The sequence below is a fragment of the Gopherus flavomarginatus genome, chromosome 5 (genome assembly GCF_025201925.1).
Source record: "Gopherus flavomarginatus isolate rGopFla2 chromosome 5, rGopFla2.mat.asm, whole genome shotgun sequence".
Lineage (NCBI taxonomy): Eukaryota > Metazoa > Chordata > Testudines > Testudinidae > Gopherus > Gopherus flavomarginatus.
Window position 1 is genome coordinate 7,413,225 of NC_066621.1, and position 71,551 is coordinate 7,484,775.

A 71,551-nucleotide genomic window follows, 5' to 3' on the forward strand; every position below is an offset into this window, starting at 1 on the left:
TGAAAAAGTTAAGGGCCTCAGAGATTGGCTCAATAGCTAGGCAGATACATATGTAGCAATCTAGCAATTACAAATATTTCTGAAGGCACTGAGGGTGAGGGAACTCGCGAAATGTTTGTGTTCCTGGAGGGTTTGTGCTTAATTCTGCAGATAGAACACCATTTGCTTTTCCAGTCAGTTTGTGCATTTAAAGTGGGGGAGGGAGGGAGGGAAAGAGAGAGAGAGACACTGCTGATGCTCAACAAAGAATCTCAATTAGGCAGCGGCTTCCCACCTGTTTGAATTGGTTGGGAGAGGGCGGCCTTTCGAAGCTACTGTTGAGAAATAATTTATTGCAAGATGGGTTTATACTGTGAGAGCCTCCAGCCAGCTTCTCATCTTTGTGACCATGATTAATATTATTATTTGCCGAGGGGCTTAGTCATGGATCAGGGGCTCATTATACAAGGCAGGGCTGATGACAAATGTTCTGTCAAAATAGTTTTTGTTGGAAAATTAGGTTTTTGATTAAACGAATTTTTGGAGGGTTGTTTTTTTTTTGGCGCAAAAAGTGCTTCCTGTCTGTGGAAAAACATTGAAGTTTCACCTTATATTTAACTGCAACACCGTGAGTTCCTTTGTCAGGCCTAAGGGAGAGCTCTGTGCAGCTTGCAAGCTTATTTCTTTCATCAGCAGAGTTGGTCCTATAAAATATATTGCCCGACTTCCCTTGTCTCTGGACCAACTGGAGGTTTGATCAACTGAAAAACTGAACACTTTGTGGGTTTAACTGAAAATGTTCTTTTTTTTTGATGATGAAAAGTAAAAATTTGCTGTGGAAAGTTGAAATGAAAATGATTTTCCCTATGTTTTTCTGGACATTTTCTACAAGAAAAAAAAGAAAGGCTCTAATGTGAGGCTCTCTATGAGTGCCTAACAAAAAGACAGTCCCTGCCCTAAAGACTGGACAGTGTTGAGCCAGAATAACTCAAACAAAGTCAGTCGTTTGGGATTTGAGCTTTTGAGGCTCGAATTTTTAAGCTTTCCTCCACAGAGGGCTAGGAACAAATTACTTTTTAAAATTAAACCTGAGACTTGAACAGAATCCCATCATTCCAGGAGCCGGGGCTTTTAGAAAAGTACCACTTATTCTGAGATTTCAGTGGGGAAAGGAAGAAGGATTGGCAACAGTGGCATGGATCCGCGTTCACATCCGTTCCCTGTCAGTACCCAGCCTGGACCGGGGAAGCTAATGATCCAAGTAGTGGCCCAAATTCAGTGATTAATCCTGGTCACGGGCCACCTGAGGCATGTTGCGTATATGCTAAGAAGGAAGGTAGTGTTGCCCAGTGGGGAGCACACAGGCCGGGCCTTCAGGAGGACTAGGTTCTAGTCTTGGATCTGCTGCTGGGTGATATTGAACAAATCGTTTCCTTCCCTGTGCCTCAGTTTCTCCATGTGCACAATGGGGATAATGATACAGGTTTCCTTTGTCAAATGCTTTGAGATCTACAGATGAAAAACTGTTGGGTAAGGTGTTATCATCATAAATTAATTAATTTAACTAATTACAAATCGCAAATCAATTAGCATGAACAAACCAAAAAGTACAAATTGATTTGTTGTCCTTCAGATACCAGCAGGCGGCTGAGATGCACCAAGACAGTCTCGAAAGCAGCAATTCTATTGTAAATGTGCAGGAGTTGGCACCTGCTGGCCCAGCCAACTGGAGAGTGAGCTACAAAGTCTTTCCTCCTTGAGGCTATGTCTGCAACACAGATTTCTGCCAGTGTAGCTATGTTGGTGAGAGACATGAAGAGGTCTGATCAGGGGCACTGGAATAGGGACAGCAATGGGGGAGAGATGATGGAGAGAAGTGAGCAGGGGATGGGATCTTGGGGTGGGGGGAGGCAGCATGGCGCAGAGCCTTGGGGGAGTGGTTCAGGGGTGGGGCCTTGGGGGAAGTGGCAGCATGGTGGGCAGGGCCATGGTTCTGGCGCCGGTGATCCCTTCACTTTTAGAGAAGTTCCGCCACTCCTGGGTCTGAGCCCTGACCCGACATAGCTGTGCCCACAGAAGTCCCTAGTGTACACGAGGGTGTCCAATCTTGCATCCCCAGAATACTGGACATTCTGGGACTTCCAGGAATGGCGTGAGCTCACCCCTGGCAGCATGACTCCAGCCCCACCGGCATGACTCCGCCCCTGCTGGCATGACCACGCACCCGCTTGCAGGACCTCCTCTCTGCCAGTGTGACCTCACACATAGAGTGCATGTGAAGTCACGCCACCAGGCCTAGTGTTGATGCAATTATCCTGGCCAAACTTTGCTTTTACCAGCCTAGCTTGTTTTGTTTGGGGTGGTGGAATAAGGCAAAAGCACAACTCTGATGGTCTAAGCTGCATTCCCACTAGGAGTGTTTTGCCAGTGTGGCATACAGCTGTACCACTGAAGCACTACTAGGGGAGATATGGCTTCAAGCCACTGGTTGTAAGCTAGAGCAGTTGCTCAGACAGGAGGCTCAAGGAGAGCCTTTGAATTCCCACCCAAAGCCTCTGACCCTGGATATGTGTCCATTTTTGTGGCCAGATGCCAAGCTTGTTGAGGTCAAAGGGCTGACGTGGTCAGGATTTTTTAATTTCTCCCCTTCTGCAAAAAATGTTCATAACAAAATTTCAGCTTTTTCTACCCCCCGCCCACACCGAAAATGGAATTTTTTTTGGACAAAATTGCATTTTTTTGGGTGGAGGAGGAGGGGAGATGGTGGGGGGTTGATGAAAAACAACATTTTTTCAAAGTAATTTCCATTTAGTCAAAAAGCCCTTCATTTTCGTAAAAGAAAAAAAGGTTTTGAGACAAAAAGATTGACCAGCTGTAGTCAAGACTAGATTTTCCTTTGACTTTGATGGGAGTTAGGCCAAACCGTTGTGTCCCTTATCAACGTTATACAGTCAGATATTTGAGCATTCAGTACATGTATATTACCTATTCTGTGCTATCTAGTTTTCCTTTTGTTATGACAAGTGTTGTCTGTGTCTTAGTGTAATGGATGTATCTTCTGATCTGGCACCAGAGTAAATTGTGTTTAGTCTATGTTCCGTCAGTAGCTTTGTCTCTAATGCTATTTGTCTAATTAGGAGTACGTGCCATATTAGTCCCAGGAGGAAAAGTCTGCTCTTTAGAAGTGGTTATCTGAGAGGCAGTGGCACCTTGTGGACAGAGCACTGGGTGGGGTTTCAGAAGACCTGAGTTCTATTGCTGGTTCTACTACTTCCCTGCTGCATGGCCAATAATTTAGCCTCCCCGTGCCTCATTTTCCCCATCTGTAAAAAGGGACAATGATACTGACTTCCTTTGTAACATCCATTGGTATTTAGGGATTAAAAGAACGCTATTTAGGAGCTTGGAATTACTATTAACTAAAGTGAGCACTACAGAGATAGCCAGATGGTGATGTATGGAGATGGATATAGAGATTCTGGAATTGTTAAAGTATTTTGGATTTGGTAGCAGGTGTTTGGTTATATGAAAGGCCTGACTTTTTGTAAGCTCTGTATGAATTAAAGTAAGGTATTAAAGTTTTCATGCACAGTCCCGAGGGGAAGCTATGTGATCAGTAGGTCATTTGGTTTGTTTAGACTTTGTACTTAGCACCTTTCATTTCAGGGGCAGAGTTAAGGTTATCTGCATGCTGGTCATTGAGTAAGGCCGGGTCCGACTAGAAAAGGTTTAACTATATAGCTATACTAGCAAACCCTCTTAGTGGAGAGGCAGGTTATACTGGCAAACAAGTCCTTTTGCTGATAGAGCTTGTACTACTTCCCAGAATGAAAGAAGCTATGCTGGCAAAAGGACTTTTTTGCAAGTATAACTGTCTACACAAGGGCTTTTGCGAGACTACAAATGATGTAAATAAAAACCACCCCCCAACTGACATTATCATAACCAGCGAAGTGAGTAGTGTAGACGAGGCCTATGTTTTCCCTTTGATGGCCCGAAATGAGCACTTACAATTAGTGTCAGAAATAGTTAGGTGATCTGTCCTTGTGATTTGCACGACTGGATGTGTTTTAAAGGGATGAACTCTTTTTCTCGAATAGTGTTGAGCAATCTAAAGGGAAATGTAACAAAGATTTTGGTTTTGGCATCTGCAGTAAGATGGTGCACACACCTCCAGCTCTGCACACAAATGTTAATTCATTAATAAATAACTCATTGTCAGCATTGTATGGGCCCCTGTAGTCAGACTCTAGGGGAGACCTGAGTTCTGTTCCCAACTCTGGTACTGACCCAGGCAAGTCATGGCGCCACTCCGTGCCTCAGTTCCCCCTCCCCCCCCAGTTTTTGCCTGCTTTGCCCATTTAGGCTGTAAATTTGTTAGGGCCAAAGACTCTCTCTGACTTTATGTCTGCATAGAGCCTAGCATGATGAGGCCCTGGTCTCAGTTGAGACCTCTTGGTCCTATTGTAAAAAAAAATATTTTGGTATTATTCTTGCTTTTTTCTTATTAAAATTCCAGTTAATAGGGCTCTCAACTTTCCCTTAATGACATGATTCCAGAGAACAATTGAGTTCAAATATTTTACTACCAAGTAGTTTTTCTTGATGCTCCTCCAATATTGTCCATTTCTTATTTTCATCACAGAGCTCCTAGCCACTTCCTTAAGTTCCACCCTAAACGATCCCTGCTATTTACATCCTTCATATACTGGCTATGGAGTTTCCGGTGTTCAGGCCTTGGAAAGGATGCAGGGTGATTACCCTGTTCCTTATTAAGTTTCCCTTTGTTTGTTTGTTTTTAAATTTCTTTTGTAGTCTTCCTAATTACCATGACCTAATATTTTTGAACCTTTGGGCCAAATTCATAAATCCATGGGGATGAATTTGCCCATTTGCCTTAAACTAATGCATGTTTTTAAATACAATGTTTAAATAAGAAGAGAAGGGTTTTCTTGGGAAAGGGTCCAGATTCTGTCCCAGACCAACCGTGTGACCTTGGGTGTGTCAATGTGGGTCCAGTTCATTACCTGTGTTGTCATTTACATCCCTGCAAGGCAGGTGCAGAATGCCACTGTTCTGAGTGAGCTGTATTTTCCACACGGGGGTAAATGGTCCAACGGGATCTGAGATGCTAGAGTGTGAGCCCCCTTGTTTTATCAGTAACACCCGTGCAAATCACTTTGCACGCCTTTGACCATGGTTTAAAAGATCACAAAAGGTTCAGGGCAATGATAGGCCAAACCTTTAAAAAAAATTAGTCCATTCCTCAGTTTCCCTATCTTGAAAATGGGGGCACAATAATAGACTCATAGAAATGTAGGGCTGGAAGGGACTTCAAGAGATCATCTAGTCCAGCTCTCCATAAATAATCCTTCTTTTCTCTCATCCTTTGCCTGTCTTGTGTATTTAGACTATGCACCTCAAGGCAGAGACACACTCTATTATGTGTGCATATGATACCTAGCACAAACCTGGAAAACTTTATAGGTGGCTGGAGAACTGGAAGGACAATGCCATCAGAGCTACCACAGATGTGAAACCTGATTAGCTAATCGGGGCAGAGCTGTTTATTGAAATTGTTTGCCACTTCAAACACACATTCAACCCAAAAGCCCAGGAAACACTTGGGAGAAACAATGTTGCTGTGAAAGATTCAGCCCTCTCGGATTCTTGTGCGTTTTCATGGGCCACATCCCAGATGCCTCCAGTGAGTTCTCCAGCAAGATCAGGGAAAAGCAGACTCAACCCATCAAAGTAAAGGGCAGCATCACCACCATCAAAGGTTCAAAAATCCCAAGATTGTCTTAACAATCATGAGATTTTTTAAAAAAATGTGGGGTTCTTTGTACTTTCTGGTTTCTGAAGAGTAACCCTAAGCTCATTTTTCTCCTGCATCTGAAAGCTAGAACTTTTTTTGTTTGTTTGTTTTCTTAAATATAAAAACTGCAATTCTCACCCTATCACCTCAATCCAAGACCTGAGAACATGAAATATCAGGCGTTTCATCATAATACTGGGATTAGTTCACATTGCTAGTGTCACTAAGGCTATGTCTTCACTGACAAAAAAGGTGTGATTTTACCGTGGGATAACTAATGGGCATTAAAAACACAAGACTTGTCCATGCTTGCAAGTTAATTCTTGAATCAGAGTGCCTTGATCCCATCTCACCTAATCCACTTGCAAAGTCAGTATGGCATAATGGATACAGCACTTGTCTGAGACCTGGGTTTTATTCCTGGCTCTGACACTAGCCTGCTGGATGACCTTGGATTAGTCACAGCCCCGCTCTGTGCCTCAGTATCCTGATCTGTAAAATGGAGATGATGACCCTAATCTCCTTAATGAAGCACTTTTAGAGCTTTTGGTGAGACAAGCTAGTGTTATTCTGGAATCAAAGGTCCACACATGGAATGATTCAGGACTAGCTATTCTGGAATAATTCTATGTGTAGACGAGTGCCTGGTGGAGACAGGTTTCAGAGTAGCAGCCGTGTTAGTCAGTATCAGCAAAAAGAACAGGAGTACTTGTGGCACCCTAGAGACTAACAAATTTATTTGAGCATAAGCTTTTGTGGGCTACAGCCCACTTCATCAGATGCCTAGACTGGAACATACAGTAAGAAGATATTTATACATACAGAGAACATGAAAAGGTGGAAGTACCCATACCAACTGATTAATTAAGAGAAGCTATTATCAGCAGGGGAGAAAAACTTTAGAAGTGATAATCAAGATGGCTCATTTCAGACAGTTGACATGAAGGTGTGAGGATACTTTAACATGGGGAAATAGATTCAATTAGTGTAATGACCGAGCAATTCCCAGTCTCTGTTCAAATCTAAGTTAATGGTATCTAGTTTGCATATTAATTCAAGTTCAGCAGCTTCTCGTTGGAGACAAGGTGCTGTAGGTTTGCTGTGGGGTCAGCCAGGAGCAGCAGATATAATGCTGACCTCGTCTAGCTACCTTATGGTAAACTCTACCAGTGTCTGGTCAGCTCTTAGGTTTGGGCATCCAGATGACGACTGGGTGTCAATTATCTCGCGGTGTCAATGAAGAAAAAAGCCTCAGAAGCCAGGTCTGTGACTCCAGCATCCCAGGGGCCCCCTCTTCCTTTGAACTGAAAGCCACAGGCTCTTTGTTTGTCCCTGTGTCTTGAAAGAGCAACTTTCACACTTTCCTTCCCACAGCAAATGGCTCCACAAACATTGAGTTTGATGACATCCGCTCCTCACTGCTGTTAGGGCCCAGTCTGTGGGAACTACAAAGCCTAGCAGGAAAGGATCCTAACACTAGGCCCAGGCCTGCGGTTTACACAAACAAGGAGGACACATGCAGTGAAACCTGGGCTTCCACAGTGGGATAAATAGCACAGAAATAGACTCCAAGGGCTGAGCTAAAAATTCCTCCTTGTTTGCCTAAGGGCTGTGTCTACACTGCAGGAGGCACAGCTATAGCACCTAATATAGATGCTTCCTAAAGCAACAGGAGGGGGATTTTTCTTGCTTTAGCTAATCCACACTCCAAGGAGTGGTAGCTAAGCTGATAGAAGAATTCTTCCCTTGACCTAGCTGCGTTTGCACTGGGTATTAGGTTGGCTTCACTAGGGTGGTCAGGAATTTTTCACACCCTTGTGTGCAGTAGCTAGGTAGATCTAGATTTTAATTCTTGATTGTACAGGGACTCTGAAACAATGACTAAGAGGAGTGAACTTCCATGTCCTTTATTAACCTGAGTGAAGTACCCACTTTAAAGCCCAGGGATGACTGTGTGGAGCCAACATTACTTACTTAATCACTGATAGTGGTAGTGGATGGCATGGGGGAGGGAGTGACGCTCTGAGGGTGGGAATTGAGAGTTGCTACAGGGAATGACAGTGCAGAGGGCAGAGCAGGCGAGACATACAGACAGGCAAGGCTGACAGAACCAGAAAGGAAGGCAGAAGGGAAGGAGCGGAGTCATAGGCAGAGATAGCAGCAGCCTTAGGGAGGATCAGATTTTCTCAGGAAAGCCATGTCTACACTACAGTGGTACTACGGTGCTGCAGCTGCGTCACTGTAGTGTTGCCATAGTGTGGATGCTTCCTCTGTCAAGGGAAGGGTTGTTTTTCCTTCGATGTAGTTAATCTACCCTTCCAAGAGTCAGTCGTTAGGCTGACGGAAGAAATTCTTCCTAGTGCCTCTACACTGTGAGTGCAAAATGTTCCCCACAGCCCTGAGCTACGTTGTTAGGCTGATCTAATGTTTGAGCGCAGAGCAGGCTTGAGCAAGCAATGTACTATTAAAACACTGAACCAATACTAAATAATCACTCAGCAATTGGTTAGTTGCATGAAGGCTGCATTCTATCCTTGATCTCTGTCCTGACCTCAGGCGGTGTTTCCTGTGCATTATGGGGGGTTTGTAGAGTTTATCCCCAGGCCGAGGGACCATACTTGTACAGCACATTTGGCCCTGTCCCTCTCATGAGATTGACAGCGCAGCTCCAGGCATTTCCACACCCAGCTCTGGCTCTCAACAACCAGCAACGGCAGCAATACATGCTTCCCACAGGCTGTATCCGTGCCCCTGATCCAAGGACATGCCGTGTGCATCACTGGGTGGCTGGCCCTTTAAGAAGAGACAGACCTGCAGTCCACCTGCGACAAAGTGAATTCACCTCTCCAGGTGGGGGGAGAATGAAAGTCATATGACCACTGGGTCATATGACCCAATCAGGAAGAGGTCTGGAGAGAGAAAGGGCTGAAAAGACACCAGCAGGAGAGAGCTGGCCTTAGCTAGAAGGAAGATGGAGAGAAGTGGAGCAGGCTGGTTGGAGGAGCTAGGCAGGGGACAGTAGGATGAATAGCACAGAACTCATGGTAGACAGTCACAGTGAAGCAGCCAAGAGTGAAGACTGGGTGCAAATTAGAAAAAAGAACAGAACTTTCTGAATCAGAAGCAGCAGCAGCCAGAAAGGGAACAAAGAGTAGGGTGCAAAACCAAAATACTGAAATTGTTAAATTGCTGAGGAAGAAAGGAAAGATAGGAGCCATTAATCTCTTGAAACTAACTGATTGGATTAGGAAAAGTATTGGAGGTCTGTCAAGAGCTAGCAGATTATAGGATGGAGATTTCACAGGTGGAATGTACCAAGAAAGAACAGGCTGATCTAACGCTGCTAAATTCGACCTAAACTCATAGTGTAGACTAGGGCTTTGAGATGTTATCAGTGCCACAAGTTTGAACATATGGTAAATGTAAGTAGAGGAAACACAAAGTGGGCAGATGTGGAGAGGAGCATTTGTATGAAAGCTGTGCAGAAGCAGAGCTAACATGTAGCAGCTGTGGGGAGAAGCACAACACAGCTTCTGGAGTATATGTGGTAGCTAAACCAGCTAGGGAGCTGCAAAGGACAAAGTATCTCCTGCAGAAGCTGCTAAAGGGCTAAGGTGAAGGTACCATTGCTACAACATCGTGTTACAAAGGCTATAGTACAGAATAGAAGAGAAATAGGGGGGAATATTTTATTTGTACAGAAAGATAAATTTGCAGCATTTATAGTAATAAATTGCATTTCGCAAGCAGGAAAGAGAATGGAAAAAACCCAAGATGAAAATGAAAGCAGCAAAAACAATATTGGCATGTTAATACTTTGGCAACAGACCCATTCACACAATGTTGGGAGAGAACAATACTGTGGTTTACAAATATGGTCCAAAATAAATTTATTTGAATGTGGGAAGCTTAATAGCTCATGATCGGGAACTAAAGAGGCCTATTTTTTAAATAAAAATGAGAGTCCCTGTGGCACCTTAGAGACTAACACATTTATTTGGGCATAAGCGTTCGTGGGCTAAAACCCACTTCATCAGCTGCATGGAGTAGAAAACACAAAGCAGTATAAATATTACAGCACATGAAAAGAGAGGAGTTGTCTTAGCAAGTGGAGGTCAAACCTGAGACTGTCAGTACACAGGAAGCGTGATTAGCAGAAAAGTTGTTGTTTAATGTCCCATGATATAGCACAGTGAGATAAGAGAGAAATATGAAGGGAAGTGGGGGCATGTACATTTGTAAAGGAAAATCTAAGATGTTGACATTCATGTAAAGAAGCTGAGTTTATGAGCGCACGGCTATTGAAATTCCAATGCAGAATAAAAATACCTCTGTGTGGGTCTGTGATGTCTGTAACCCCTGTAAAGATGTGGAGAGCTGAAAATTAAAAAGGTCCATGGGTTGTATGTGAGGATTTGAATAGCCGGAATGAGGAAGTGAGAAATCTGACAGCAATAGCAAATGTTTGGAACACTTTGTTGATTAGCATGATCTGGTGCTACTAATTAACCAGCGAAGTTTAACTCTGGTGCTGGTTCCTTTTCCTGTTTGGATCTGGGAATTGCAACAAGCAATACTGTGATAAATGTAGTTGGGAAATTTACAAGGAAGAGGGAATGAGAAGTGATCATTTCCCTCTGCTTGTCATATGGCATGGAAAGGGTGATGTTGAAGGCACTGGAGGAATTTTAAAAGGGCTGATTGGGAGTTTTTTTCAGGAGTAAGTGTGATCAGTGTTTGAGCAATAAGTGTATAAGGGATAATATGGAGCAGGGGTTCCCAAACTTTTCACCTAACACGGCCCCGCTGTGACTGGAAGCAAGGGCCAGAAACAGGAAGGCCATGGCCAGGTGCGGAGCCAGGTGTGGGCGGGTCTAAGGCTGGGGCATGAAGCTGGAGCTGCTGTCAGGCCTTGAGGCTGGGGCTGGTGCCAGGAGTGGAGAACCAGGAACCGGCCGGAGCTGCAGCTGGGGGTGAGGCTGGAAGTGGAGCTGCAACTGGGGTGCAGGGCCGTGGCTGGGAATGGAGTCAGGGCCAGAGCAGGGCTGGGTGGCGCTCCCTCCCCACCCCACATAGGGGCTGGCCTGAGCCCTGCTGCATCCTCCTCCTCCCCAAGGGGGGCACGCCTCTCAGTTTAGGGACCACTGATATAGAGGAATTTAGTGATACTTTAATAAGGGGAATTATGGCAGCAGCCAAGGTAGCTATTTGTAAGCTATTGAATTGCCCTAAAATCAGAAACCTGGTTCCATAGTGGAATGAAGAATGTTAGACTGCAACTAACAAAAGAAAAGAAAAGAAAATGCACACAGAAAAGCGAAAACTCCCACGAACAGTGAGGACTTCATGAAATATAAAAGCAATACAGCAGTGGCACCAGAGTTAAGAGGACTAGAAAAGTAAGTTGGAAGAAATATTGTGGGAAAATAAATCAAGATGCCAAGATTTCAGAGCAAGTTAAGAGCATGAGTGGAACATGGATCAATAACAATTTTGTCCCTGGTCTTATTGAAGAAAGTGAAGTTATTGGTTCCAACCAAAGGAAAAGCAAAAATCCTAGTAGAAGTGTTCTGGAAAGTTAGTAATAATAATCAAAGTCCAGGTTTTTCCTGGTGGGACAGAAGGAGGGAAGGAAATGCACTGAAGAAAAGTGTCAGCACTAAATGGTTGGGAAAAGAGGAGTAATGTACTAACTGCAAACTTCAGTATGCAGGAACTCAAAAAAAGCCATAGATAAAAGTGAAATCACAGCCCCAGGGGTATAAGTAAAATAATGATTTAAACCTCCCTCAGGTAGGTATTTAATGAAAGGCTTGTTGTGTACCTGGAAAAATGAAATCCTAAACAATATGCAATGTGACTTTAAGGCGAGGAGACTATTGTAAGATCAGAAACAGAAATACAAACCAGTGTGAGGAACAAAGAGTGTATGGTGGCTGTTGTTGTGAATGTTGAAATAGCAGAGGGTATGTTATGGAGAGAGGGTTTATTTTGTAGGTTGGCCATGATAAGGATAAAAGGAAGAATGTTCTGTTGGATAAGAGATTTTTTGAGTGAGAAGAACATACAGGTAAGAGCAGGGAAAGTCTTGACTATCTATAGGATTGCCAGTGCCACTCTACAGGGGAATATTATCAGCCCTACCTTGCTTAACATTATGATACATGATCTTCCCGAAAATGTAAGGACACAAATAGGCATGACCTTATTTGCGGATGACTGTGCTATATGGGTTAAAGACAAGAGAAATAAAGTGGCTAGAGAGAGTCTCAATGAAGAGTCATGCGGGGGGGGGGGGGGTGTCACAGACTGGGGAGATGCTTGTGGGTTTAAACTTTTGATTGCTAAAACAAGGGGAATGATCTTCACTAGAAGAAACACTGAAGAGGAGTGTGATTTATACCTCTGTGGCGAATGTGTATGTAGTTAACAGTGTTCTGAGTGAACTGTTTGATAATAAACTTATCCTGCAGAGCCATATAGAAAATATCACAAACAAATATAAAAGGGAGGATTAATCTACTTCAGTGGTTCTCAGACTGTGGGTCGGGACCCCAGAGTGGATCATGACCCACTTTTAATGGGGTTGCCAGGGCTGGCTTAGATTTGCTGGACCCTGAGGCCAAAGCCCAGGGCCGAAGCGGGACTCAGGTTACAGGTCCTCTGCCTGGGGTTGAAGCTCTCGGGCTTTGGCCCCCTCGCCCGGAGTGGCAGGGCTCAGGTGGACTCAGGCTTCAGTCCCCCCACCTGGGGTCATGTGGTAATTTTTGTCAGAAGGGGGTCGTGGTGCAGTGAAGTTGGAGAACTCCTGATTCTACTTAGAAGTATTGCTGGGATTAATTGGGGGGCAGATTGGAAAGTGCTGATGATGCTTGTACAGAGCATTGGTAAGATCCATCCTAGATTATGGGTGTCAAGCCTTTAGTTCTGCATCCGGATCAGATCTTAAACAGTCCAATTGCACGTGATTCACTTCTTATGATGACCTCTGGGAAGTGCCTATACATTTAAGAATGAAAATGTTTTATTTGACGTTCTGAGCTGAAATTAAGGAAAAATGGTGCCGATAAGAACGCTGGGCAAGTACATGAGGAATGTTGGAATTAAGCAGATTAATTGCAGCCTGGCCCAATATGCTCTGAAGTTAAAATGTGGGTAAAAGAGTTAAGGGAAAAGGAAGGACTGGAAGAGATTAAAATCTTTAATTATGGTGCAGTACATTATACCTGGAAAACAGTCTCTTTGTGGAGGGGATGAGTCGGACAAAGTTTGAGTTTCTATATGGTAAATGGAGACACCACTGATGAATATCTAATGACAGATCTAACAATGAAAAAACAGATGACGTGGAGGCAGCCTTTTGCATCTGTGAGATTGGAGTTAAGAAATCTAAAAGAATATCTAGCTTTTGTAGAGCCATTGCAATGGATGAATAGATGGGGAAAATATTAGAATGAAACTGGATAAGGGATCAACAAAAACAACGTTAATTTTTGTGGACACAGTCTAACACAGCTACCCCTCTGATACTGGACAAGGGATGTGTGGCCTATTGCAACTGTTACCTTTTCAGAATCATTATCAGGCATATAGCAACTAAAATGATACTGTGCCTCAGAACAGGAGGGATCTAATAAATGAAATACTGGTTTTGACTACTGAGTTAGTATGCTCGGGTGTGAACCTTCCAGTACATGCTGAGTCTCCTGGCAATGAGACGGTGGGTAAGGAAGCAAGAGAGGCTGGGAGGCAGGCCATTCACAGTAATGGTTTCTCAGTGCTGGAATGTGTGCATGGAGAAGATGACAGGAAGGCCTATCTGGGCTGTGTCCAGAGCCTGGCACAAAGGCAGTCTTCTTGCAGTGGCCCACCCACAACAAAAGGAAAAAAATGGAGCCATGTCAGGGTTTTGAACCCTAGAGGCAGCCCAAGCACAGCGCACAGAGCAAGGAGTGCACTTACTGTTGGCACTTTGGCCTGAGCAGTCAGCCAATATGTGGGGCCTTGTCAGGGTGTGTCCATGATGAGGAGAAATATCTGATCTGAGTCAGCTATTTCTGTGGTGCAATCCTGTTTATTTGCCAAGAATGGAGACACTGTCCTGTTTCCCTGAGCGCAGCAGAAACAAGCAGCAGGCAAGTTTCCTTGCTCTCAATTTCCAAGTCTGCCACTCCAATCAGTTCTGTGCCCTAAAAGCTCTGTCTCTGCCCTCTCCCAGCTGCTTCTCCCTGTCTATTATCATTCTCTCTCTCTCTCACACAGCTTGCCAAACCATCTCTTAGCCCCTGCGTTTGCAATCAGGAAACACTTCAGTGGATGTCGCTTAGTCTCTGATCAGAGCTTGCCATATGGCCTTGTGCCTTTGGACAGTGGCTTCTATTGTTTCTGGCTGTCACTATATAAAGAGGCTTAATTGCTCCTTCCACTTAACCCGTCAGCCACTCTAAAAAGGGAGAAATGCCAGAGGTTCCATGAAGTCCACTAGGCACTTCACTATCCCTACTGAAATTACATGGAAGGTGCTCAGATGCTGCGGTGATGGACATCAGTATAAAACCCTATGAGAGAGATCAATACCTCCGAGGCTGTAATTGAAAGAGGTGACCCTAGGTGATTCCCTTTCACTGGGACAGGAATCACTTGCCAAGAGTTGGAAGGGTTTTCTAGCAACTTGGGCACTGAACTGGTATATAAGAAACCAGGGATAGCCAGATCCTTCCTCTCACATACCCTGCCATGTTTCCCAGTTCCCCGTCTGTAACTTGTCCTCCCTAGCTGACAGGAGAGCTGGGAGGACATGTGTCACCAGTAGTTGTGAGGTCTGAGCTACTACAGGCCAGGGCTTCACCCAGGTTTTTGTGGCCCTGGGCAAAGTCTGAAACTGAGGACCCCTCCCAACCTTTCAAGAAAATTACCACTCGGGGAGGCCTTTGGGGACCAGGGGTTTGGAGAGGGAGCCCATCCCATACTCACCCTGCAGTAGCAGCTGGTATCCTGCAGGGCTGGGCCCAGCTTTCCCCTCTGGGAGGTGTAACCTGGTAGATGGCAGCACAGCACCCCTTGGGCCAAACCTGAGTGGCACTATGACCCTGTGTGCCAGGCTGCAATGCAACTCAGTTTGGGGGGTCCTGTCATGGGACAAACTGCCCCTTTTGCTCCCTGCAGGCGGCCCTGCGATAGGAGTTAAAGTATCTAGCTACATACACCAACTGAGCACAAGACCGAGCGGAGAGAGGAGAGCCTGGCAGAGATGTCTTCACTGCACCTTAGCAGGAACCTCCAAAATCCGCCTGGCCTCAGTTTTATTCCCCACAGGGATAGGGTAACTGCAGCATGTGCAAGCCAGCCTTCAGGGAGATGGTGCTACTGAGGTGTGATTAGTCAAACCAGTGACATGTACAAACAGGGGAAGATAAATAACAGAGGCCAACACCAGGATAAGGCAACAGGAAAAAGCTATGAATGTCATTCCAGAGTTCCTCCTGAGGTTGTTAATTGGCAAAGGGGTGTGGGTGTGTGAGGGTGGGGAGTGTCAGGGCAGGAATAGCAGGGGGTTGAGGGTCAGGCATGAGGGGCACCAGCAGACTAGTGTGGGGTCTCAGAACGGAGGGGCACTGGCAGGGCTGCTGGGAAGAGCTGGTTGGGAATTTTTTGATGAAACGTTGCGTTTGGTGGGAAAATGCTGATTTGTCAAAACCAAAACGTTTGGCCACTTTAGTGAGACTTTCCGCAGGAAAAGGTTCTCTGAGCCAGGATGGAACTGCTGGGCAAAACCAGAGAGAGAGTGAGCGCCCCACCCATGAACAGCCCAGGTGGCCTGGTGGGCAGGGCACGCATTTGAGACATGGAAGTCTGATGTTCCCCTTTTTAACTTATTCAAGCCAAAGATTTCACATGCATCCCGGATGAGTGTCCCAATCCCCAGTTGATTCTGCAGAGTCTCTTTCCTGTGGAAGCTGTTCCATCTTGCGCAGCTACTTAAATATCTATTGGAGAAAGGATTTGAACCCTTATCATCCCCTATCTGAGCTAAGTGCCCAGGTTAGGGTTTCGCCAGGAGGAGGAGGAGGAGGTGTTTTTTCTTCTTGTTCTTGACTGACAAAACTTTGCAAGGCCTTCAGCCTGATGCAGAAGGGGAACATTTTGGAAATCCTGAAACTTTTTCGTGGACGGGAAAAATAAATGCCACCCAACTGTAGTGTGTGTGCGTGGTGAGAGAAAGCCCTGGCTTGGAAGCTCAGCAAATCTCAAAACTGAGATGCATCAGTGTAGTTGACATGTGTGAGGGGGAGCATGTCCAGGGCTGGAATAGCAGGGGTGTCGCAGCTCAGGATTGAGGGACATCGATGTGGCTGCACAAGGACAGAGGTGGAATGGCAGGCTTGCTGTGTGGCAAGATGGAGCTGGGAGGGAGACGGGAGCATGGAAGGGCATTCGGAGAGTGCAGTGCATGTCAGCAGAGTAGAATGGAATAGTAGGAGGGCTGCATGGCACTATAGGGGCATGTTAATAGAACTGCGTGTGAGTATGGAGGGGGGAGCCCAGAGCTGAGGATAGCAGGGGCAGCGGGATGGGAAGAATGCACATTTCAAGTGACAGTGATGGTCTGCTGCACCCTTCCATCACCGGCACAAATCTCGGCTAGTGGAGCACACTTCACATCCAGAGACGGCGAACTCCTGAGTGGATGAGTCTGTGGAGGGGATGTGGAGCCTCCTGTGGAAGATGACTGCTTTGCCTGTCCCCTGCTGGGGAGGATCTGGCGTGTATACCTTTTTAAGAGCCCCCTTCCCCAGCAGGAGATAACTACCAGCTGCTGTTTGACCTCCCACCTTCTTCACATCCAAACACGATATTTTCAGTGACCTCGGACCTCCTCGGAAGCTGGGTTGAGTCCACAATGGGAAAAACAATTTTAAAATAGCAATCAGCTACTCTTCCTCCTGTCCTTCCTCCCCTAACTGCCTTTTATGGCTTTCCTCTACACTAGGCTGGACCTGGACAATCCTAATCCCTGGTGACCATCGTCTCTCTAGGGTTGGATCACAACAGCCATCCATCTAGCTGGGAACAGAGCTAATTGAAACATTTCCCCTGAAACCATTTGGGAAACGCCATTTCAACAACATGGCCTTATTTTGCAAAATTGTGTTGACTTCGACAGCTTCTCATTTTGGAAAAGAAATTGGGGGGAGGAAAAAATTTAGACAGTCCCATTTTTCTCTCTCTTGTGTTTTTTTGGAAAGCAAAGTTTCCATTTTTTTTCCAGAATTTTTTTTGTGTGTAGAAGTTTACTTTGTTCTCTATAAAAATCATTTAAAAATTCAACATGGTTAACATCTAAACATGTTTTGAATTTATCAAATTAACATGTTTGGATTGATCCCATATGATGTGTGTCGTTCCCCCCACCCCTGCTGGGAATCCAGTGGCCAGTGCCAGCTGCCTCAGGGAAAGACATTAATGCCTTACTGGAATAACCTACCCCAACTGATGATTATTCCTAGCCTCAGGAAGTAAGTGACTGATATATGTCTTGAAGCACGAGGGTTCATATCCCTGGTACATTCTCAGCCTATCATAACCATGGATGTTTCCATATACATTTCCAGTCCTTTTATCTCCATATAAATGTCTGTCCTAAGGTCTTTGCTGCATGTGATATCAAATAGCAAGGAGTTCCACAGGGTAATCACATGTTGTGTTACAAAACAAAAATCCTTTGGTCTGTGTTTCTTCTTAATTTTTCTTAGTATCCTTTTAGGATGGCAGCTTGTCCAAATGGGAATGAATGAAGTTCAGCTACGATCGTAATATAGACCAATGGATGATCTTTCCCCAGGAATCCCTCGTTGGGGTTCATTACAACCTCTCCTAATTTGCCTCTCTCCCACCAGTCCTATTCACCTCCTCTTTTCCCCATGGTTGCTGTATATTGATTTCTATCTCCCACTCACCCATATCCACACCCAGGAGCGATGCCCCAGAACAGCCACAAATTCCTATGGATGGTAGAGTGAAGCAGGGCTAGAGGAGGCTTTTGCCCCATGTTGGGTTGTCAGCAGCAGTGAGCCGTGTGTCACAGTTCCCTGCCATGCTGGGGTCTGTCTCCTGGGCCTGATTCCCTCCAGACCAGCCAAGGGCAGGAGTCACTGCCATAGGAATAACAGGAAGTGTCAGTAGGAGGAAAGACCAGAGTAAACACTCTTAATGTCTTCTGCAGGCTTTGTTTTTTTCCTCCCCTATCACCACAAAGGGATTGTCCCTTCCTGCTCCCCATCCCTGGTGGAGCCTCAGTCAAGGAGAGTGTCTGGGCATGAAGGGACATGCTCTGTAAGGCAAAGCCACTCCTGTATCCCGGCTGAATGCAGCCTGGTGTCCTCACATAGCAGCATGGGCTTCCCCGACACCCGGCACACAGACAGCTGGGTATGCATGTGTCCAGCTGCGAGTGGCCTGCATTCATACCTATACACACAATCACACACACCCACAGTGGACATTCACTCTGTTGTGTGCGTACACACACACACACACACACACACACACTCTCTCTCTCTCTCTTTCTCTCTCTCTCTCTCTCTCTCTCTCTCTCTCTCTCAATGTGTGCATACACGGCCCACTATCGCAGACAAACACATAAACTCTTTCTTATGGACATACCTATTCTCTTGAATGGCTGCCCATCCAGCAGTGTATGCCACACATTTATTTTGACCACACACTCTATCACACAAAATCATGCATGCCCAAGCCAGAGATTTTGTTGTATTGATGTAAACAAACACACAGCATGCACCCCCCCCACACACACATTTCAGATCTCAGACACCCACAGCCAATAGGCACAAACACATTCTCCTGTATACACATGCACACACACGTACCCTCCACATGCTCTTGCACACCCTGTAGTAATACACAAACAGCCACCCTCCCGCTTGCTTTGTCTTGCACACAATCAAGAAGACAAGCACAAAAATACCCTCTAGCTCTTGTATGGCACTTTTCATCAGTAAATCTCAAAGATCTTTACTAAGCCAGCCAGTATGATCCCCATTTTACAGAGGGGGAAACTGAGGCATGGAGCAGGGAGGTCATTTGGCCAAGTGAACACAGCAGGTGAGGGGCAGAGTTGGGAAGAGAACACATGTGCATGTACTTCCCTCCCCATTTCCCCTCATACAAATGCCCCGTCTCTCTCTCAACCCCCGCCTCTATTTCATTCCTTCCTGAGCTCCTCCTGCTCTAATCCGCACTCCGTTAAACTGTTCACTCTTTATTATTAATATACATTTATGAAAAAATTCTCACAGTTACAAAAGTTCACGTTTATAAAATCTCCATAGAAAGATTTTCATCTTTCCCCCACCCCTTCCCCGAACACGGACACTCAGCATGGCACAGAACAGCTACTGGGAGAGGGGCGAATACAAGAACGAGAAAGCCCCAGCTAAGCAGAGCACACCAGTCCAGCTCAAGCACCATGTGGGACGTGGCTTTTGCCATAGGCCTCCTTTCTCTAGCTCCACCCACAGCTTCCCTGTTGTCTGCTGCAAGCCTGGGTTATGCCAGCTCTGAGGATTTGCTCTGCAAGCAGAGGCCCAATGAAGGTCTGGTGAAAGAAAGGGCTAGTCTAGTACAATGGCTCTGTATAGCTATACTGTCACAGCTCCCTTGTGGAGACTTGGCAAATACTAGCAAAAAGAGTTGTGCCGACATAGGAACACCACCTCCCTGAATGTCATAAGCTAAACTGGCAAATGCTCTCTCTTGCTTGTACAGGCTGAGTCTATACAGGAGTGGGATGGGGGGATTTGAAGGCATAATTATGTCAGTGAGGGGTGTTTTTTTCCCTCACACTTCTAGCCAACACTGCTGTGCTGCCAATATTTTGTAGTGTAGACTTGGCTCGGGGTTCCCTCTGAACAGAAAAATGACCAAAAATGTTTTGGAGGGGGATTTATTTTCATTCCATGGGCTTCAATTTTTTTTGGCAACATTTTTAATATAAAATCTTTTGTTTTTCCTTTCTTTTTACTTTTCCCCGCCCCCCACACTCTGTTTTCCCTCCTTTTCTTCGCTCTTTTCCCACTGAAGAAAGGTGGGAGTAGAAAGAGAGAGATAAAAAGGAAAAATAAAATAAAACGTCAACTCTTGGGTTTTTTGAGAACAATGCAAAATTTTGAAATCAAATACATTTTTGTAGAAAATGTTTGGTTCAAAAAATGTTTTTGATTTTGATTTCTTTCCTTGCCTTTAAAAAAAACCTTTCCCCTTGTTTTTCCTTCTTTTCCCACTGAAAAAGAGGAGGAGGAAGGAAGCAAAAAGGATAAAAGAAGGAAAAACCTTTTAAAAATGTCTATTATTAGATTTCTTTGAAAATAATAAAAAATTTTGAAAAAAATATAAAATTTGTAGAGCAATTTAGGGGTTTGAAATTTTTCATTTCTTTAGCGTGTGGGTTTTGAAGGTTTTTTCTCTTCCTCTCCCTTTTTGATTTTTGCCACTGAAAAAATTGGGGGAAAAGAGAAAAAATAAAACACTTGAAATCAAAATGGTCTTGTTTTCAGGTTTAATGACAATAATAAGAAATTAGCACATTAAAAATAATGAAACAAAGGCCACTTTTTGGGTGCAAAAGGTTTGTTTAAAAATAGAAGACAACCAGGTTTGTCCCCAAATTATGCCAGCAATTCCCTCAGTGGTGAGGGTCTTAACTCTAGTGCTGTCATGTGGCAAAAACATCAAAGACTCCCCTTGACATTGGGCATTGGGGCCTAGGCCCATTCAGAATTCAAGAGGTGTGAAAAAAATATCCCTTGTGTTCTGGCTCATCGGATTCTGCATTTGGGCTGGAAGAGCCCTCAGACACAGCAGCCAGGGAGTGACAGCAGTAGGCATGCAAGGAGCTGGAGCTGCTCCTTCCCTCAGCCAGGGGCCGATTATCTGTGCTTGGCACGCGTTAAACCACACACACACACACACACACACACACACAATGTACTGTACCTACATGCAATGAACACGCAGGAAAAAATGAAGCTCAAGGTACAGATCTACTCTGGAAAGTGTCTCTGTGCAAATTGCTGTATGGGTGGGGAGGGCAGGTCTGTGTTTACAATTTCAAGGAGAGGATGTGTCACATGCTCAGTTTATCAGCTCTTTGACTGCCAGCTCCGCAAGCTCAGCCTCTCTAAGATTTAAGAGTCAAGCTGGGATCTTTTCATTTTCCTTGCCCTCACTCCAGAGTTCATCCCCTGGCTCCCTCAATCTCTTCTTGGATCAATGGATGCTCTCTGGGATTCTCTGCTCTATGTCCCTGCTCTGGATCTGTTTCATTGTCCATCTCAGCCCCCTCTCATCCTTGCATCCGTCCTGCATTACTTGTTGGCTTCTGTTTCTTTGGAACCCATTCCCCCTTCTTCTGGAACTTTGCTAGTTCTTTGAGGAGGTCCTACCCTTCCCTCAGAAGCCACATGGACTGGCTTCTTCACATGTCTGAGAAGTGGGTATGATCCTTTGGACCATATGACTCAATGACTTCTGAGCCATTCCCACTGCCGTCAAGGGTTTTTAAAAAAGGTGAATGGTACAGAGTTTAAGCATAGAAGTTTCTGGTTATCAGAGAATAACGTACAGATTATCGAAGGGTGTGAAGTTCAGTTTAAGAGTGAGTGGCATAAGGAATATACTAAATATGGGTTCAATTCCCTCCTCTGCCACTCAAGTCCTCTTTGAAGTTAGGCAAATCACTTAAACTCCTGGTGCCTTAGCTTTCCACCCATACCACTTCCTAGCCTCACGGGGATGTTGAAGTATGTTAAAGATTGCAAGATTCTCAGGTACTACAGTAACAGAGGGCAGATGAGTATTTAACCGTAGAGAAGTATAAGCAATGCCTGTTCAACTTGGGGCTCCGTTCCCCTCTAGTGGTGACTAGGCTAATTAGAGATTGATGGGGCTGCTATAAATGGGGTGGCTAAGTGAGCTGGAAGGAGATGATCCAGAGTTCCCTGGTTTGACCCCCCCATTACTGACCACCCACCCAGGCATGTCTGCATTACCAAAGTAAGTTGTTAATTCCTTTGTGGAGTGGAATCCATCATGTACTGACTTTGCACAGCCAAAGCTTACCGTAGCAACTAAAACTGGCTGATTTGATGCACCTAGGGGACAGATCTGCTGAGTCAGAAGGTGTCATTCTCACATTTTCATTTTCCAGAGTAGAAGTGCATTTTGTTAAGACATGTAGGAAATCCATTAAAGGAGCTTAAGGCTAGGGGAGGGCAAATGATTCTGATGAGAAACTGCTACATTACCTGTGTGTTCTTTCCAGTTCTTGACAGCTAGATGACCGGAACCTTTGTGGACCCGGGTTTATGTGTGAATTACAATGGAATGTAAATCTACCCTGTGATTAAAGCCTTCTCACGTCTTAGCCCTGTTTAGATCAGCTGCAGAGATTTCTGCCATCCATGTAAAAACCAGCTCCTTAAAGGGATCTGTCCCACACGGACAGATTTTAGCCTCCTTACTTTCCGGTGGTGGCAAGACTGAAGGACATAATCTGGAAAGCTCTGGTGGCATTTGGCATTGGGTTTGGTCCTAGTTCTATGCAAAAATAAAAAATATACAAGTGTCAAAATACGTTGGCTATACATCAGAGCACACAGCGTTCTCTAAGACATGGTGATAGGTTTTTCCACTGGGAGCACTGGCTATAGTGTCCTTTATTTGCAGTGTCCTTCCAAAAGTAAAGTTACATCCAACTTCACCAGTGGCAGCTGACGTTGGGTGGAGCTAGTCCCAAAAATGAGCCATTATCCCCAAATGTTCTTGGTCATGTTGATCCAGTTCTTAGCTAAATTACTGGGGAGTGGCTGTGGTTGCTGGGGTTAACATGGAGGAGCTGGGCACCCTGGGTTCTCTCCCTGCCTATGCCTATGTGGCCTTAGGAAAGTCATGCCAATCGCTCAGTACCTCAGTTTTTGCATCTGTAACGCAAGGCTAATAACCACGTACCCACTGCGGAGGGATGGGTTGGGGAGCTAATGCCAGAGGCTCAAGGCATGTGGAGACAGACGGACTAAGAGGAGCAGTTGCTAGGGCAGAACAGATGGTCTCTCACTTTCTTTTTAAAGGCATATTTGTTTTTCAATCTGCAATTTCAGTGTCCACAGTGGGGAGAAATAGCGTGCTCCAGCTAGAGCTACGTGGGTAGCACCAGTACAGAGTAGCCCCTCGCACTCCTCATAGCACTTTCTAACCTGACCGGCAGCACCACCTGCTGTTCCAGTCCTGAGACTGCACCATAACCCTCCTCTGGGGCATAGCTTTTTAGTCACGTCCTAGGCCCTGCTCATGTCCCTCTGTGCTAGCCTGCAGCCCCCCTGCTATCCCAAGTTCTCCACCCCCAGCTCTGCCAGCACCCCTTAATCCCAACTGTACCCTGCTTGCTATTCCAGTGCTCTGGGCTCCCCCCACAGCTCTGCTAATCCCCTAATATCCTGACCTATAGTCCCTATGCTATTCCACTGCTGGGCTTCCCGTTCACATACTGCTCTGGTGATGCCCATCAGGTCTGACCTGCACCCCTCTGCTGTCCCAGCGCTGGTCTCCCCGCAACCCTCAGCTTTGCTGATACATCTCATCCACAGCTCTGTTAATGTGCCTCAATCCCAACCCACAGCCCCCCTGCTGTCCCAGCCTTGGGGTCCCCCACCAGTTCTTCTGACATCCTTCGGTCCTAACCCACAGCCTCCCTGTTACGCCATCTCGCACTGCCCCTTCAGGTTTGCCAGTACACCTCACCCCTGCCCTGACCCTTAGTCTTGAGTGACAGACCTATGAAGGAAGGCTGAAGGAATTGGGTTTGTTTAGTTTGGAAAAGAGAAGACTGAGAGGGGACATGATAGCAGTTTTCAGGTATCTAAAAGGGTGTCATCAGGAGGAGGGAAAAAACTTGTTCACCTTAGCCTCCAATGATAGAACAAGAAGCAATGGGCTTAAACTGCAGCAAGGGAGATTTAGGTTGGACATTAGGAAAAAGTTCCTAACTGTCAGGGTAGTTAAACACTGGAATAGATTGCCTAGGGAAGTTGTGGAATCTCCATCTCTGGAGATATTTAAGAGTAGGTTAGATAAATGGCTATTAGGGATGGTCTAGACAATATTTGGTCCTGCCATGAGGGCAGGGGACTGGACTCGATGACCTCTCGAGGTCCCTTCCAATCCTGGAGTCTATGAGTCTATGAGACCAAGTTCAAACTCTAGAGTGTCCCTGACCTATTGACTTCTCGACTCTGCATCTAGAGAACTGTTCAGAGGCATATCTCCATCAACACCAATGGCCATCTAGCCAAGGACCAATTAGAAAACAGCAGACTCTTGCTCTGGCATCTCCTCCAACCATACAATGGTACATCTCAAGGTGGGGCTGTTCCTCAGAGTTAAACCTGCCTCTCTGGCCCTCAGAGATGCCATGTCTCAGGACTCTTAGTAGTACTACAACCCTGGATACCACAGTGTCCATGGCCACAGTCCCCACAGCCACAAACAGAACTGATGGGCTGTAGCTGTCCAACTCTGGAGAGTTACGGCTGTTGCAAATCAACTTGACGTCTGCCATATATATTCCCTTCCCCCGCCCAACTCCTCATTTTAGGTTTGTAGGCAGATGTGGTGCAAGAGCTGGCACAGAAGGGGTGCATGTATGGAGTTGGATATTGCGTATGAGTGTGCAGGACATGCTGAAGAGGAGAACTGGCGACCGACATGGGTTGTGGCAGCCCATCTGTGTTGCGAGCGTCGTTGGGTCTTGGCTCGTTGGCTGTCTCCAATGCTGCCGGCAGTGTGAAGGGGCTAGTACAAGGCACGGCTAGATCTCCTTGTCTCACAGGCCTTGCCCCGCTGGGCACAGCAGCTGGGGGATCAGAAGGGACTGGAAGCAGAGATAAGTTAGTATCCCCAGCCGGCTGCAGCTGCAGATAGAGGATGGAGCAGCTTGTGACAGCACCGGGCATGAATCGTGGTGGAGCACAGCCAGCCAGCCCCAGTTCTCAACGGCATCTCGCCAGCCGTTGGGGGAAGGGCACTGTGGCCAGGACCATGCACCTATATCTCCTCATCCTCGCTGGCCTTGCTCCAGCGGTGACAGCAGTTGGCAGTGATGCCCAGCAGGAAATTGGTGGCCACGGAGGCAATAGAGACCACGAAGCCCACGAAGGCAATGAAGAGATAATCGTCCAACGTCAAGGTCAAGTGGCAGGCCTTAAAACTCTCATCTGTCAGTGAGAACAAGGGGGCTCCCTCCACCTCGGGTGGGGCCCGGCACTCAGCCAGCTGGGAATCTGCAATGAGAAACAGGTAGATGAGAGAAAGGAGAAAGTCCTATACACAGGAATTATCCCTTTACCCTACACAGGTAACATTGGCTCTAGCAGGTCCAATATCCATCTGTTCCCAGCTCTGATGCAAACTCATTGTGTGACCTTGGGCAAGTCACTTAGCCACTCTGTGTCTCAGTTTCACCATTTGTAAAAGGAGACTAATAACATTCACCTACTTCTGTAAAGGGCTTTGAGATCTTAGAATGAAAGGCACAAAGTATAATCCTTGTTAGTAGCTTTCTCTCCTGCCTGGAGTTTCTGGATGGTAATGATGATCCTATTTCAGTGTTGTCCTCTGGGTAGTCAGAGGTCGCTGTGGTGACGTTTATAACGTAGTCATGATGCAGCACAACTGCATCACAATGCCAGTCATAACCCTCCATCATAATGTCACAGCATGTCACCAGTAGCCACGGCTGTGACACTGTGTTGCAGTGTAACGTCACCATGGGGTAGCATTGAAAGCTGAGATCTTGCCAAACCAACTGTGACATGAGGTCATGGAACTCAACCCAGCTCAACATCATCATGATGCAACTCAAGAGTGATTACGTCAGGACACAGCACCCTCATAATGTCACTCTCCAATGTGTCCATTCAATTTTGGTGCTTCCAGGTTTTGGGTACTCAACTTGAGATACATGGGGCCTGGTTGTCCACCTCCATCTCTGCTTAAATTCCATGAGAACTGCAGTGTCCATTGCCTTTGAAAATCAGGGACACAAACTGGGCACACAAAATTGGAGATGCTCCAAATTATTGGGTGTTTTGGGATAATTTTGGCCCTGGTGCCATGACACTAGGCAGATGGGTGCAAAACTGATGGGGTTAGATAAATTCACTAGAACTACAATGTCACAACAATATGTCCCCTTTGCACAATGCATTCCCATCACTAGTCTCCAAATGGCATAATGGACTACGTGACCTCCTGAGGTCCCTTCCAACCCTGATATTCTATGACTCCATGAGACAAGATCACCAGATAATGATGTTGCATCAGACTCAAGCGTGTTATTATCCTGAAGTCCTCCATGTGGGGAAATCTTATCAAATGTAGGATAGGAGAGAGCCCTACACAGCAATTGCTGCTGTTATTCAATCAAAGGGCTCACTGCAAAATGCAATGAGGATCAGCAGTACTAGGGGACCCTCAGACCTGAGAGAGAGTGTTTAGATGGAGTCAGGGTCTACTGCGGCTCCCACCACAGCTCCTGCAGTCGGCAGCTTGGGTGATCAGCAACAATGGCAGGAACTAACTAATAACACAAGAATCAAAAGAGGGCAGGAGGACAAGGAGGAAATGCAGATTGATGGGGTTCCATTGTTGACTGTGGATCTGCCATTGCAAAGACAGAGATAGGCAAAGCTTCACCTTACAAGACCAGTGGGTTCAAACAAAGTCCATTCCTACCCAGTTCGGTGCATCTCTCTCCTGCCCTGCAGCAACCACTCTTCTATGCCTAATCCCCCCACCCTATGTCCTCCCATAACTGTTCAGCAATCCCAGTCCATGTCTCCCGACACATACACAGTTCTGCCAACGCACCTAAATCGAGTCCTGTAGCCTGCCCTGCTATTCCACGCCTGGGCTCCCCCCACAGCTATCCCAATTCTCTTCGGTCCCAAACCACATCCCGGCCTACTATTCCAGCATTGCGCTCCACCCTGTCCCCCACACACAGCTCTGTCACGCCCGTCAGTCCCAACTTACAGCCTCCTTCCATCTCAGCCCCGGGTTCTCTCCACACACTGCTCTGCCAATGTGCCTCGATCCTGACCTGCAGCCTCCCCTGTGCTATTCTAGGCGGCCCCATCCAGTTTCACTTGAAATGGACTCTGGGGTTACACCTGCAGGGAGTGCCTCCTGGAGTGGCCTCTAATTGCAGTCCACTAGAGCAGAACACCAGGACTGGATTCTGCTCCCCCTGTAGAGGACTCTGAACAGGTTCCTCTCTGGATCTGGGCCTCATGCCTTTGACCCTCCAGCTGGTGCTGGGAGGAGACAGAGGCCTTTCCCTTCACACACAGTCCCACCCTGTGCCACGTACCTGAGGTGCAGCGCTGGATACGATTCCTCAGCCACTTCAGGAGTGGCTCCATGGTGCAGCCACACACCCAGGGGTTGCCACCGATCTGTAGGGTCACCAGCCCCGGGAGACCCTCCAGGGCTTCCAGGCTGAGGAAGGACAGCCCCCCGTGGCTGAGGTCCAGGTCACGTAGCTGGGCTAGCCCCCGGAAAGCCTGGGGGTGCACCTTTCGCAGACATGGGTTGTGGCTCAGGTCGATCCTCACCAGGCTGTTGGCCTCTTGGAACATATTAGCGGCCACGTGGCTGAAGTTGTTGTAGCTCAGATCCAGGTGGGCCAGCCGCTTGGCAGTCAGGAAGAGCCCGGCGGGCAGCTCGGCCAGGGAGTTATTCCTTAGGTCCAACACCCTCAGCTCCCCATAGCAGGTGAGGTAGCCTGGCGGGATGGTGGTGATGCGATTATGTGCCAGGCTCAGGTTCCTGGTGTCTAGGGGCAGGTCGGGGGGCACTGAGAAAAGCCGCTGCCCGCTGCAATCCACAACGTGGCTGCGGCAGGTGCAGAGGACAGGGCAGCTGGCGCTGACCTCAGAGACTGCCATTGCCATGGCAATCAGGAAAGGGGTCAGGAGCATGGCAGAGGAGCGGCGGGACACGGGCCCCTCTCCCCACAGCCAAGTGCAGCCTGTGCTCATTTTAGCTGGTCACGAGCAACATGTCGCATGGAGGCCGAACAAGGAGTGGGAGTGACTCAGGCACGAAAGTGGCTACATGCTGGATGCAGGGGAAGGCCAGGCCTTAGAGCCATTGTCTATCACACGCCAAGGCCGCTGTCACTAGCACACCATGCGCCGTGAAGGGTGGGCCAGGAATGACAGGTCCCGACTCCTCGGACAACGCTTTAGTACCTATTCATCACCCTTTAAAGGGTATGAAGTGGAAAGCAAAAAGAAACGTAGCTGTATCCATCAGTCTACCCCTTCTGTTGGTCCTTCAAGTGATCAAAAATGGGAGGAAAGCAACTAAAATCAGGGACTTTTTCTTCCAGTTCATCAGCACCCTTGGGACAATGGCTTGAGCCCATGAAAACAACGTTCTCCTTCCCTTTCACGTGTTTGTCTGCAGGGAGTGAATTCCTGTCTTGTTGAAGCTGAGATGGGGCCAAGCCAAGGAATTTAACCCCACTGAAACCAAAGGTCTATTTTAGTTGCAAAGCAAATCCAGCTCCGATTCAGCAGGAGCCACGGGCCCTTTTCCTGGAGTCATATAGGTCTCTAGTGCCCGAGCAGAGGAACGGCATTTGAAATCCAGATAATAGGTTCTTCGCATGGATGGTCAAAATCCTGGAGGCCTCAACTTCAGCCCAATGATATAGACTCCTTGGGTGGCTTGTGCCTGGGACAATCAGGAAAAACTAAGATTGGAAACTAGCCCTTTCTGAGGCTGTGATTTCTGCAGTCTGGGAGAAGCCTGTGGGACTGGGATGTCAGGGGGAGGGGGGAGGAGCAGATTCCAGGGGGAAAGGGAGGGGGTTGGAGTCCTGGGGAATCAGCTGCTACTTTCTTTCACTCCCAGTCTCCCACCCAGCAGCCAGCAACAGGGCTCCAGCTGCATGGCCTGCCAAGGAAACAGAGGAATCAAAGACTCAGCAACAAGGTTATCAACCAGCCGGCTTGTTCATACACTCATAGGTTCCAAGGCCAGATCACCACTGTGATCATCTAGTTTGACTTCCTGTCAAGGGTGACCAGACAGCAACTGTGAAAAAACGGGACAGGGGGTGGGGAATAATAGGCACCTATGTAAGAAAAAGTCTCAAAAAATGGGACTGTCCCTTTAAAAACTGGACATCTGGTCACCCTACGCCTGTCTAGCAAAGGCCAGAGAATGGCCCCCAAATCATTCCTAGCGTAGAGCGTTCATAGAAACAGCCCATCTTAACTGCAAAATTGTCAGTGATGGAGAATCCACCATGCCCCTTGGAAAATTGTTCCAGTGGTTAATTACTTTCACGATTAGAAATGTGCACCTTATTCCCAGGCTGAATTTATCTCACTTCGATTTCCAGCCGTGGGAGGAGACGAGGGAACGGCAGGGAATCACCTCGCAGTCTCTCCAACTTATTGTTCAGCTCCACTGCCTGTCTGCATCTCTGTCCTTTCACCTTATTCACTCTGCTTCAGTCCCACTGTCTTCTACCACTCCCCCCCTGCTTTTATCAGCACTAGACCCCACTCAGCTCTGTCAGTGCCATTCAGTTCTGACCTGCTTCTCCAGCCTTGGGTCCCCTCCACAGCCATGGCTCTGCCGTTGCCTCTCCATCCCAACCTGCAGCCCTCTGCTATCTCCACTCTGAGCTCCACTCTGAGCCCTGCTCTGTTGATGACCCTCAGTCCTGCCCTGCCCTGGGCTCGCTTCACACACATGTAGCTCTGCTGAAGCCCCACGAACCTAGGCATGGATTCAGAGGTAAAGGCCTAGTTAGCTAAAAAATGGGGCTCCAACCTCACTGACCTTGGATAAAAGACCCTCAAGTTGCACGACTTGCCAAGGGCAAAGCAAGAGCCTAATACTGAGATGAAGCATCTGCCAACCTTTCTGATCCTTCAGTCTTGCCCAGCAGCTCTGGCAGTCTCTGGATCCCACACCACCCTGGCAATGCTCCTCCCTGCTCTGCATCATCCTCTACTCTCTCAATCCAAGGCCTCCACCCAGAGCTCTGCCAGAGCCTCTGGATCCTGCCCTGCAGGCTGCCTGCTGTCCCAGCCCTGGACCTCGTTCAGGCCCTGATGCCACCCCTTGCTCTTCCAGTCCTGGGCCGCTTTCCACCGCTACTGAGCCCATCAGTGACCTGAAGAACCCTCTGCTATTCCAGTCTCTTTCTCCCGGTGTCAGTCTCCTTCCCTTTCTGTCTCACTCACCGTCTGGCCATATTTTTTTCTCTCCATCGCATTTCCCGGGGACACGCCCTCCTGTGCTCCAGCTTACACCTTGCCTTCCCTTCTACCTCCCCCTCCCCCAACACAGCACCTCCGCTAGCCCCACTCCATTCGGCCAGGAAAGCCGCTCCCCAGTCCACCCTCCAGCGCTTTCTGCCCCCGACTTCTCAGGCAGATGCCACTCTCCTCTAGGGCCCCAGCACACCTACCGCCACATAGCCACTGCTCACCCTCCTGCACCATCCACACCCTGTCCTCAAGGCACAGCCCTCAGGACAAACACACCCAGCCTGCACACTCACTCCCAGCCCCCTCTCCATCTCCTCTACCCCCCTCCCCCGGTACTCCACCCAGTTAGAACAAGCCAGATACTCACTCCGGCCCAAGGAGATCCCCAAAGCAGATGCGATGCAGACAAGTATCTCCCCTCTTCCTGGGCGTCCCCATGTTCTTCAGCCCAGCAGGTGTCCTTCTCCTCTCCTCGGTGGCTTCTGGCTCCTTAGGCAGCACCCCTGGCAGCTCCCCCTTGCCCTTCTCCCTGTCCGTCCATGCGTCTGTCCGTCCCTCTCTTCAGAGGAGTGGGTGTGAGACAAGTGGAGGGAATGGCAGTGTCTCTCCTTGAATTGCAGCAGCAGCTGCTGCTGAGTCTGTTAATTCATCCAGGTCTTTCCCCATCTCCTCCTCCTCCTCCTTTCTCTCTCGATCTTTTTTTTTTTTCCTCGAGGGCCAGGTACTGACGTGGCATTGTCTCTTAGCAACTGCCTCCACATCTCTGAGCAACAGGGGAGCTAGCTGCAGACCCCACTGAGCTGAGAGAGGAAAATGGAGGAAGCAAACGGCGGGGATCAATGCCGCCCACGGGATCCTAAGGACACAGAGAGAGACAGACACACAAGCGGGGTTGGGGGAGTGACATGCAGGCAGGCTGGGGTGGGGGAGGCAGAGAGAAGAGTGAGCAGTGAGCCAAAGCGGATGCAAACAGAGATGTGGAGACAGAGACCATGGGGGAAGAAAGGGAAACATGGAAAAAAAAAATGAAGCAGAGAATGAGTAAAGAAGGGCCAGTAAGGAAGAGGTGAGGAAGAATAAGCTGCCTGTGACGGGTCCTTCAAGGTCATAAAGCAGCTGAATGAGGAGAATGATGCGGTGGAACTGCCCAACCGGGCTCACAGCCACTGGGTGTACCATGTCAACATGATGGAGCTGTACTGTGACAGGGAGAGGCTGGTACTGGCCATGTGTGGCCGCTGGGAGAAGGGGGAAGATCCCCTGGTAGGTCTCTTTGAGCCCGGAGCCGGCCCCTTGCTGGAATCAATACCCCTTTCTGACCAGCTAACTCCTGCCCACCAGGCAGAGATCAGAGAGATGCTGCATTCGCACCAACAACTGTTTTCCAGCTGGCCTGGGTTCACTAATCAAGCTGTCCGCTGGGTGGAGATGGGAGCCGGCCCTCCCATCAGGTGTTCCCCATTCAGAGGAACTGGGAACACAGCCCAGGCCCTGGAGGGAGAGGTCAGAGACATGCTGGCTTTAGGGTGATCAAGCCATCCAGCAGCCCCGGGGCCTCTCCCATGGTGCTGGCACCCAGGAAAGATGGGTCGATCTGATTGTGTGTGGCCTATCGGAAGCTCAGTATCTGGTGCCTACCCCATGCCTGGGCCTGAAGAGATCCTAAACAAGTTGGAGGGGACTCGGTACCCCACAAACAGGGATCTCACCAAAGGCTACTGGCAGGGGCCTTTGCATCCAGTTGCCAGGTTGAAACTTGCTTTTGTCACCCCTTTGGGGCTGTACAAATCCCTGGTCCTACCTTTCGGCCTCAAGGAGGCTCCAGTCACCTGTCAGCACCAGGTGGATCACTTACTGAGGGGGATGGAGAATTTTACCCTAGCGTACATTGATGATATTTGTGTCATTAGCCAGACCTGGGAGGACCATGTGTCCCAGGTGAAAAGGGGGCTGAATCACCTCCAGGATGCAGGGCTGACTGTAAAAGCTGGGAATGGCAAGGTGGGGATGGCAGAGGTGTTGTACCTGGGCCACAAGGTGGGGAGCAGCTGCCTAAAGTCAGAGCTGGCCAAGGTGGGGGCGATCAGAGATTGATTCACACCCTAGACTAAGAAACAGGCCCAGGCCTTTATTGAGATGGTGGGGCACTGCCCCGCTTTAGCTCTGGGTCAGCTCCCATCGTGGAGTGATGCAAGAAGGGGAAGCCAGACAAGCTGGCCTGGACCGGGCAGTGCCAGAGGGCTCTCTGCATGCTGAAAGAGGATCTGGTCAAGGGCCTGGTGCTGGGAAACCCAGACTTTGACAAGCCATTTATGGTGTTCACCGAAGCCTCAGACACAAGGCTGGGCATGGTGCCGATGCACACCGATGCAAGGGGGGAAGAAACACCCCATCATGTACCTGAGCAGAAAATTGCTGCCCCGGAAGCAGAGCTATGCAGCCATAGAAAAGGAATGCCTGGCCCTGGGGCTGGCTCTTAAAAGGCTGCAGCCAGAGCCATCTGGGCAACGCTTTATTGTGTACACTGAGCACTCACCCTGCCATGTCTGCACCAGCTGCAAGGGGCCAGTGCCAAGCTCCTGAGGTGAAGTCTGCCTCTCCAGAATTCTGACATGGACGTGATCCATGTTAAGGGGGATGCAAATGTTATAGCTGATGCTTTGTCCCAGAGAGCAGGGCTTGAACTTCCCCAGGTCACTGGCTAAAGTGACCCTGCTCAGTTTGGTCTCGAAGGGGGAGAGATGTGACGTAGTGGGGATTTTCCCTCGTTATGTTGTATGTAAGCCTATGTGAGTTGTACTGTTTTGCACGAATACTGCGTGTGCCTCAGTTTCCCTGTGTGCTGCACCAATGCCTCGGTGATGACTTTGGCTGACACCTTCTGGGACAGGTGTGGCTGCTCCAGTTGCCTGTATGTGTGCTATCGGCAGTGCCCTTCGTAATCTGAGACCCAGGAGGGGGACGACCAGGTGACTTCTTGCTCAGGACTTGAGATAAAGACGAGGAGGAGCAACAGGGGTGTGATAGGTCGGATCACTGGTAGCTGGGCTTTCTGCATGGGGAACTGGAAGAGGGGGAGTCCAGGGCATCTGGCCTGGGACTTCCCAAGATGGACTTGGCTGAAAGTCACTGATTTCTGTGCTAGCAAGCTCTGTTCTACACTATGTTCCTGTCAACCAAAACACCCTTCTGTTCTACATGCTGCCTGAGAGTCACTGATGACTGCAGAGTTGGGGTGCAGGGCCTCTGGCTTCCCCAGGAGCCCCACCTGGGTGGACTCACTGTGGGAAGGGCCCAGGTGGAAGGGGATGCTGAATGCTCTGAGGTCAGATCCAGGAAGGTAGAAGCTGTGTATGCTACTTGCCCTGGCGACAGTATGCTCAGAGAGAGGAGGCATGCTCCCCCAGAGCCCTGGCTGGCTTCATATGGAGTAGTTCCAGAGCATCACCCCGGTGACTCCGTGACAGGGGGCACACAGGCTGGGCATGGGAAAGCCAGCCTGAAGAGGGCTATTATCCTCCCCAGCCAACCAGTTCTTCCAGCCCTCCCCGCCCCTCAACCCATGTTGGCTTTCCCCTTGCAACCTTCCTCTCCCCCGACGACCTGTTGCAGCCTCCTGGGTCATCTGAGTTGGTTTTCTCAGGCACACCCAGGCTGTTGTTCTGCCTTCCCTGTGTGAGTTTGGTGCTCTCCAGGGGTGTCTCATCTTCTGTTTTCCCGCTGCTCGATCACTGGCATCCGGCTGCCAGGCAGATGGCCAAGTCCCCTGGAGACTGGGGGACTTTGTGTGTGGAGCTCTCCCTGTGGTAGGAATTAATTGGTGCTTATTTTAATTTCAGATCACACCAGGCCTTAAGGGCAGCTCCAGGGGGTGGGTGGCATAAAGGCAGATATTTTAGCTAAATCTTGTTTGTTAGGGATAAAACTCAGCACCGGCTGCTTCAAACACACTGTTCTCTGCTACTTTTATTAGTATTTATTTGTATATGCTCTGCCTACTCAGTGTTTCTCTCTCTTCCGCTCTTGGGGCGGCTAAGCCAGCTCGAGCCTCAGGGGGCTGCCCCCAAAACCCACAAACAAACAGGAATATTTGAGGAAAGCAGATGCTTTCTGCAACAAACATTTAGTTAGTCAAAAATCCAATTTTCCATTAAAAAAAATGGCAACCAACCCTGCTTGTGATTACCAGTAGGAAAGCAGCCTTTATGATGGCCATCTGCAGTGGGACATATCAGAGTCATAGGAACAAGTCAGCCTAGAAGCCATCTCTGTTTGACAGTAATGGTCACCAAGTGGTAAGACAATTGCTAACAAATCTCATGCTCAGAGCCTGTTCTCAAGCCCAGACATACATGGGCATGGAAGTACCACCTGAGTGACAGCAATTGCTCCTCTAACTTTTGTTGCATCTTGGCTTTCATTCAGTTGAGCAGGCTGGCTCTGCTGATCATGTTCCTTATTCTGTTGAGCAGTGTCACTCTAGTGTAACGTCTCAGGCCATACCTAGGTTACAGAGCCTGGGCTTGTATAACTATGCTAGCACAGCCCCCCTGCATAGCCCTTACGTGTCTTTGGATGGTGTAGTAATACCATCTCCCTGAACAACATTAGCTTGGCCAAGAAAGCACTCTTCTGTTGGCATAGCTGCATCTACTCTGGGATTTTTATGTAGCTAGGGATGTGATATTTTTCACACTCCTAGCCAATATAACTATGCTGGCATAACTTTCTAGTGTAGACCAGGCCTCAGTGTCTCCCGTGTTCCTTACCCTACAGCTCAGTGGAAGGGGGAGGGTTACAGGCACAGGTCTCCAAATTCAGGATTTAGAAGCCAAAGATCAAGGAAGTCAGGATAGAGAAAAGGCAGCACACTGAAAAGATGAATGCTATGTGCCATATAGATGTTGATTGTGGGCCTTTCAAATGCTCAGGCCAGCCTAACTGCTCCTATTACCAGTATTGCTAAATCTAAACATTCAAAACTCATGTCGGGCCTCCAAAAATCATGAGATTTTTTAAAAAATGAAATAAAGTTGGGGTGATTTTATTTGCTTTCTGTTTTTCTAACTTTTAGGCTGCACTTCGAGTATATGTTTAAACTTTTCTCTGCAGTCAAAAGGGCTAGAAACATTCACTCCCCCATCCAACTTTTTAAAAATGAAAGCTCAGATTCACACATATTCCCAAGGCCTGATCAGCTGGGGCTCCAGGAAATGCACCAATTACTGTATGAGTTGGCAGTACTGTGACTTCCAGGTAGCTGATAACAGTGTCAACCATGGCATGATCTGTAATGAAGGTGGATGAGAGTCTGAGCTTCACACTGCAGGATTCAAGGTTCAGGGCCTTCAACCTAGCTCTCCTACATCACAGGGAGGTGCCCTAATCACCAGGCTATAGAGCCAGTGTTTCTCTCTTAGGGTACATCTACACTGCATGCTCCTTATGGTGGCGTATAGTATCCATACTCTACATGCACCCCAGCATAGGTATAAATAGCAGTGGAGGTGCTGAAGCATTGCTTAGGTGAGTAAAGACATGCCTTGAATTTCTCCTGTTGGAGCTGTTCCACTTTGTATCAATAATTAAATATTCACTGGGCCAAGGAAAGAGTTAGAGCACTTCTTTTGTGTGTAGGCGAGCCAGGTTCAAATCCCTAATTTGGAGCTGGGGTTTGGGCCTGGGTCTCCAGCACTCTGGGTGAATGCCATAACCATCAGGCTATTCTGGGCAGGTCCACCTTGCATTTTTTCACAAAAAATTTGGGTCCGTTTTGTATCGGAACAAAATCAAGTTCCAAAACCTTGGAAGTGTTTGTGAAATGGAATTCCTTGTTTTCCATCCAGCTTTAGTGGCCAGCTAGCCCATGATCACCTACAGTGGCCTACCATGTGCAGAGAGTAGTAGGTCTGGCAGAACTAGAACCAATGGCACTATAAGCACAAGGCCATCCTCTGAGCAGAAGATGAGTCACCCAACATAACAGTCTGGGGCCTGTCAGTGCCAAAAAGAAGGGTGACTAAATCCCACTGTCCACAGCCAGGTCAACAGTGTTGTCAGAGGCAGCTGTTGGAGAGCCAGAATGGACACTTGGTCTTTGTCTCTCACCAACAGGATATCATCAAACAAGGAGATCAGGACTATTTCAGTACCATGGCCACTTCTGAAACCACAGTTCCAGGGGTCCAAGGACTCCAGGTCTGTTTCACCACAACAAATAATCGCCTCCCTCTTCCCCCTTCCCCCAAAAAGAGCAAAAATAAAAAAAGCTTAGAGGCAGAACATCCTGGTGCGGGACTTCTTTGGCACATGTAGAGCCAACTCTCCTTTTGCAGGAGCTCCCGATACAGATCCTGCTTTGGGATGGATGAGGGTGGGGAAGGGCAGAGGAGGGGCTTGGTTGAAGAGGTGTGGCCAGAGTGGGAGGTTCCTAAACCCTAATTGTACTCCAGCTGCTGCAAAACCCATAGTGGCCATGGCAACAAGATACAAGCTAGGGCAAACTGGAAGCCCCAGAATAAAGGAGACACAACCTGGAGTCACTCTGCTAGATTCCATGCTGGAACAGGGATGGATTGAAGCTGGGGAGTTCACCGCTGAGGGCATTATGAGGCTGGACTGGAACAGATTTTCCATTCCATGAGAATTTTTGACATTATAAACAATGTTCCTGTCCTGAGTCAGGACAAAATTTGAAATCTCAGAAATGTTCAGGAACCAAAAATCCCCTGGAAGGTTCAAATTGGGCCATCAAAATGGTTTATTCTGAAAGGATTCATTTTGATTTAGATCCTTTTTTCTTTTACATTTTTTTTACTATAAATTAACTTAAATTTCAAAATGAAAAGAATTCAACCCCCAAAATGTATAGTTTGAAAATGTCAAAATAGGATGTTTCACCAATTCTAAATTTTCTTTTTTCAAACTGTATTCAAAACTGGGAAATTCATCAAAGCAGAACCTTTCCCACAAATGATTTGGGCTTTGAGAAGCCAGCGTTTTCTGATTGAAATAAAATGTTGTCAAAAGATTCCAGACCAGCTCTAAGTATTTGCACCAGGAGAGGATGTCCTGAAAGTCACTCATTTCGGAAACATTGGTGTAGCCTCTTCCCTTTCCCCATCGGTCTATTGTACAATTGGGGAAAGGACAGAGCAGGTGAGGCCAGCTCACAAGAAGTGAGTCCAGGCTCCATGGCCAACTGCCAGTTGGGAACCAACTGCCAGTGAGTTGGCTCCACCCAAAACAAGTATGCGGGAGAAGGTCTCTGTGGCCTTTAGCTCCAAGGAAAAGATTTCGCTGTCTTTACCACCTCACAGTTTACTTGGCTTGCTACAGGTGCTGTCTGAGATAGTTGAAGGGTGCCCTGCACTGCCCAAGATATGGGACTGCTCTCAATTGTCCTGCTGCTCTTGGTAGGTTGGCAGACTTTGGATCTCCCACATCCTACAGACAATCACAGTTCTATTGAGTAGTTGGGACAGTTTATCTCGGTTTTGTTTTTCCCAGTGTGGACTCCAAGTAGCTACTGGATTGTGTGATATGCCCCATTTTCTTTATGCTGAAGCATCCATCTCTGTTCTCTCATTGGCCAGTAGGGTGTCATACAAAGAGGCTTGTTACCATGATGGCTCATCATCCATCTTTAAGTCTGAGGGGTCATTCCAGGCAGAATATGATGGAAGGAAACATGGTAATCCAGATAGTGAATAGATTTAAGGTGTTGTGCACAAAAACCTGTACATCCACTATCCTAGTATCTCTTCTCCACCACACTCCTTTTTGTGTCTCTGTTTCCCTTCTCTTGTCTCCCCCGTTTAGCTGTACCTGTCAGATTTTCCACCCTTCATAGGCCACCAGCTTCATGATGGGCAAGAACAGGTTTGATGTCAACGGCTGAAAGCAACGAGCCTCCAGATTCTTTGGAGATGGGAATGATCTTGCATGGGACAAGGAGAAGCAGGGGAAAGCAGTGGTAACAAATGCAGAAACCCAGGGCAGGGATGCAGAAGTTCCATGCAGTGAGGGATGAGGCCAGGGAGCCTGCAAAGCGGTTGCAAAGGAGAGAAAATCTGATAGACTTTGTGGAATCAGAGCTGCTGGAAGGGAACCCCAGCAGCAAACATGTCACCGGTGGCACATGTTTGGCCTGGTATGATCACTTTGGAACGTCCAGCTAGGATGTAGTATGTGGTGTATGGTATGTGCATTTCAGTGTCAACATTTGTGTGTGTGTTGGGGTGGGCTGTCTGCCTGTTTGTGCTGAGCTGTCACATCTGCATGGGTGTTTGTTGTTGTCAGGCTGTTATGATTACATGGATGTTTGTCTGGCTTTCATGTCTGTGTGTGGGCCTGTTACGAGGTGTCATGTTGGCATGTGGTTGTGTTGCGTCTGCATATGAATTTGTCTTGGGGTGTTGACTGTGCATATGGATTTAAGGAGGGATTTTGTACTGGTTGCTGGGTATGTGAATATGCATGCACTGGGGTGTCATCAGGCCTGTTAGTTTGCCTGTTGTGCATGCATATAGCTTTGTGTTGGTTAGTGGTGTGTGCCTATATGTTTGCTTCTGTCTGTTAAATCTGCCTGGGAGGTTGTGACAGAGTGTCATCTCTGCATGTGTTTGTACTGGGCCATTGTGTCTGTGGCTGGGTGTCTGTCTTTGTGCATCCCTGTCAGGTGTCATATCTGTCTGAGGTAGGGTTGCCAATCCCCCACGATTGTCTTGGAGTCTCCAAGAATTTAAGATTAATCTGTAATTAAAGATTATGTCATATGAGGAAACCCTAAGGAACACATTCAACCAAAACTGGCCACCCTAGACCGGGTGTGTGTACTGGAGCACTATGTGTGCATGGGGGTGCCCTGTGTGTGTGGGTCTGGTCTGTATTTACCTTTGTGATGGGGGTGTTGTGTCTGTGCGTGGGTTGGTGTCGGGGTGTTGTTTTTGTGCGTGTGTGGACTGTGCCTGTTTGTGTGTGGCCTGTCCACAATTATAACTGTAGATCAACCTAGCGACATTGAAAAATTCACACCCCTGATCAATGTAGTTAAGCCAACGTAACCCCTAGTGTAGATGAGAGTAGGTCAACAGAAGCATTCTTTCGTCAATTTAGCTGAAGCTGCTCAAAGAGGTAGATTCCTACAGGAATACAAAAACTTTCATCAATATAGGAAACATCTACACACTGTGTTACAGTGGGACAGCTGTAGCACCATAGCTGTGCTGCTGTAATGCCTGTAGTATAGACATAGCCTGTGTGGGGTGCTGCATTAGCAGCCTAATGTGGAAGGTTTGCTGAGGTGGAGGAGGGGCACAAGAATCCAGCCCTGCTGTTACAAATGGGTGGCCCGCTGGCTTAGGGGTCCAAATCTTGTTTACCATGTCAAAGGGCCAGGTGCTGAGGTCTCAGTGATGGAAGAGGGAATTATGGGACTTCTCTTATTTGTATATAGAACCTCCAGCCTAGCACACACGCAGGTTCTGGGCTTCATGCAAGAGCCCTTGGGTACAGCCTGAGAGATACAAGACAGACAAATTGCTAACAATGGGGCCTTCTGGTCTTAACTTACGTGAAGTTTTCAAATCTGCGAGGAGCCCAGCTGAAAAGCATTTAGAGAGAGGACCTTTCACCTCCATGCCTCAGGCACAGAATGCCCCATTCCATTCATGGCCGAGGCAGAGGGACCAGCCCTGTCTGCTCCCTACTGCGGCTGGATGCCGCGTGATCTTGGGCCTCTCTGGCATCACAGGGTTACCACCTTGCAAATGGCCACCCCAGAGCCTCCTCTTGTCCCGTTCCAGGAGATACAGCCTGTGGGTGGGCAAATGCCAGCTGGCTGCAACCATGACTTGCCCTAGTTCAGTCCCTAGCTGCAATGAGGGATGAGTTAGACTTCCCCTTGTCACCCAGGAGCAGACTGCTGAATTTGGAAATCTGTGCCAGCCCCGGGTAGCCTGCACGGACAAGAGTTACCTGGTCTTTCCAAAGCCCCCACGCTGCATGGGAAGTCCCACAGACAAGCATGGACCCTCAATTGCCCTAATGTTGGGAGCCCCGGGTCTCGAACACCAGACCACCGAGGAACCTGCGTGTTCCAACCTGCCACCCAAGGACCTGCTAGAAGCCTCCCAAACGCGAAGCTCAGCTTTGGCAGAAGACATCTGTCCTGGGATCTGATTAGCAAAACACCAAGGGCCCTTATTTGGCTCTGGCTTCTATTTACGCCAGGCAGAGGTATAGGGAGCTGTCTGTGCCACTGAGGCTTCCCTGGCTTAGGATTGTCTTACGGGCACTAGCTGCTTCTGCCGCTTGATTCTGACATCCTGGTGTCCAGACCCGGCCTGCACCTGGACCCTGGCCCTTTTCTGCTGGGGATGGGACCCCCATTTTTCTGGGGCCCCTTAATTGGCTGGGCCCATTCGCTAATCTGCCATTGCTCCTAACCAGGGCCCGATTTACACCTTACGTGCTCGTAGGCACAGCATCTTCAGCCCCTCCTCTCCCCACCCGTTTTTGAGCAGTAAGGTGCCCCAAGAACGCCGGTGCCCAAGGCACATGCCTACTGTGTCTAACTGGAAATCCGGCCCTGCCCCCAATAGACCCATAGAAATGTAGGGCTGGAAGAGACTTCAAGAGGTCACCCAGTCCAGCCCCTGTGCTCAGCTTTTAAGGGTTCTGTCCTCAATACCACAGTGGCTCCCTGCCCTCGTCCCCAGAGCTGCCAACACTCTTGGTTCAGGAGAGACAGTCCTGGGTTCTGTGTTTCCAGTCCATGTTTCCCAAGACAGATGCAGCCATGTCATGCTCAGAGTACAGCGGCTTGTGCTCTGGCTGCTCAGCAGCACTGGCTCCCCACGGACTGCTTTTCTGCAATGCTCAGCAGGAGGCTGCAATTGAAGCTGCCAGGCAGCGGGAGCAGAGAGTGGGCTCCAGATCCCGTGCTGCGCCTGGCTGAACAGCAGCTGTCAGTCCCTGGGGAGAACTGGGAGCGGGAGGAGGAGATAACAAGAAGAGATGCAGAGGGAGCCTGTAGTGAGGTGACCACCCACTCCAGCCAGGAAGGGATTGGAAAAGCCCTGCAGAGGGCTGAGGCTGGTAAAACCCTGGCTGACTGGGGGAAGTGGCGGCAGCTGGGGCCATGCCCCAAACTGAGCAACAGGGCCTTATAAGGCAAGGGAAGCTAGAAGCAACAGTCTCTCTCTAGTTGTAGAGGGAGAAGGGCCTGGCTGCAGGGGGCTAGAGACAGGGTACCTGAGTGGAGCAGGGCTGGGGAAAGGTAGAGGAGCTGGGGAGCTCCAGCCTGGAAAGCCCCAGGCTGCGGCCTAGTAGAAGGCCAGCAGGTACTGGGGGTTGCAGAGGGCAGCCCAGGGGTAGGCAGAGGCAGCAGGTCCAAACCCAGCCTTGCCAGTGATGAGTGGCTGATACTGCAGTCTGCCCCAGGGTGTGGGGCTAGACAATGACTGGCATACACCAAGGCAGCTTTCCAGGCTGGAGCTCCCCAGCTCCTCTGCCTTTCCCCAGACCTGCTCCACTCAGGTACCCTGTCTCTAGACCCCTGCAGCCAGGCCCATCTCCCTCTACAGCTAGAGGGAGAGACTGTAGCTTCTAGCTTCCCTGGCCACCTTATAAGGCCGTGTTGCTCAGTTTGTGGCATGGCCCTAGCTGCAGCCACTTCCCCCAATCAGCCAGGGTTTAACCTTGCCCTCTGCAGGGCTTTTCCAACCCCTTCCAGGCTGGAGCGAGTGGTCACCCTGCTACAGATCCCCTTTGACTTTGAAAGGGAGGATCTAATGTACATTCTGGGTGGTTTTTCAAATCTGAAGTTCCACTGAATACACACATGGGACCTCCTGCCAGTTCCGAGGCCTGCCACAAATTGCAAGAATTGTCCCTGCTACAAATGTGCCCTTCTGGGTTCTGGCAGTGATCGGGCACACAGAGCTAGAAGCTTGCAAGCCACAGGAGTTGTGGGCCCCACTCTGTGCACTGCTTGTCAGTCTGTTATTTTGAAACTGTGGATTCCACCATGTATGATGCTACAGTGCCACCTGATGGGCCCCTGGATGAATAGCATTAGGGAATCCTGTGGGAGTTCCCCGTTTAGATGTATCCCTGTAGGAATCAGTTTCCTCTGCAGTGCAGGCCAGGCTCCCTTACAGCAAGGAGGCTGCACAGCTGAAAAGATCAGCTGGGAGAGGATGCAGGGTGGTGTGATTATGGCTCTGGATTGGCATGCGGGAAATTGGTTTCGGTTCCCAGCCTGGTCACAGGCTCACAGTGACTTTGGGTACAACGGGAATAATAATCCTGCCTTTGTCCACCTTGTTTAGAACCAAGTTCTTTGGGACAGGGAGTGTCTCTTGCTACATGTGCAGCACCTGGCACTGGGGCCCTGATCTTACGTGAGGCCTCTAGATGCTGCCTTTATTATGTGCAATAAAGTGCATTGTGAGGCCACTTGTGCAAAGGCCTAAGATGATTAGACCAAGTTCTTCCAGCAGGGGTGCTGGAACTAGGGGTGCTGGAGGTGCAGCAGCACTCCCTGGCTGAAGTAGTAATAACAACCAAATACATGGTTTCCATCACATACAATGTTTACAGTTTTGTTCCCTGGCTTGCAGTACTCTCACTATAGAAAACGTTCCAATGCCCCTATACTCCAGCCATCCACCAAGTGATCCCATAGCTGACTCCCTCTGCTTAGGTCCTTATACTGTTAATGCACAACCTGCAGTGATTTATTGCGGTTATATGTCTCCATATAGTGCTGGGGAGATTTCCGTAATGTGTCCTTCCACTAGGAAAAGTAGTTCATATTGAAAGGGGAAGTTAAAAAATCAGAGAAATGGGGTATAAATGTCCTGTAAAAGTAGCTCTGATTTTATTTATTATAACACTTTTCTTTCTTGGCGTCGTCATGAAAAACAGCTGCTCAATGTGCTGCAGCAGTCAAAAAAGGCAACAGAATGTTTGGAAGAATTAGGAAAGGGATAGATAATAAAAGAGAAAAGATCATATTGCCACACTATAAATCCATGGTGCGCTCACAGCTCGAATACTGCATGCCGCTCTGGTCGCTCTATCTCAAAAAAAGATATATTAGCGCTGGAAAAGGTATAGAGAGGGGCAACAAAAGTGATTGAGGGTCTGGAACAGCTTCCATATGAGGAGAGATTAAAAAGACTGCTTCTGCTCAGCTTGGAAAAGAGGCGACTAAGGGCTGGTCTACGAGAATAGTGTAGCTGAAGTCAACGTATCTTATTTTGACTTCCCAGCTGTCCTCATGGTGCGAGATCGACGGCCGTGGCTCCCCCATTGACTCCACTTCCGCCTCTCGCCCTGGTGGAGTTCCGGAGTCGATGGGGAGCGCGGTAGGGATCGAATGATCGCTTCTAGGTAAGACGCAATAAATCGATCCCCGATAGATCGATTGCTACCCGCCGATCTGGCGGGTAGTGTGGACGTACCCTAAGAGGTGACGTGATACAGGTCTGTGAAATCATGACTGGTGTGGAGAAAGTGAATAAGGAAATGATATTTACCCCTTCACATAGCACAAGAAACAGCAGTCACCCAGTGAAATTAATAGGCAGCAGGTTTAAAACAAACGAAAGAAAGGATTTCTTCACACAGCACACAGTCAATCTGTGGAACTCTTTGCCAGGGGATCTTGTGACGGTCAAAACTGTAACTGGATTAAAAAAAGAATTAGATACATTCATGAAGGGCAGGTCCATCAATGAATATTAGCCACAATGGTCAGCGATGCAATCCCATGCTCTGGGTGTCATTAAGTCACTGAGTGCCAGATGCTGGGACTGGATGACAGGGGATGGATCACTGAATGATTGCCCAGTTCTGTTCATTCTTTTTGAAGTATCTGGCATTGGCCACTGTAGGAAGACCGGATACTGGGCTAAATAGATGATTGGTCTGACCCAATATGGCCATTCTTATGTTCCCTTATTTCAGGACCCTGTATGTCTGGGAACCCGTCTGCCTTCTCCCATCCCCCTCCTCACCACCGTGAGCATAGCTGACTTTAGATGCAGCTTCTGGCCCAGGGTCCAATTTTCTACTGAAAACACTGAGCTTGAGTACTAATAATAATAATGCCTAACTCTTGTGTCACTTCCCTTCTTACACCCAGAGAATCAGAGCTACAACTCCAAAGCAGCTCACGAGACGAGGCCTGTTTCATCAGTAGATCTCGAAGTGCTTTCCAAAAGAGGTCAGTATCATTACCCACATTTTACAGATGGGTGTTGGATTAAAAGTGATAACTGGTACATTCCTGCTCTGGGAAAATGTAAGAAAGAATGATTCCAGAGCAAACCTCAGATTTGGCCTGACCATTAGAAAGAAATATGTCTTTCAGCCAGCCTGCTGAGGCTGTGCTAATTGAAACAGGCCTGTCGGTGCACAAGGTCTGTGTTAATTGTAGAAGAACATCCCGAGATGAGAACTCTGTTCTAAAGTGATAAGAGAACCATTAAGGACAGCTGTTGTTACAACTCTCTTTTCCAAAACTCAGGAATAAGTTTTGTTAACCCCCCACTTCTTGCACTCTTATCTTGCTTGTTTTCTTCTCATATGTAACAAGCGGTATGAATGGGCTTATTGAAGTCTGTCATGCCCCAATGATTTTTAGAATGGTTATGTTAAAGGATGGATAGATAATAAAATGTAGATGTGATAGGTAGTACGTTAAGTGAAATAGAGGAAATAGTGTGATTGCGGATGTATGTTTGGATGGATAATAAAAAGGTGAAGTACCAACCTTAGAATTATAATCCCAGGATCATTTGGCTGGGTGAGATAGTCCAATAACCCGGAGAGCACACTGGAATCCACCCACAACTGCCCCAAGGACGGAGGAGGGGGCAAAGGACCGAAGAACAAGATAGCAACAAGCCGTCATTGCTGTGCCATCTGCGTGACTGACTATCACTTCACATGAGAGATCAGTGATTGATTATCACTTCAAACGTGAGAACGAAGCAAACCCTATAGATTTGTATGAGGACGAATCAATATAAAAACAGAATTCTTTGAGGGTGTCAACAAGAGTGTAGACAAGGGTGATCCAGTGGATATAGTGTATTTGTGCTTTCAGAAAACCTTTGCAAGGTCCCTTACCAAAGGTTCTTAAGCAACATAGACAGTCATGGGGTAAGAGGGAAATCCTCTGATGGATCAGAAACTGGTCAAAACATAGGAAACAAAGGCTATGAATAAATAGTTAGTTTTCACAGTGGAGAGAGGTAATTAGCGTGGTTCCCCAGGCAGGGCCGGCTTTAGCAAGTGCGGGGCCCAATTCGAACAGTTTCGATGGGACCCTGGCAGGGATGACTTAAAAAAAAAAACAGCCTTTCATTTCTTCCATGTATTATTTACATGTATTATTTACTTTCCATGACTGTATACATAATAACAAAATTATATATTACATACATTACATCATATTGTATATGGCTTTTTTCTTACTCCCACTTGGGTACTTTCTACCAATATCTCTTGATCTCTTACCCATATTGATAGAAGTCACCACATTCTAAAAGAATATTAATTATAGATTTTCACTTTCATATTAGGAAAATAATTTATGTTTCGATAGTTGTACAACTGATTTTCTTCAATAATGTTTATTTTATGCCCCCTCCTTCCCCCCAGCACCGCCCGCCTCTCAGAAATAAACCCTCCTTCCTCAGCACCACCCTGTTGAAACAGCTGTGGGCCAAAGAGGAAGGTTGCGGGGTGGGGAGAGAAATGGCACACACAGACAAAAAGAAATATTCCATTCTATTCATCTGAAGAAGTGGGCTGTAGCCCATGAAAGCTTATGTTGAAATAAATTTGTTAGTCTCTAACGTGCCACAATTACTCCTGTTCTTTTTGCAAATACAGACTAACATGGCTGCTACTCTGAAACCTGGCACACACAGGGTGACCAGATCACAGCAGTAAAATAGGACCCGCCCCCTCCCCGCTCGGCCCCACCATCACACCCCTCTTCACCTCCTAGTCCCCCGCTGGCTTGCTGCGTTCCTCCTAGTCAGTCCCCCACCCACCACTCACCGCCTTTCACTTTCTCCCTCCCCTGCCAGAAACCCCCATGCCTGCCCCTAGAACCCCTGCTGGCTCACTGCTCCAGGGCCGCCCGGGGGGGGAGGGCAAGTGGGGCAATTTGCCCCAGGCCCCGGGCTCCGCAGGGGCCCCCAAGAGAACGGGCGAGGCTCCCGCCCTAGCCCGACTCTGCCTCTGCCCCTCACCCAGAGCCTCAACGGATCCAGCAGTGTCCCTGAACAGCAGTGCACTGTGGCTCCGGCGGGACTCCTGAGCTCCCAGCCCCGGCCCCTTACCATGTGGTTCTGAGCGGGGTGGAGCTCAGGAGCACCGCCGGAGCCGTGCTGCACCGCTGTTCAGGGACACTGCTGGATACAACGCGCTAAGGCTCCGGGTGAGCAGGGCGCCAGGGGTAAGGGGCCGGGGCCGGGGGGGTCGGCTAAGGGGCAGGAAGTCCTGGGGACAGTCAGGGCACAGGGAGGAGGCAGAGGTGGTGGGGGGGCGGTCAGGGGACAGGGAATGGGGGGTTTGGATTGTGGGTGTTCCGGGGGTTTGTCAAGACTCAGTGGGGGGGTGGATAGGGGTGGGGGCAGTCAGGGGACAGGGAGCTGGGGTGGGGTCCCGGGGTGGTGGTGGTGGGTCTCTTGGGGATGGTGAGGGGGCAAGGAACAGGATAGGTCAGGGATTCTGAGGGAGGTGGGCAGTTGGGGGGCAGGAAGTAGGGGAGTCAGATAGGGGGCAGGGCCAGGCTGTTTGGGAGGCACAGCCTTCCCTACTCTAAAGCTCATTCAGCAGTTTGAGGCTTGCAGAAGAGCCAAGCTGTTAGCTTTCCATTAGGGCTACCATCCGTTTTACTTCTCAAATGCCAAATTATAGTCTATATTTAATTTCAGTGCCACAGGGAGATTCATGTCAGGGGAGAGTAGCTTCATTTAAAATTAGCCACTGGGGGAGGGATCACATGAGAAGAGCAATATCCTACACCACCTACCTCCTTCCTGACCTTACCAAGGGAGACACCTTCCCCCCACCCCCAGGCATTCCCTGAGGCTTCAGAGGATTTAATTCAGTGGTTCTCAAACTTTTTTGTCCTAGTGACCCCATTCACATAGCAAACCTCTGAGTGCGACTCCCCCGCCATACACTGAAAACACTTTTTTGTATATTTAACACTATTATAAATGCTGGAGGCAAAGCGGGGTTTGAGGTGGAGGCTGACAGCTCACGACCCCCAGTAATAACCTTGTGACCCCCTGAGGGGTCCCAACCCCCAGTTTGAGAACCCCTGGGTTAATTTAATTTTAGCATCCTGTGTCCATTCACATGCATGTGCTATTTGAACATGTCAGTTTTCACAACATAGGCTCATCCTAGATTCTGGAAAAAGCTCAAATGCTCAGTTCGTGGAGTATGTACATAAGCTATACTAAAGACAAACCCACAGTAACCGTCTCCAGTTTGTGAGGGACCTCATGGAGCCAGTCTCTAGGAAACAGATAAATGCATGGAGGCTAAGTCCATTAATGGCTATTAGCCAGGATGGGTAATGAATGGTGTCCCTAGCCTCTGTTTGTCAGAGGGTGGAGATGGATAGCAGGGGAGAGATCACTTGATCATTACCTGTTAGGTTCACTCCCTCTGGGGCACTTGGCATTGGCCATTGTCGGTAGACAGGATACTGGGCTGGATGGACCTTTGGTTTGACCCAGTATGGCTGTTCTTATGTTCTAACCTAAATGAACCCAAAGTTATGGAGACAGATATGAGTCAAGAAAGCCAGCAGAGTATGAGAAACCTGGAAAAATCTCTGACTGGATGGGCTCAGGCGTTTGGTCACAAGCTGAGGTGGTTCAAAGGTTTTGGATCTTTTTAAACAGAATTTTTTAGTGTTTCTTTAAACAATCAAACACAGCAAGCAGCAAACATTTGGCTGCACACTTCTGCACACCCCAAACCATATTCAGGCTTTGGCAGACTAATTTCAGCTTTTTAATTAAAAAAAACCACAACAAATTTTGAAGGAAAGCAGACATTGTCCGTGATTTTTTTTTTGCTTTTTAAAAACTCCTAGTTTTCGATCCAAAAAAAGTTTTGACGGAAAATATTTGTCCAGCCCTTTCAATGAGCTTTAGTGTCTTTTAGCACTAGCTGATGCTGAGAACCAGCGATACCTTGTAAAGAAGTTTTCTCAAAGCTGGATTTGTGCCGAGATGCGGAAGGTTTATTTTTCCCAGGGCTGCCTCTGGCAGGGAGCAAGTGGGGCAATTTGCCTAGGCCCTGCAGGGGCCCCCACGAGAATATAGTATTGCAATTTTTTTTATGGAAGGGGCCTCCAAAATTGCTTTGCCCCAGGCCCCTGAATCCTCTGGGTGGCCCTGCATTGCTCGCCTCTTTGCTCACCTGCCACTTGCCCACCCACTCTCCCCCAACTCGCCACTGCACCGCCCCACCCTCCCCCGAGTGTATAGCCTCATTCAGAGACCCAGGGGTCACTATATTACTGCACACAGCAGTTAATGCAGTTGTAGATAAATCTCTGCATTATGCATTTTTGTATAACTTTTACATGACTTTGTATTGAACCTTGGTAATATGTTATAGGGGGCCCCTAAGGCAGTACATAAGGTAAAAGAAAAATGTCTTTTTGCTAGAAGTAGAATAAGATCTTTCCTCCACTTTAATCAATTGCCCTATTGAATGAATGAGGTGTGAATGAGGTGCACCTCCAGACAGCTGCAACCCTTGGAGAGGGGCTGGAAGCCAGACCAAGGAGCTTTGCCCAGGGCTGAGTGGGATGGAATTTGGGTACTGGGTGCAGGCTCCGGGCTGGGGCACGGGGTGGGGTGCAGGAAGGGTGGAGGGGTGCAGGCTCTGGGAGGGAGTGTGGAGTGTGGAGGGGTGGGTGCAGGCTTTGGGACGGAGTTTGGGGGCTGGAGGGGGGTGCTGGGGGGAAGGAACTGCAATGTGGCTTCCTTCCTCCCCTGATGTCCCTCACTATAGCCTCAGTGGGGGATGGAGCTGCCCCTTCCCCAGTGTTTACAGGAGTAATGGCTGGGGTGCAACCCAGTCAAACTGTGGTTTTACTATTTCGCTGATGGGTCACTTAAACCCCTTACAAACTCCTTCCCGGCTCTCTCACTCCCCTTTTCTACTGGGCTTGTTTGATCTTTTCCGCTGAGCCAGATGAAAACCGCAAACTCCAGTGAGAGCAACAGGCTGGAAGATTAGACTGAACCCACCACCCAGCCTAGTCCATCCCAGAGCCCAGGACTGAGGGCAATATCCCCTCACCCCCAGGCCACCTGCTTCCACTCCTGGCCTCTCCCAGTGATTCTGTGTGGCTGCATCGGGTGGGATTTCAAGTGGACCTCCCCCAACCTCCGGCTAAATTCACCCCTGTTTTGCGACCACTCTGCACCAAGAGCACCTTCCTTCCCTGCCCTAGAGCTGCTGGATGGCTAGAAAGCTGAGCTGGGCATTTGATTGATCTAGAATATTATCATGACCCTCCTCAAAAAAACCTTAATATCCACACAGCTTTGGGGGGGGCTATTCACCCCCCCCAAAAGCCGGTCTATTTTATTGTTGCAGGGTAAAAGAAGGAGCCATAGTTTAATGGAAATATTCAGCCCCTACAGTGGTCTTGCAGCAGGGAAAGCAGAATTGATGGCAAGGGAACTGGTTTGGATAGGAGCCCTAGTCCCCTTCCTTTGCAAAATAATTTGGAGAGGGAATCAGATCACGCCGTGCCTCAGTTTCCCCTTCTGTGGTGGGGTGGGGGAGAGATAAAAATCTCAGCCTGCCGTGCCATGTTGCAGACCTTTCACATTCTCCTCTCTTGCTGTATTTGATTTCCTCCTCCAAACCTCCCTTTCCTCTCACCTGGAGTTCACAGCACTAAGTACCAGCTCGGGGATTTTTTCCTGGGTTACATTACATGATCCCAACTTTAGTTTCGAAGCAGATACAGGCAGGCACAAACTCACCCTCAAACAGCAACACCACAAAATCCACAGAACCAACCCAATATTACAAACCTACAGGGAATCACAGGGTCAAACATTCACCGTTGGAAGCCCCAGCAGCTGCTCACGTAGGTGAGGTCCACTGCAGAGATTCCTGTCTCCCACCGGACCAGAAGCTCCCTCGGTGTCTCCCCCAGGTGAGTGCTGGGGGGAGGGGAGGGGAAGGAAGGCTGCAAAACAAGTGTGCCTTCTCCCCCCTCCCCCTTCCCCCTCCTGACCTGCAACAGCCCCGTCTACCTCAGCCCTCTGCCTGCCAGCGTCTCTCGTTGCCTAGCAGCAACAGCTGCTGCTTCCGGGAGACGCAGAACTTTGCTTCCGGGAGACAGCGAGCGCGGGGCCCCTTCAGGCTCGGGGCCTGATTCAAGGGAATCGGGCAAATCAGCCTAAAGTTGGCCCTGTCCCCAGGGGTCTGTACTGGGACCAGTGCTTATCATATTCAGTGATCTGAAAAGAAGGATAAACAGTGAGGTGGCAAAGTTTTCACATGATACATGACTCAAGATAGTTAAGTTCAAAGCAGTCTGTGAAGAGTTATAAAGGGATCTCACAACACTGAGCTACTGGGCAATAAAATGGAAGATGAAATTCAATGCTGATAAATGCAAAGCAATGCACGTTCGGTTGCATAATCCAAGGAGCAGCTTACATGCCAGAGGCTATGCGTGAACAGCCCAGGAGTGGGGGTTCTCACAGCAGAACAGGGTAAGACTGGCTCCCAGAGTCAAGGATTGGAGTGACTCATAGATTCATAGATTCTAGGGCTGGAAGGGACCTTGAGAGGTCCCCTGCCCTCATGGCAGGACCAAATACTGTCTAGACCATCCCTGAGAGACTGTCATCTAACCTACTCTTAATGTGATATAGCAGACCACCAGTCCAGATAACACCAGAGGGGAATGTCACAGTATGGTCCCTGGGGTATTTACTGAACGGACACCATACAAGAACATTAATGATCAGCGTGTTACTGGCTTTCCAGTAAAACTTTACACAACACATAGCAGATATACACATAGCACACTTTATGATATTAACAAATTGGGGGAAACTGAACAGGTTAGGCCAGTTGAAATTCAACACCAGATACCAGTGAGATGCTTGCCCTCTAGCACTGGGAGGCTGCTAGGGTCACACTGTCACAGCGAGAGGCACTGCAGAGATGTCTCTGGGGGAACTCAGGAACTGGGGTTCATTGAATATTGTCTGCAAGTCAAGGTTGGGACTGGCAGAGTCCTGAAGTGTTTGCTGGCCAGGCAGACAGATTGGTGTGTCATAGAATCATAGAATATCAGGGTTGGAAGGGACCTCAGGAGGTCATCTAGTCCAACCGCCTGCTCAAAGCAGGACCATTTCCCAACTAAATCATCCCAGCCAGAGCTTTGTCAAGCCTGACCTTAAAAACCTCTAAGGAAGGAGATACTACCACCTCCTTAGGTAACCCATTCCAGTGCTTCACCACCCTCCTAGTGAAAAAGCTTTTTCCTAATATCCAACCTAAACCTCCCCCACTGCAACTTGAGACCATTACTCCTTGTTCTGTCATATGTTACCACTGAGAACAGTCTAGATCCATCCTCTTTGGAACCCCCTTTCAGGTAGTTGAAAGCAGCTATCAAATCTCCCCTCATTCTTCTCTTCTGCAGACTAAACATTCCCAGTTCCCTCAGCCTCTCCTTGTAAGTCATGTACTCCAGCCCCCTAATCATTTTTGTTGCCCTCCGCTGGACTCTTTCCAATTTTTCCACACCCTTCTTGTAGTGTGGGGCCCAAAACTGGCCACAGTGCTCCAGATGAGGCCTCACCAACGTCGAATAGAGGGGAATGATCACGTCCCTCAATCTGCTGGCAATGCCCCAACTTATACAGCCCAAAATGCCATTAGCCTTCTCAGCAACAAGGGCACACTGTTGATTCATAGCCAGCTTCTTGTCTACTGTAATCCCTAGGTCCTTTTCTGCAGAACTGCTGTCTAGCCATTCGGTCCCTAGTCTGTGGCAGTGCATGAGATTCTTCCATCCTAAGTGCAGGACTCTGCACTTGTCCTTGTTGAACCTCATCAGATTTCTTTTGACTCAATCCTCCAATTTGTCTAGGTCCCTCTGTATCCTATCCCTACCCTCCAGCGTATCTAGCACTCCTCCCAGTTTAGTGTCATCTGCAAACTTGCTGAGGGTGCAGTCCATGCCGTCATTAATGGAGATATTGAACAAAACTGGCCCCAGGACCGACCCCTGGGGCACTCCGCTTGATACTGGCTACCAGCCAGACATGGAGCCATTGATCACTACCTGTTGAGTCTGATGATCTAGCCAGCTTTCTATCCACCTTATAGTCCATTCATCCAGCCCATACTTCTTTAACTTCCTGGCAAGTGTCATGGGATCATCGCACAACTTAGCAGCAGCAAAGCTCTCACTTGCTGGGGCAGAGGGGTAACACAATGGCTTACAGTTCTGTGTGTCCTGAAAAGAATGCTACAGTCAGACTGGCTCCTGTGTGCTTCCAGCTCCTGTATGACTTTGTGTGTGTGTTTTCCCTTTACCTCAATAGATACACTCTATTAGGCTGTTCATGTGCACCCAGTCCCTCTGTAGCTTGCACGGATGAGCATCCTTTTCTGTCTATTATAGGAGTTTTCAAAGTTGTCCATATTTTCTGAGACATACTGTCATGTGAATGCCTCCTCTTCCATTTGAGATCACTCAAACGATGCCTTTTCTATTCACAATCATACTCACCACTTCCTATCTCATTCACAACTCCTCACCTTCACAGTGACAATCACCTGACATCCCAGCAGTAACTGAACTGACAGCTCAGTCATGCTCATGGCAGAAGGAAGCTTAAGTGGATGACTGTAGATAGATTGTTCACTGGAGTTAGAGGTGCAGGGAGGAAGGGAGATGGGGTAATAGCTGGAGAGACAGGTGGGCTCAAGGGTTGTAGTTTTGAGCATAGACGAGACCAAAATGTGTTTCTGTCTTGCTGCGAACATGCTAGAAGAGGTTAAGAGGTTAAGGGTATAAACCTGGATGTAAGGAAAATTGATAGCTAGGAGGGGATTGGATAGGTTGAGATAATAGGGCTGTGATAAGAACATAAGACTATATCATAAAAACATAAGAATGGCCACACTGGTCAGACCAATGGTTCATCTAGCCAGGTGTCTTGTGTGCCACCAGTCACCAATGTGAGGAGCTTCAGCGGGAATGAACAGATGAAGATATAAAGCCATTAATTGGTTCCAGTTCAGAATTTCTCCCTTATCACACAAACACAGCAACCCTCACTTCACACACGAAAGCAATGAGACAGGATGTGCTGCAAATAAATAGCAAAATAAGAAAATAATTGTGCTTTATTAAAAATGAACAATGTTTCTGCTCCTCATCTCAACATGGAAGAGTACAAGCAGGTGAAACCTACTGATGAGTGTGGTGCTATAGATCCTGTTCTGGCCCGGTGGCCCCAATCAGCAGAGGAGATGAGGCTGTTATAGCCGTAGCTAGAGAATTTTGGTCCTTCAGCTCTAGCTGCACATGCTTTTAGCTGTGGGGGTAGCTGGTTCCATCCCCACTGCATTGAGAAAGATGGTGGCCATCACGCAGGGATAACAGAACAGTTCAAAGGCAATTTGTTCCCTAACAGGAGGTGGCCTTGGTAGGCAGAATCCTAAGTGTAGGGATACTTGTCCCCATTCTAGTTTTCCCTTCCCCCAGAATCACACCTGGTTTCTTACTCTTTGTGATAGAAAGACCAAATTCTTTAATAAGCCAGTTATTCCCTACAGGGTAAGGAAGGTGGGGATTGTTATCAGGTCTGTAACTTATGTCCCTATAGAGGATCCCTTCCTCCGTACTATCCTCTTCAGGGCATCCTTCACTTCCTTATTTCTCAAACTGTAGATCAAGGGGTTCATCATAGGGATCACCACCGTGTAGAAGACAGCAGCTACTTGGTCTTGCCCTTCAGAGTAGCTGGATCTGGGCCTCAGGTAGATGAAAAGGATGGTGGTGTAGAACAAAGTGACAGCTATCAGGTGGGAGGTGCAGGTAGAGAAGGCCTTGTACCTGCCCTCGGTAGAATGGATCCGCAAGATGCTGATTAAGATGTACATGTAGGAGACAAAGATGGTGATGAAGGAGCAAAGACCAATCAAGGAGGAGATGATAAAGAGCAGGACTTGGTTGACCAGAGTGTCAGAGCAGGAGAGCTTCAGTATCAAGGGCACATCGCAGAAGAAATGATCAATGACATTGGAGGTGCAGAAGGGGAGACGAAAGGTGGTGTTGGTGTGTATTAGACCATTGGCGCAACCCACCAGGTAGGAAGCCACCACTAGCCAGATGCAGACCTTCCGGGACATGAGAACTGGATATAGCAGTGGGTTACAGATGGCCACGTAGCGGTCGTATGCCATGGCAGCCAGTAGGAGACACTCCACAGTGGCAAACACAGCATAGAAATAAAACTGGGTGGCACAGCCAGTAAACGAAATGGCTTTCCTCTCAGCCAAGAAATTTTCCAGTGTCTTGGGGACCACAACGGTGGAGTAGCAGAGATCTGAGAAGGACAGGTTACTGAGGAAAAAGTACATGGGGTTGTGAAGGCCAGCGTCTAGATGGATCAGGGCAATCATCCCAAGGTTCCCAATGAGGGTGATGATGTAGATACCTAGGAACACCACGAAGAGGATGAGTTGGGTCTGGGGGTCATCTGTGAATCCCGAGAGGATGAATTCGGTCACTGTGGTGTGATTCCCCCCAGCCATTTCTGCAGGTGTCTGGTTGGAGAAAGACAGAGACTTTGTAAAGAGACACACTATTGTATTAATCTCAGCTGTCACATTCAAACCATCCCTGAATTCTCAGAAAGTCTCAACGTCATGGGAGATGCTGTATCCAGTTTTGGGGCACCACTAATTTTAAAAACAATAAGAATGACTTGGGGTTTCTGTGTAATTATTTATCAGTACTATATGTTAACTAGAGCTGGTTTGGAGTTTTTCAACAAAACTTTCCTTTTTGGTTGGAAAATTGTAAATTTTTCAAAACTGAAACTTTTTGCAGAAAAAAGCTGGTTTTGACAACTTTCTTGACTCAACATAATTTTAAAAAAAAAGTTTTAAAATTGTCACTGTGTAGCATTTTGACATTTTCCAAACAACAGCAAAAATCCAATATTCTGGTTTGAAATTACTTTTTCTTTTGACAGTAAGCTAATTATGGTAAAATAATATTACAAAAGTGGTCAAAATCTAAATGAGACTTTTTAAACTTATCAAAATGAAATGTTTTCATTGACCCAAATCATGAAAATTTTCAAATTGTTGACTTTTTATCCTCAGTTGGGATGGGAAAGTTTTTTGACATCTCAAAAAACATCAAGGAACAGGAAAAAACATTTTCTCTTGTGCTCTAATTCTGACTTTGCCATTAGGATATTTACTGTATACAGGGTTAAAGCCTCCTGATTCATAAAGGCAATACAAACAGGATACAAACAGGAAAGCAAAACAAAGATTTGAGATAAGACACTCCTCAACAAACACTTGGGGGTTGTTACAATGTAATGGGAGCTCCATTGACTTTGGGGGAACGGGCTCTATCTTTCCCTGAGTCCACCAAATTAGTTTTGGACAGCCTAGCCAAAGCCCAGGAAGCTGAGACGTCAAAAGACTTCTGGGTGGATAAAAAGTGACACTCTTTGTAGATTGCAAGTATTTATCAGAAAGAGACAATTAAGGGAAACAGACTGAGATCCAGATAGGGGTGACTGGGAAAGGGAGGCATGCTTGAGGCCTCTACCGAAGGATGGCAGGACTCTCAGTAAGGTTGACGTGTATAGACCTTTTGTTGCTTTCAAATCCCTTTTCTTGTATGTTATGCATTGTCCGTACTCTTAAGATTAAACCACATTTTGGTTTAAGGAGGCCATCAGGTCACTCTATTCACCATTGGTCACAGACTCCCGAAGGGAAGAAACACACGTATCATACCCAGTGAGACATGCTGGGTAAACAAAGTCAATACAGTTGAATTGTGGAGGTGAATACGTGGTTACGCAGGTGGTGTCATAGAGAGGCCTTTGGATTCTTCAACCATGGGATGTTGTTCCAGGAAGGCTTGCTAGGAAGAAATGGGGTCCACCTAACGAAGAGAGGGAAGAGCATCTTCACAGGCAGGCTTGATAACCTAGTGAGGAGGATTTTAAACTAGGTGTGCTGGGGGATGGTGACCTAAACCCAGAGTAAGTGGAGGAATGAGATACTGGGAGGAAACACAAGGAGGAGAGTACAAGACGGGAAACCTCCTGATTCATACTGAGAAAGTAGGGCAATCAGCTAGTTATCTTAGGTGCATGTACACGAACGCAAGAAGCCTGGGAACAAGCAGGAAGAATTAGAAGTCCTGGCACAATCAAGGAACTATGACATGATTGGAATAACAGAAACGTGGTGGGGCAGTTCACATGAGTGGAGCACTGTCATGGATGGGTATAAATTGTTCAGGAAGGACAGGTACGGAAGGAAAGGTGGAGGAGTTGCATTGTATGAAAGAGAACGGTATGATTGCTCAGAGCTCCAGTTTGAAACTGGAGAAAAGCCTGTTGAGAGTCTTTGGGTTAAGTTTAGAGGTGAGATCAACAAGGGTAATGTCATGGTGGGCATGTGCTATAGACCACTGGATCAGAAGGATGAGGTAGATGAGGCTTTCTTCAGACAACGAACTGAAATGTCCAGATCACAGTCCCTGATACTAATGGGGGACTTCAATCACCCTGACATCTGCTGGGAGAGCAATACAGCGGTGCACAGACAATCTGGGAAGTTTTTGGAGAGCGTTGGGGACGCCTTCCTGGTACAAGTGCTGGAGCTACTGACTAGGGGCCGTGCTCCTGTTGACCTGCTGCGTACAAACAGGGAAGAATTGGTAGGGGAAGAAGAAGTGGGTGGCAGTGTGGGCAGCAGTGACCATGAGATGGTTCAGTTCAGGATCCTCACAAAAGGAAGAAAGGAGAGTAACAAAATACGGACCCTGGACTTCAGAAAAGTAGACTTAGACTCCCTTAGGGAACTGATGGGCAGGATCCTCCTGGAAGCTAATATGAGGGAGCAAGGAGTCTAGGAGAGCTGGCTGTATTTTAAAGAAGCCTTATTGAGGGTGCAGGAACAAACCATCCCGAAGTGCAGAAAGAATAGGAAATATGGCAGGCGACTAGCTTGGCTTAACAGTTAAATCTTCGGTGAGTTTAAGCACAAAAAGGAAGCTTACAAGAAGTGGAAACTTGGACAGATGAATGGGAGGAGTACAAAAATATTGCTAGAGCATGCAGGAGTGTAATCAGGAAGGCCAAGGCACAACTGAAGTTGCAGCTAGTAAGGGATGTGAGGGGTAACAAGAAGGGTTTCTACAGGTGTGTTAGCAAGAAGAAGGTCAGGGAAAGTGTGGGACCCTTACTGAATGGGGGCGGGGCAACCTAGTGACAGAGGATGTGGGAAAAGCTCATGTACTCAATGTTTTTTTTGCCTCAGTCTTCACAGACAAGATCAGCTCCTAGACTGCTGCACTGGGCAACACAGTAAGGAGAGGAGGTGAGCAGTCCTCAGTGGTGAAAGAACAGGTTAAGGACTATTTAGAAAAGCTGGACATGCACAAGTCCATGGGGCCGGATTTAATGCATCTGAGGGTGCTGAGGGAGTTGGCTGATGTGATTGCAGAGTCATTGGCCATTATCTTTGAAAATTCGTGGCAATCGGGGGAGGTCCCGGATGATTGGAAAAAGGCAAATATAGTGCCCATATTTGAAAAATGGAAGAAAGAGAACCTGGGGAACTATAAACTGGTCAGCCTTACTTCAGTCCCTGGCAAAATCATTGAGCAAGTCCTCAAGGAATCCATTTTGAAGCACTTGGAGGAGAGGAAGATGATCAGGAACAGTCAACATGGATTCACCAAGGGCAAGTCATGCCTGACTAACCTGATTGCCTTCTATGATGAGATAATTGGCTCTGTGGATATGGGGAAAGCGGTGGATGGGATATATCTTGTCTTTAGCAAAGCTTTTGATATGGTCTCCCACAGTATTCTTTCCAGCAAGTTAAAAAGGTATGAATTGGATGATTGGCCTATAAAGTGAATAAAAAGCTGGATAGATCGTTGGGCTCAACGGGTAGTAATCAACAGCTTGATATCTAGTTGGCAGCTGGTATCAAGTGGAGTGCCCAGGGGTCAGCCCTGGGGCCAATTTTGTTCAACATCTTTATCAATGATCTGGATGGTGGGATGAATTGCACCCTGAGCAAGTTCGCAGATAACACTAAGCTGGGGGAAGAGGTAAATATGCTGGAGGGTAGGGGTAGGGTCCAGAGTGACCTAGACAAATTGGAGGATTGGGCCAAAAGAAATCTGATGAGGTTCAACAAGGACAAGTGCAGAGTCCTGCACTTAGGATGGAAGAATCCCATGCACCACTACAGGCTGGAGACCCACTGGCTGAGCAGCAGTTCTACAGAAAAGGACCTGGGGATTACAGTAGATGAGAAGCTGGATATGAGTCAGCAGTGTGCCCTCGTTGCCAAGAAGGCCAACGGCATATTGGGCTGTATTAGTAGGAGCATTGTCAGATCGAGGGAAGTGATTATTCCCCTCTATTTGGCACTGGTGAGGCCACACCTGGAGTATTGCGTCCAGTTTTGGTCCCCCTCACTACAGAAGGGATGTGGACAAATTGGAGAGAGTCCAGTGGAGGGCAATGAAAATGATTAGGGGGCTGGGGCACATGACTTTTGAGGAGAGGCTGAGGGAACTGGGGTTATTTAGTCTGCAGAAGAGAAGAATGAGGTGGGATTTGATAGCAGCCTTCAACTACCTGAAGGGGGGTTCCAAAGAGGATGGATCTAGACTGTTCTCAGTGGTGGCAGATGACAGAACAAGAAGCAATGGTCTCAAGTTGCAGTGAGGGAGGTTTAGGTTGGATATTAGGAAACACTATTTCACTAGGAGGGAGGTGAAACACTGGAATGGGTTACCTAGGGAGGTGGTGGAATCTCCTTCCTTAGAGGTTTTTAACGCCCGGCTTAACAAAATCTTGGCTGGAATGATTTAGTTGGTGTTTGTCCTGCTTTGAGCAAGGGGTTGGACTAGATAACCTCCTGAGGTCTCTTACAACCCTAATATTCTTTGATTGTATGATTGTATGAATACAGAGGATGCTGTAGCCCAGGACCTGGTCTGAGAGTTAGCGTATCATGTGATTTCACCCAAGGAAAAGTAAAGGCAGAAGGCCTGACATGCAAGGAGAACAGAGAGGGGTCACAGAAGCAGTAAGCCCTGTGACCATGACAAAGGTGCTCCTTGGGCTTGAAAGCTAGGATGTCTCCATGAATCTTGACATCCCCCAGCCCACCTATCCACACTAGGTGGTGGGTTAAAGGGTTGTTCCGTGTAAAAGCAGATCAGGCAATGGGACAAGCTGCCAAGGTATGTGAGGGAAATCAGACTCATGTAGAGATTGTCAACATGAGATTAAGAGCAAATACTATTAATAAGTTGCTATCATTACTTTGCATTTAGGCAGCACTTTTTACCCAAGGATCTCAGAGCACTTTATGGAGTTGGATGAATGTTATTATCCCCCATTTTTCAGATGGGGAAACTGAGGAACTGAGAAGTGGTTGGCTGGGCCAGGGTCACAGCTGTTGCCCGAAGCTCTGAAGAAAAAGTCTGGGGTAAAACTAACTTGTTGGTCCTGATGCGGATGCTGCTCAAGAAACTCCCTGGAATGTCCTGGTGCCTTATGAGAGTGCTTGTTGCTACTGGGAGGCCATATGAATCTTCAAAGTCGCTGGCAGGAGCTATTGTAAGAAAAATAGTCAGAAAGTCATGAGGAATCAAGTAAGAAAATCGCACTGAGAGACAGTGGGAAGATGCTGTCATATATTGGTAGTATTTTCTATTGTGATAGTGCCTAGGACAGTGGTCTCAACCAGGGGTAGGTATACCCCTAGAGGTACACAGAGGTCTTCCAGGGGGTACATTAACTCATCTAGATATTTGCCTTGTTTTACAACAGGCTACATAAAAAGCATTAGTGAAGTTGGTACAAACTAAAATTTCATACAATGACTTGTTTATACTGCTCTATATACTATACATGGAAATGTAAGTACAATATTTATTTATTTCATAATTACATGGTAAAAATGAGAAAGTCAGTAATTTTTCAGTAGTAGTGTGCTGTGACACTTTTGTATTTTTATGTGTGATTTTGTAAGCAACTAGTTTTTAAGTGAGGTTAAACTTAGGATATGCAAGAAAAATCAGATTCCTCAAAGGGATATAGTCATCTGAAAAAGGTGAGAGCCACTGGCGTAGGAGACCCAGTCATGCAGCAAGACCCCATTGTGCTAGGCGTTGTATCGACAGAGAACAAAAAAAAGACAGTTCCAAACAGCTTACTGTCTTGTGACAGAGGCTTGGGGGTGTAATCCAGATAGGTGAGGGGTTGTGTCATCACTTGTCCTGCAACCCTGGGTGCCTCACAATGCTTTGCTGCTGTTGCTCTCAATCTGGGATGCTCACAGCCTATTCATAACCCCACAGCCCTGTTCTAGCTTCTACCAGCCTGGATTGCAACCAGCAGGATAACTGCAACACACTCCCAGGCTGGAATTTTCTCCAAAATGTGTGTTCTGCAACGTTTAGCCCGGTCCTGGAGAGTTAGGAGAAATAATGAGGTTTGTTTGTCCATCTAACGGCACAAAAACACATCAGAATTTACTAACTTACCTGGGGCAAATACACTCTTCTTTTTAAACACAGCACTGGGTTGATTTATAGTAAAAATAAAACAATATTTTTAACAATAGGCCATAGATTAAATGATGCCAAGTAAAAGGAATAAAGTTAGAAAGGGTTACAAGCAAATAAAAGTGGAAACACATCTAAAACTTAATCTAACAAGGTACTGGCTATGTTCAAGATGGTTTAACACTTATATTCAGTTTCCAGAGACCTTAACCACCCCCTTGGCTGAAGTACCCATCTTTCTCAGCTCTGTTCCCATGTGTCTGTCTAGTGATGGATGCCAAAGATGGCTTTTCTCTTTACTTATATTTTCCAAAGCTCAATTACTTTGCTTTAAGAGGCAGGATGACATCATTCTCTTTTGCCCCTCCAGTTGATTTAAATAGAAATGGGGCTTCCATTGTTTCAGGTAACACTTTGCTTAATTTCATTGGAGACAGGTTGACAGCTGCCTTCTTTCCTTTGTGGGGGAAAGCCTTTTTCTCTCTTTGACTGGACACAAATAGGAAAGCCTAATATAAACGAGTATCCATAATTCCGTCTCTAGTGTTAATCCATACAACTCCTCAGGATATTAATCACTAGTGTGTCATAAAAGACCTCACACTATGCACTTTTATAGAACAGTAATACTGTGTACAATCATTTGCTTATCAGTTGCAGTTCAGACCCCGTGTCACTATGGACCAGTGAACCTTTGTAGTGGATCCTCCTGAGGGTTAACCCTCAAAGTAAAGTCTATTCAAGCTGTGAGGAAGGCAACAAGGAGCCTGATGGGGAAGGAAGCTCCATGCTCTTTCTTCCCCCATTTGTTAGTATAACAGCTTTGTTTAATGTGTAAAAATGGACAATTGTTGCCTTTGCCTGAAGACTGGGCTGGTTAGAGAATCAAATACATGTTCCTTTTTCTGAGGCAGACCTCCAGCTCTCCTGACATGCCTGATTTAAAGACACTTTGGTCATAATTCCAGTATGTATCCATAACTTTTTATACTCCCCCTGTGCATACATCATGCAATAATATTAATGATCAGTCGAGTATTAGTTTTCCAGTGATGGTTCATAAGACATATTTTGCTCAAAGATGATTACAATAGTGTGTAGGGTCTGAACACCGGGGTGCTTAAGGGCACAAGTCTCATCACTGTAACCAATGCCATATCAGTAAGAAGCTGACCAAAGGCTGTTAATGTTTGCTATGTCTTCCATGTTGCCCAATCCTTAAATGGGCACCCAATCCTCATTCAGGTGTAAATAGTTTATTATTATTGTTAATAATAATTATTATTAACCTTCAAGTCTGGAGCATTAAGCCTCTGTGTTTGTGGCCCTATTACAACCTGGGTACGGTTTCTGATGGTCTAACATATACAGCCATTACCCTCTGAAGTCAAGAGTCATACAGTAATGGAAGAGCCTGGTTGCTGACCTCCTTCTGAGACACTATTTGCTTCCTTCCCTCAGTTTTCTAATACTACCCCAATGTCCCATAAATAGTCATAAATTCCTCCCAGTGGTTCAAAACATCCATTAGCTAATTCCCATCATACCCCATTGTCTTTTATGGAGACTCAAACTTTTCAATATGCTCAGATTGTTTCCAAATATTGCCTTCCCTGCTTATGTTTTCTTTTTCTTCTTTAACATCAATAGTTATTTTACAAGGTTTTTCTTCTTTATTAACTGGTTACATGCTTCTCCTAGTGTTCCTTGTTAAAGACTGATTTTATTTGAAATTAAAGATCAATATCTCACTCTGAAACGATTGATTTCATTCCTGTCCTTTAATTAATGAGCTTTGGTTTTGCTATAGTGTTACCGTACCCTGGTTTTCTTCAGCTGGTATCAGTCCCCCACTTGGCTTCGCTGACTCTGGGACATTTCCCAGACCTGAAGAAGAGCTCTATGTAGCTTGAAAGCTTCTCTCTCTCAGCAACAGAAGTTGGTCCATCTTGTCTTTCTGGGTACTCTTGTTAGCTCCCTCCTGCGGTGTATTTAAAAGTGTAGAGGCTTCTCCTGGTCCTGCTTGCAGGTTGTGGGTTCTGTATGCAGTCTGTGTCTGCAGCAGCCAGTCTGCAGCCAGATAGTATACAATAAGGTGTGGTAAATTTTGCCTCTTCGTTTTACGGAGAAACCTGCTTTGCTTCTCTCTGGTTTTGGGTTCTGGTATGTTATCATTCTGAATTCTCAGAAATAAAATCATGTTACTCTGCAAACTTCCAGCAAGAGTGCTTATGTTTCTATCTAACTTTTCTGTGTGTATGTGTACATACATAATTTGTATGTTGTCAACAACCTATTTTCCCATTCCCAGAATAGTGTAATTTTTTATTTACATTCACAGCTTCGGGCAGCCTCTTACAAAGCTCATTGGTTCTTGAATTCCTACTGTTAGAGAAGTCAGATTTTTTTTCTTCCCTTAGTTATGGCATGTGTCAGGATTTTTCAGCCCTTGGCATGAAGCCAGCAGCTCTTAGGAAACTCAGCTAGTCCAAAACACTACAGCATGTGGCCTCAGCACATCACACCAGTCCTCTGTTCTGTACACTGGCTTGCCATGGAATAGCAAGGCAGGTTCAAGATCTTGGTCCTTCTCTTCAAGGGGCTAGGCCCCGGGCATCTAAAAGATCTCAAAAGCTGCGGGAGAAAGACGTCTGCTCCTCTGGCACAATGGAATGTTCTACTATAAGGCCGAAGCTCAGCAGCGTAGGAGATGGAGCTTTCTCAGTGGTGAGATCGAGATTGTGGAATGAATGTCCCCAGACACCAAGCAAATCTCTGCCCCTTTCCTTTCAGCACAAGGCACATATCTTCAACTTGCCTCCTCTCAAATAAACACAGAGCTGCAGGTAGATGCAAGAAAAAAACCAACTCCCCTACCCCCCGCAACAAAACCCTACCAAAACACTCAGTTGCACATGCAATTCTCCCCTGGAGGCGAGGATAGACTGCGAGTTGCAGGACACCCACCTCACCACCCACCCCTGCAATAGACTGCTGACCTCTGGCTGAGTTACTGAAGTCCTCAAATAATGGTTTAAACACTTCAAGTTACAGAGAATCCACCATTTACATAGTTTAAACCAGAAAGTGACCTGTGCCTTACACTGCAGAGGATACCCCAGGGTATTTGCCAATCTGACTCGGGGAAAAATTCCTTCCTGACCCCAAATCTGTTGATCAGTTAGACCCTGAGCATGCAGGCAAGACCCCACCAGCCAGACACACGGGAAAGAATTATCTATAGTAACTCAGATCCCACCCCATCTAATGTCCCATCTCAGGCCATTGGGGATTTTTGCTACTTGAGGAAAGAGAATGAACTATACGTGCCAGATGGTAGTCACATTGCTTAATGTATTAGTGCCAGGTATTCAGAGACCCTGACGGAGATCCAGCTGCTGGCAACATGGCACTGCACTGGTATAAAAGGAGAAGCAGGCCCATGGATTTCTATCCCTCCTCTACTTCTACCATCCTCCCTAGGGTACTGCTGCAAGCCCATTGAAGTCAAAGGAAGTCTTTCCATTGATTTCCATAGACATAGGATCAAAGCCTAGATTACTTAGAAGTCCTCAATATTGGCTGTTTTATAATCAAATATCCCAATACTCCTGTGCACTGTGAAGCCATTTCTAAATGGTTTATAGCCACTGGGATTAAGTTTCCCTATCATTCTCAATGCATTAACTCTCTGTCAAAAGTCAGACTTAGAAGGCTTCTCTTCTAGTTGGACTTTCCAGTGTTTAGATCTTGAAATTAAGCTTTACATAATGTAAGAACGTCCTTCATGGTATATATATTTGGCTGTACTGGTTGACAGATAGATGATGGTCTCTGTCAAGCCTTTTCTCTCTATCCTTCTCTCTCAAAGGTTTTGTGACTTAACAGATGAGGGACACCATGATCAATTTCTTTTACCCATTTACCCTTTATTACCACCAAGATTTGACCCTATCAATCATTCTCAGACTCACTAATACAGTAGAACCTCAGAGTTATGAACACCTTGGGAATGGAGGTTGTTCATAACTCTGAAATGTTCGTAACTTGGAACAAAATGTTATGGTGATTCTTTTAAAAGTTTATAACTGAACATTGACTTAATACAGCTTTGAAACTTTACTATGCAGAAGAAAAATATTGCTTTCCTCTTTTTTTTAATGATTTACGTTTAACAGTACTGCACTTTTTTTTTTGTCTCTGCTGCTCCCTAATTGCATACTTCTGGCTCCCAATGAGGTGTGTGGTTGATTGGTCAGTTCATAACTCTGGTCTTCTTAACTCTGAGGTTTTACCGTACATTCTGGCTGCCTTGCCCAGATCTGGCAACACAAAGCAGCTGTAAACCCTGTTGAATTGGTCAGAGAAACCAGTGTGTCCGCATTGTGTTTCTGGAATGGTGAAAAGCAGCTGGTACCGACCTGTGCATTTGGCCATTCCTTCATGTTGATCCTTAATCTACTTTTATCCACAGAGCTAAGTGTCAAGACAGTTGGGAAAGAACTATGATAAAATATTTTTAGACAATTAACTATATAGAGGACAGGTAGCGATTACTTTTTAAGGATGATACATTTGATCTTTTCTCTCTGTAATATAGAACAAATAGCAGAAATATGCATATACACTTACCAGCTGCCTCTCAGCTTGATGGCTTCTTTGCTTTTCCCACTTTCACTTAGTCTAAGATATATTTCAAGACCCTCCCCGTCAGAAGCTTCAAGATCTGGTTTCTGTATCAAATGCCCTTTCCCTTCTAGCCAATCTCTCTATCTAGGCACGTCCATGGAACTCCTCACTGTAATATCTGAATGTCCCCATGTCTCCCCAAACAACACCAAATTCTCACTGATGAGAAGGCGACAGCATAGATTTATTCCAGTCCTGTTGAGGCTCAGCGTTCTCCAGCCTGCCTATGCAGCACAGTGTCGTGTCTCTTACTGACTCCAGGACTGCATAAACACTGGGAGGATTCTTACTGAGAGTTTGTGACCTTGGGACCCACTCCCAGAGGCCTCACTGACCTCAGGAGCTCAGGCGCACAAAGAGGCAGCAATTACAATTATCTTTGCAGCCTTTGGAATTGGAAATTAATTGCACAGAAACTAGAGAAACAAGGTTTAATCAAGGGGAGGAAACCGAGGAGCAGCTGGAGATCACCTTGGACAAGAATTGTTCCTAATACAACTCTCAAGGTTGCTGATGTGTTGAGCCCATCAGTTCTCCAGCTCATCTGGATGTGGTGGATAGTGCCCAGAAACAGAGTTCTGAAGGTCAAGAATAAAGCTCTAGAAGAATCATAAAAACATATAGAACCACATGTTCTTTCTTAAACTCATAGACTTAAAGGTCAGAAGGGACCATTATGATCATCTAGTCTGACCTCCTGCACAAAGCAGGCCACAGAACCCTACCCATCCACTTCTGTAACAAACCCCTAACCTATGTCTGAGTTATTGAAGTCTTCAAATTGTGGTTTGAAGACCTCAAGCTGCAGAGAAGTGCAGTGGAAGTGACCAATGCCCCACGCTGCAGAGGAAGGCAGAAAACCTCCAGGGCCTCTGCCAATCTGCCCTGGAGGAAAATTCCTTCCCGACCCCAAATATGGCGATCAGTTAAACCCTGAGCATGTGGGCAACACTCACCAGACAGCACTCAGGAAAGAACTCTCTGCAGTAACTCAGATCCCATCCCATCTAACATCCCATCACAGACCACTGGGCATACTTACCTGCTGATAATCAAAGATCAATTGCCAAAATTAATTGCCAAAATTTGGCTATCCCATCATACCATCCCTTCCATAAACTTATCAAGCTTAGTCTTAAAGCCAGATATGTCTTTTGCCCCCACTACTCCTCTTGGAAGGCTGTTCCAGAACTTCACTCCTCTAATGGTTAGAAACCTTCATTTAATTTCAAGTCTAAACTTCCTAGTGTCCAGTTTATACCCATTTGTTCTTGTGTCCACATTGGTACTAAGCTTAAATAATTCCTTTCCCTCCCTAATATTAATCCCTCTGATATATTTATAAAGAGCAAGCATATCCCCCCTCAACCTTCTTTTGGTTAGGCTAAACAAGCCAAGCTCTTTGAGTCTCCTTTCATAAGACAGGTTTTCCATTCCTCAGATCATCCTAGTAGCCCATCTCTGAACCTGTTCCAGTTTGAATTCATCCTTCTTAAACATGGGAGACCAGAACTGCACACAGTATCCCAGATGAGGTCTCACCAATGCCTTGTATAATGGTACTAACACCTCCTTATCTTTGCTGGAAATACCTCGCCTGATGCATCCTAAAACTGCATTAGCTTTTTTAATGGCCATATCACATTGGCGGCTCATAGTCATCCTGTGATCAACCAATACTCCAAGGTCCTTCTCCTGCTCTGTTGCTTCCAACTGATGTATTCCCAATTTATAACTAAAATTCTTATTATTAATCCCTAAATGCATGACCTTGCACTTTTCACTATTAAATTTCATCCCATTACTATTACTCCAGTTTACAAGGTCATCCAGATCTTCCTGTATGATATCCCGGTCCTTCTCTGTGTTAGCAATACCTCCCAGCTTTGCGTCATCCGCAAACTTTATTAGCACATTCCCGCTTTTTGTGCCAAGGTCAGTAATAAAAAGGTTAAATAAGATTGGTCCCAAAACTGATCCCTGAGGAACTCCACTAGTAACCTCCTTCCAGCCTGACAGTTCACCCTTCAGTACGACCCGTTGTAGTCTCCCCTTTAACCAGTTCCTTATCCACATTTCAATTTTCATATTGATCCCCATATTTTCCAGTTTAACTAATAATTCCCCAATAATTACCTGAAATTGAGGTAAATTAGATCTACTGCATTTCCTTTGTCTAAATAATCCGTTACCTTCTCAAAGGAGATCACGTTGTTTTGGCACGATCTACCTTTTGTAAAATCATGTTGTAATTTGTCCCATTTATCATTGACCTCAATGTCCTTAACTACTTTCTCCTTCAAAATTTTTTCCAAGACCTTACATACTACAGATGTCAAACTAACAGGCCTATAGTTACTCGGATCACTTTTTTTCCCTTTCTTAAAAATAGGAACTATGTTAGCAATTCTCCAGTCGTGCGGTACAACCCCTGAGTTTACTGATTCATTAAAAGTTCTTGCTAGTGTTCTTGCAATTTCATGTGCCAGTTCCTTTAATATTCTTGGATGAAGATTATCTGGGCCCTCCGATTTTGTCCCATTAAGCTGTTCAAGTTTGGCTTCTACCTCAGATGTGGTAATATCCACCTCCATATCCTCATTCCCATTTGTCATCCTTCCATTATCCCTAAGCTCCTCATTAGCCTTATTAAAGACTGAGGCAAAGTATTTATTTAGATATTGGGCCATGCCTAGATTATCCTTAACCTCCACTCCATCCTCAGTGTTTAGCGGTCCCACTTCTTCTTTCTTGGTATTCTTCTTATTTATATGGCTATACAACCTTTTACTATTGGTTTTAATTCCTTTTGCAAGGTCTAACTCTACATGGCTTTTAGCCTTTCTCACTTTATCCCTACATGTTCTGACCTCACTAAGGTAGCTTTCCTTGCTAATCCTGCCCATCTTCCACTCCTTGTAGGCTTTCTGCTTTTTCTTAATAACCTCTCTGAGATGCTTGCTCATCCAGCTTGGTCTACAACTCCTGCCTATGGTTTTTTCCCCCTTTCTCAGGATGCAGGCTTCTGATAGTTTCTGCAGCTGCAACTTAAAGTAATTCCAGGCCTCCTCTGCATTTAGATCCACAAGTTCTTCAATCCAATCCACTTCCCTAACTAATCTCCTTAATTCTTTAAAGATAGCCCTTTTGAAGTAAAAAACCCTAGTCCCAGATCTATTTTTGCTTATCCTTCCATCTAGTTTGAACTGAATTAGCTCATGATCACTCGAACCAAGGTTGTCCCCTACAACCATTTCTTCTATGAGGTCCTCACTACTCACCAAAACCAAATCTAAAATGGCATCCCCTCTTGTTGGTTCAGCAACTACCTGGTGAAGAAATCCATCCGCTATCACATCCAGAAAAATCTGAGCCCTATTATTGTTACTAGCACTTGTCCTCCAGTCTATATCTGGGTAGTTAAAGTCTCCCATGATCACACAATTCCCATTAGTGTTTACTTCATTAAATGTCATAACATATTCCAAGATTTGGAACTTAGCGTCCAAAATATGGGTGTTAGCATGAAAACCTCCAAGCTTAGTTACCAGCTTGGACCTGGTAAAGCTGCCACCACCCAAAAAATTAGAGTGTTTTGGGGCACTCTGGTCCCACCAACAACCTTCCCTGGGGACCCCAAGACCCAAATTCCGTGAGTCTTATAACAAAGGGGAATAAACCATTTCCCTTCTCCCTCCTCTTTCCAGGTGTTCCTTCTCTGGGTTCCAGGAGAGATACACAGAAGCAAGCTCTGGAAATAGGTACCGAGAGAGAGAGCCAAGCTCCCCCCCATCCCCCTCCTTCACCCAGAGGGAATGCAAAGTCAGGCTAGTAAATCTAACACACACAGATTTCCCCCTGACTTCTTCCTCCCACCAATTCCCTGGTGAGCTACAGACTCAATTCCCTGGAGTTCCCCACTAAAGAAAAACTCCAACAGGTCTTAAAAAGAAAGAAAAATACATAAAAATGGTCTCTCTGTATTAAGGTGACAAATACAGGGTCAATTGCTTAAAAGAAATATGAATAAACAGCCTTATTCAAAAAGAATACAATTTGACACATTCCAGCAACTACACACATGTAAATACAAAAGAAAAAAAACAATAACCCTATTGTTTTATGATCTTTGTACTCACAACTTGGAAACAGAAGATTAGAAAGCAGGAGACAGAAAAATCCTTCCCATAGCCGAGAGGGACAGACACAAGACCAAGAACAATGAACTCACACCCAAAACTTCCCTCCACCCAGATTTGAAAAAGTCTTGTTTCCTGATTGGTCTTCTAGTCAGGTGTTTCAGGTTACTCCTTTCCAGGTGAAAGAGACATTAACCCTTAGCTATCTGTTTATGACACGCCCCCCAAATTGCAGACAGTGGGGAAGCTCACTGGCGGCGATTTCTTCCTAGAACTTTAAAATAAACAGATTAATACAACACATGCACCTTTACATATACCACTAAGTATATAACTAAGAGACGTACATTTTAAGAACACTTTTTAACTACTGGATTCTGGGAAACTCTCACGGGAGAGTGCATCAGCTACTTTGTTAGAAGCTCCTGAGATGTGCTAAATTTCAAAATCAAAATCTTGGAGAGCTAAACTCCAACAAAGAAGTTTTTGTTGTTCCCCTTGGCAGTATGAAGCCACTTTAGTGGTCAGTTTGTAGCTGGAACCGCCGTCCCCAAACATATGGGCGTAGCTTTTCCAGGGCGTACACAATGGCATAGCATTCCTTTTCATTGACTGACCAGTGACTTTCCCTTTCAGACAGTTTCTTGCTGAGAAACACGACAGGATGGAAGTTGTGATCCGTTGCTTCCTGCATGAGAACTGCTCCTATACCACGCTCAGATGCATCCGTGGTTACTAGGAATGGCTTGTCAAAGTCCGGGGCCCTGAGCACAGGGTCAGACATGAGCGTTGCCTTAAGTTGGGTAAAGGCCTTTTGACACTCATCAGTCCAGTTAACTGCATTTGGCTGGGTCTTTTTGGTCAGGTCGGTCAGTGGGGCAGCGATTTGGCTGTAGTGTGGTACAAATCGCCTGTAGTATCCGGCCAAGCCTAAGAAGGATTGAACCTGTTTCTTTGACTTTGGGACAGGCCACTTTTAGATAGCATCCACCTTGGCCTGTAGGGGGTTTATGGTTCCTTGACCCACCTGGTGCCCCAGGTAAGTCACTCTGTTTTGGCCTATTTGACACTTTTTGGCCTTAACAGTTAGTCCGGCCTGCCTGATGCGCTCAAAGACCTTTTCCAGGTGTAGTAGGTGTTCGGGCCAGGAGTCTGAAAAAATGGCCACATCATCGAGGTAGGCAACTGCATATTCTCCCAGTCCTGCTAGTAGACCATCTACCAGCTTCTGGAAGGTGGCGGGTGCATTTCGAAGGCCGAAAGGAAGGACATTAAATTCATACACCCCCGCATGGGTGACGAACACTGACCTTTCCTTGGCAGGTTCATCTAGCGGTACTTGCCAGTACCCCTTGGTTAAGTCTATTGTAGAGATGAACTGGGCACGTCCCAACTTCTCCAATAGCTCATCTGTGCGTGGCATTGGATAGTTGTCCGGACGAGTTACCACATTTAGCTTACGGTAGTCCACGCAAAAGCGTATTTCCCCATCTGGTTTGGGTACCAGAACCACTGGAGATGCCCATGCACTGGTAGATGAGCGGATTATACCCATCTGTAGCATGTTCTGGATCTCCCGTTCTATAGCAGCTTGGGCATGAGGAGACACTCGGTAGGGTGGGGTTCTAATGGGGTGAGCATTACCTGTGTCAAT

The 71,551-nt window shown here is 47.0% G+C and overlaps 2 protein-coding genes across 3 annotated transcripts; both read right to left on the minus strand.

Moving 5' to 3' along the window:
- Positions 1–19,088: 19,088 nt before the first annotated feature.
- Positions 19,089–30,819, minus strand: LRRC55 (leucine rich repeat containing 55). 2 transcript variants are annotated; one of them, XM_050954379.1, is made up of 3 exons: positions 30,530–30,819; positions 27,240–28,609; positions 19,089–25,149 (listed from the first exon to the last, which is right to left on the minus strand). In XM_050954379.1, the coding sequence occupies exons 2-3, from the start codon at positions 27,907–27,909 to the stop codon at positions 24,914–24,916; spliced, it is 906 nt and encodes a 301-aa protein (XP_050810336.1). In that variant the 5' UTR covers positions 27,910–28,609; positions 30,530–30,819; the 3' UTR covers positions 19,089–24,913. The 2 variants fall into 2 exon arrangements, with proteins under 2 accessions (XP_050810336.1, XP_050810335.1); XM_050954378.1 differs by having other exon boundaries at positions 27,240–28,831.
- Positions 30,820–54,084: 23,265 nt separating this feature from the next.
- Positions 54,085–55,029, minus strand: LOC127051402 (olfactory receptor 1019-like). The gene has a single exon (XM_050953665.1). It carries the CDS (start codon positions 55,027–55,029, stop codon positions 54,085–54,087), a length of 945 nt encoding a protein of 314 aa, XP_050809622.1.
- Between the last annotated feature and the right edge of the window lie 16,522 nt (positions 55,030–71,551).

Coding starts and splice junctions, on each gene's coding strand:
- LRRC55 (XM_050954379.1), bottom strand. CDS start 27,909: ATGAGCACAGGCTGCACTTGGCTGTGGGGAGAGGGGCCCGTGTCCCGC. Junction 25,150..27,239: donor TATCCAGCGCTGCACCTCAG/GTACGTGGCACA, acceptor TTCTCATTGCAG/ATTCCCAGCTGGCTGAGTGC.
- LOC127051402 (XM_050953665.1), bottom strand. CDS start 55,029: ATGGCTGGGGGGAATCACACCACAGTGACCGAATTCATCCTCTCGGGA.